This window comes from Leopardus geoffroyi, chromosome X (genome assembly GCF_018350155.1).
Source record: "Leopardus geoffroyi isolate Oge1 chromosome X, O.geoffroyi_Oge1_pat1.0, whole genome shotgun sequence".
NCBI classification, from domain to species: Eukaryota; Metazoa; Chordata; class Mammalia; order Carnivora; family Felidae; genus Leopardus; species Leopardus geoffroyi.
In genome coordinates this window covers 82,725,383-82,797,471 of record NC_059343.1, presented here as the reverse complement: position 1 = coordinate 82,797,471, position 72,089 = coordinate 82,725,383, and the positions used below count along the sequence as shown (strand labels likewise).

Genomic DNA, 72,089 nt, shown 5'->3' with positions numbered 1-72,089 from the left:
AACCCTTACAGTTCTATATAACTGTTAGCATCAGTTTTTCCATTTCTGAAAAAAAAATATATAGTTGTTGTTTTGATAGAAATTACATTGAGTCACATTGATAGTATTACCATTTTAACAATATATCTTATGGGGCGCCTGGGTGGCTCAGTCGGTTAAGCCACCGACTTTGGCTCAGGTCATGATCTCACAGTTCGTGGGTTTGAGACTCGCATCAGGCTCTGTGCTGACAGCTCAGAGCCTGAAGCCTGCTTCTCATTCTATGTCTCCCTCTCTTTGCACCTCCCCTGCTCGTGCTCTGTCTCTCTCTGACTCTCAAAAATAAGTAATAAATAAATAAATGTTAATTAAAAAATTAAAATATATATATATATATAATCTTACAATCTTTGAATACTGAATGTCATTTCATTTATTTAGGTCTTCTTTAATTACTTTCAAAAATGTTTTTCAGTTTTCAGGTACAAATATTACAAATCCTTGGTTAAATTTTTTCCTATTTATTTTATTCTTTTGAATGCTAGTATAGATGGAATTTTTCTTGTAATTTCCTTTTCAGCTTGCTCTTTGCTAGTGTATAGAAATAAAGTTGAATTTTTGTGTTGATCCTGCATCCTACAACTTCTGAGTTCATTTATTATTTCTAGTAGTTCTTTTTGTATGTTACAGGATCTTTAGGATCTTCTGTATGTAGAATCCTATCATCTGCAAATAAAGATAATTTTACTTCTTTTCCAATTTGGATATCTTTTGTTTTCTTACTGCCGTAATTGCTCTGGCTATACAATTTTGAATAGCAGTGGTGAAAGTGAGTATCCTCACCTTATTTCTTATCTTACAAGGAAAGCTTTCCATCTTTCACCATTGAGTATAATGTTAGCAATAGGTTTTCTACTCTTAGTTTTCTGAGTGTTTATATCATGAAGGTGTCTTGGATTTTATCAAAATGTGTTTTCTGTATCAATTGAGATGATCATGGGATGTTTTTGCCTTTATTCTTTTAATGTCGTGTGTTATACTAATTCATTTTCATATATTGAAAGATCTTTGTATTCTTTGTGATAAATTTCATTTGATCATGATATGTTATTTTCTTTATATGCTGCTGGATTTGGTTTGCCAATATTTTGTTTGGGAGTTTTGCTAGTATTTTGTTCAGGATCTATGTTCATTAGGGGTATTGGTCTATAATTTTCTTTCATCAGGTAACTTTATCTGGATCTCATATCAGGGTAGTGCTCACCTCACATAATGAATTATAAAGTATTTCTAACTCTTTTATTCTTTGGAAGCATTTGAAAAAGCGTTGTATTAATTCTTCTTTAAATGTTTGATATAACACACCAGTGAAGCCATCTGGTCCTGGGATTTCTTTTTTGGGAGGTTTTTGATGACTATTTCTACTTACTTATTAAAAGACAGTTCATATTTTTCCATTTCTTCTTGAGTGTTAATAGTTTGTCTTTCTAGGAATCTCTCTATTCCATTAGGTTATCCAATTAGTTGGTATACAATTATTTCTAGTATTCTATTATAATCCTTTTTGTTTCTGTAAGGTCTATAGTAATATCCTCAGTTTTCTCTTATGTTTAAGTTTTATTGAGATATAATTGACAAATAAAATTATAAGATATTTAAAGTATGCATCATGATGATTTGATATACATATAAATTATGAAGTGTTCCACCCCTCATCTAATTAACACCTTAGTTTTATTTCTGATTTTAGTAATTTAAGCCTTTGTTCTCTCTTTTTTTGCCAGTTTAGCTAAAACTTTATATATTTTATTGAACTTTTCAGAGAACCAACTTTTGGTTTCATGTGTTCTCTCTTATGTTTCTATTATCTGTTTTGTTATGTCTATTCTAATCTTTATTATTTACTTCGTTCTGCTAGCTCTGGATTTAGCTTATTCTCCTTTTTCTAGCTCTTTAAAGCATGAAGTTAGGTTATTAATTGAGGATTTTTTTTCTAATGTAAGTATTTACATCTATCATTTTTTTCTCTGGGTACTGCCTTCACTGTATCCCATGTGTTTTGTTTTGTTTTCATTTTTATTCATCTCAAAGTAATTTCTAGTTTTACTTATAATTTCTTCTTTGACCCATTAGTTGCTTGAGTGTGCCATTCAATCATTGTACATCCTTATGAATTTTTCCATTTTCCTTCTGTTATTGATTTCTGCTTTTTTTTCTGTTGTCGTCAGAGAAAGCACTTTGTATTATTTTATTATGTTTAAATTAGAGACTCTTTTTGTGGCCTACCATATCGTGAATTCTAGGTGATGGCCCATGTGCACTTGAAAAGTATGTGTATTCTGTTGTTGGATGGAGTATTCTCTATATGTTTGTTAGGTCTGTTTGGTTTTTTGTATTGTTCAAGTTCTCTGTATCTTACCGACCTTTTGACTACTGGTTCTATATGTTATTGAGACTGGATTGTTGAAATATTAACCTATAATTGTAGAATTGTCTATTTTCTTTGATCAATTCTGTCTTTTTAAAATTCCTATATTTTGGGGGTTCTGTGGTTAGTTGTGTACATGTTTATAATTGTTATGTCTTTCTTATGGACTGGTCCTCTTATCAGAATATAATGTCCTTTGTCTCTTGTAACAATTTTTTTACTTAAAGACACTTTGGTATTAGGATAACCACTGAAGCTCTCTTTTGGTTATTATTTGCGTGGAATATCTTTTTACATCCTTTCACATTCAATTTGTTTGCATCTTTGGATCTAAAGTGAATCTCTTATAGGCCATGTATATTTGGATCATGTTTTATCAACTCTTAAAATCTTTGTCTTTAATTAGAGAGTCTAATCCTGGTGTATTTAAAGTAATTATTGGTAAGTATTGACTTTTGCCATTTTACTATTTGTTTTCAATATGTCATAGGCTTGTTGTTGTTGTTCCTTGATGCCTCCATTACAGCCTTCTGTAATTAATTGATTTTGTCTAGTTTATCATTTTGATTCCCTTCTCATTTCTTTTCCTGCTTATATTTTAGTGTTTCCCTGGAGGTTACTTTGGGGACTACAGTTACCATCTTTACTTTGTAAAATTCTTCTTTTTTAATATGAAATTTATTGTCAAATTGGTTTCCATACAACACACAGTGCTCATCCCAACAGGTGCTCTCCTCAATACCCATCACCCATCCTCCCCTTCCTCCCATCCCCCATCAACCCTCAGTTTGTTCTCATTTTTTAAGAGTCACTTATGTTTTGGTTCCCTCCCTCTCTAACCTCTTTTTTCCCTTCCCCTCCCCCATGGTCTTCTGTTAAGTTTCTCAGGATCCACACAAGAGTGAAAACATATGGTATCTGTCTTTCTCCGTATGACTTATTTCACTTAGCATAACACTCTCCAGTTCCATCCACGTTGCTACAGAAGGCCATATTTCATTTTTTCTCATTGCCACGTAGTATTCCATTGTGTATATAAACCACAATTTTTTTATCCATTCATCAGTTGATGGACATTTAGGCTCTTTCCATAATTTGGCTATTGTTGCAAGTGCTGCTATACACATTGGGGTACAAGTGCCCGTATGCATCAGCACTCCTGTATCCCTTGGGTAAATTCCTAGCAGTGCTATTGCTGGGTCATAGGGTAGATCTATTTTTAATTTTTTGAGGAACCTTCACACTGCTTTCCAGAGTGGCTGCACCAGTTTGCATTCCCACCAACAGTGCAAGAGGGTTCCCATTTCTCCACATCCTCTCCAGCATCTATAGTCTCTGATGTGTTCATTTTAGCCACTCTGACCAGCGTGAGGTGATATCTGAGTGTGGTTTTGATTTGTATTTCCCTGATGAGGAGCGACGTTGAATATCTTTTCATGTGCCTGTTGGCCATCTGGATGCCTTCTTTAGAGAAGTGTCTATTCATGTTTTCTGCCCATTTCTTCACTGGATTATTTGTTTTTCGGGTGTGGATTTTGGTTTATGTACACAATGGAATACTACGTGGCAATGAGAAAGAATGAAATATGGCCTTTTGTAGCAACGTGGATGGAAATGGAGAGTGTTATGCTAAGTGAAATAAGTCATACAGAGAAAGACAGATACCATATATTTTCACTCTTATGTGGATCCTGAGAAACTTAACAGAAGACCATGGGGGAGGGGAAGGAAAAAATAAAGATTAGAGAGGGAGGGAGCCAAAACATAAGAGACTCTTAAAAACTGAGAACAAACTGAGGGTTGATGGGAGGTGGGAGGGAAGTGGGGGGTGGGTGATGGATATTGAGCAGGGCACCCGTTGCGATGAGCACTGGGTGTTGTACGGAAATTAATTTGACAATCAATTTCATATTTAAAAAAAAGAACCAAACAAAAGCACACTCAGGAGCTAGTTTTTGTTTGTTTTCTTTGTTTTTATTTCTTTGTTTTATCTTCTTTTCTTCTTTTCCTTTCTAGACAAAATGACGAGTCAGATAAGTCCACCCCAAAAGAAAGAACAGGCAGCAGAACTTCTGGCTAAGGATTTAATAAATACAGTTATAAATAAGATGACTGAACTAGAATTTCAAACCACAATTATAAGGATACTAGCTGGGCTTTAAAAAGGCATAGAAAACACTAGAGAATCCCTTTCTGCAGAGAAAAAAGAACTGAAATCCAGTCAGGCTGAAATAAAAATGCTATAGCCGATATGAAGTCTCGAATGAATGCAATGATGGCAAGGATGGACAGGCAGAGGAGCGAATCAATGACATAGAAGTGACATTTTTGGAAAATAATGAAGCTGAAAATAAGGGAGAAATAAAATCATGGATCATAAATGCAGACATAGGGAACTCAGCAACTTGCCAAAAAGGATTAGCCTTCATATCATAGGAGTCCCAGAAGATGAAGAGAGAAAAAGTGGCAGAAGGATTATGTGAGCAAATTATAGCTGAAAAATTCCTTAACCTGAGGAAGGGTACAGACATCAAAATCCAAGAAGGACAGGGAACTCCCATTAAATTTAACAAAAGCTGGCCATCGCCAAGGCAAATGATAGTCAAATTCACAAGATACATGGACAAGGAAAGAATCCTGAAAGCAACAAGGGGAAAAAATCCTTAACCTACAAGGAAAGACAGATAAAGTTCATAGCATATCTGTCCACAGAAACTGGTAGGCCAGAAAGGAGTGACAGGATGTATTTAACGTTCTGAATGGGAAAAAATATATATGCAGCCAAGAATTGTTGGCACAGCTGTCATTCAGAATAGAAGGAGAGATAAAGATTTTCCCAAACAAAAACTAAAGGAGTTTGTAACCACTAAACCGGCCCTAAAAGAAATTTTAAGGGTGACTTCTTGAGTAGAGTAAGAGCATAAAAAAGACTGAAATCAACAAAGACTAGAAAGGACCAGAGGACACTACAGGCAACACAATGGCACTAAATTCATATCAGATAGATAAATTCATATCTACCAATAATCACTCCGAATGTAAATTGACCTAATGGTTGGATCAAAAGACCTAGCAGAATGGATTAAAAAAAAAAAAACAAGATCCATGTGTATGTTGCCTGCAAGAGACTCACTTTAGACCTAAAGACACCTGCAGATTGAAAGTGAGGGGATGGACAACCATCTATCATGCTAATGGGCATCAAAAGAAAGCCAGAATAGACATACTTATATCATACAAATTAGGTTTTTAAACAAAGACTGTAACAAGAGATGAGGAAGGGCATTATATCAAAATTAATGGCTCTATATCCATCAAGAAAATGTAAAAATTATAAATATTTATGCCCCCAACTTGAAAGAACCAAATATACAAATTTATTAATAACAAACATGAAGAAACTCATTGATGATAATATAATAATGGTAGGGGACTTTCATACCCCATTTATAGCAAGGGACAGATCATCTAAGCAGAAAATGAATAAGGAAACAATGGCTTTGAATGACACACTGGGCCTGATGAACTTAATAGATATATTCAGAAAATTTCATACTAAGTCAGCAGAAAAGAAATTATTTTTGAATGTCCATGTAATATTCTCCAGAATAGATCACATACTGGGTTCACAAATCAACACTAAACAAGTACAAAGAGATCAGGATCATACCATGCATATTTTCAGATGACAACACTACGACAATACTATGATAAAACTTAGTCAACCACAGGAAAAAAAATGGAGAGACAACAAATACTTAGAGGTTAAAGAACATCCTGTTAGGAATAAATGGTTTAACCAAAAAATTAAAGAGGATATAAAAATATACACGGAAACCAACGAAAATGAAAACATGACAGTCCAAGCCCTTTGGGATGCAGCAAAGGCAGTCATAAGAGGGAAGTATATAACAATCCACGCCTTCCTAAAGAAGGAAGAAATATCTCAATACACAACATAATGTTACACTTAAAGGAGCTGGAAAAAGAACAGTAAGTAACGCTCAAAATCAGCAGAAGGAAAAAAATAAAGATAACAGCATAAAACAATTATGTAGAAATAAAAAAAAACAAGAGAACAGATCAATGAAACTAAGATCTGGTCCTTGAAAAAAATAAGAAAAATGATAAACCCCTATCCAGACTTATCAAAACAAAAAAAAAGGAAAGGACCCATATAAATAAAATCAGAAATGAAAGAGATCACCACCAACACTGCAGAAATACAACCAATTATAAGAGAATATTATGAGCAATTGTATGACAACAAATTGAGCAATCTGGAAGAAATGGATAAATTCCTAGAAACATATAAACTACCAAAACTGAAACAGGAAGAAATAAGCCCATAACTAGTAAAGAAATCAAAATCAGTAATCAAAAACTCTCCATCAAACAGGGGTCTAGGGTTGGATGGCTTCCCGGGGAATTATACCAAACATTCAAAGAGGAATTAATACCTATTCTTTTGAAAGTGTTCCAAAGAATAGAAATGGAAGGAAAACTTCCAAACTTATTCTATGAGGCCAACATTACCTGGTTTCCAAAACCAGACAATGTCCCTGCTAAAAACGAGAATTACAGACCAATTTCCCTAATGAACATGGATGCAAAATTCTGAACAAGATACTAGCAAACTGAATCCAACAACACATTAAAAGAATTATTCATCATGATAAAGTGGGGTTTATTCCTTCAGGGGTGGTTCCATATTCACAAATCAATCAACGTGATACACCACATTAATAAAATAAATGCTAAGAACCATATGATCCTCTTAATAGATGCAGAAAAAGCATTTGAGAAAATATAGCATCTTTTCTTGATAAAAACGCTCAACAGAGTAGGGGTAGAAGGAACATACCTCGACATCATATAGGACATATATGAAAAACCCACAGCAAATATCATCAATGGGAAAAACTAAAAGCTTCTCCCCTAAGTTCATAACCAATGACAGGGATATCCACTCTCATCATTGTTGTTCAAGATAGTACTAAAAGACCTAGCCTCAGCTATCAGGCAACAAAAAGAAATAAACTGTATCCAAATTGGCAAGAAAGAAGTCAAACTTTCACTCTTCACATATGACCTGATATGCTACATGGAAAACCTGAAAGACTCAACCGAAAAATTGCTAGAACCGCACTCTCAACAATAGCCAAGTTATGGAAAGAGCCTAAATGTCCATCAACTGATGAAATGGATTAAAAAAATTTTGGTTTATATAGACAATGGAGTACTACGTGGCAATGAGAAATAATGAAATATGGTTCTTTGTAGCAACATGGATGGAACTGGAGAGTGTTATGCTAAGTGAAATAAGCCATACAGAGAAAGACAGATACCATATGGTTTCACTCTTAGGTGGATCCTGAGAAACTTAACAGAAACCCATGGGGGAGGGGATGAAAAAAAAAGAGGTTAGAGTGGGAGAGAGCCAAAGCATAAGAGACTGTTAAAAACTGAGAACAAACTGAGGGTTGATGGGGGGTGGGAGGGAGGGGAGGGTGGGTGATGGGTATTGAGGAGGGCACCTTTTGGGATGAGCACTGGGTGTTGTAAGGAAACCAATTTGACAATAAACTTCATATATTGAAAAAAAAGAAAAATTGCTAGAACCGATACATGAATTCAGAAAAGTTGCATATATAAAATCAATGTACTGAAATCACTTGCATTTCTATACACCAATAATGAAGCAAAAGAAAGTGAAATCAAGAAGTCCATCCAATTTAAAATTGCACGAAAAACCATAAAATACTTAGGAATGAACCTAACCAAAAAGGTAAGAAATCTGTATGCTGAAAACTATAGAATGCTTATGAAAGAAATTGAAGAAGACACAAAGAAATGGGGAAACATTCCATGCTCATAGATTGGAAAAACAAATTTTGTTAAAATGTCAATACTAACCAATGCAACCTACACATTCAATGCAATCTCTATCAAAATAACATCAGCATTTTTCACAGGATTAGAACAAATTATTCTAAAATTTATATGGAAGCAGAAAAGACTGCATAGCCAGAATAATGTTGAAAAAGAAAACCAAAGCTGGCGGCATCACAATTCCAGATTTCAAGCTGTATTACAAAGGTGTAATCATCAAGACAGTATAGTACTGGCACGTCTATCAACAGAACAGAATAGAGAAATCAGAAATAGTCCCACAAATATATAGCCAAATAATATTGGACACATCAGAGAAGAATATCCAATGGAAAAAAGACAGTCTCTTCAGCAAATGGTGTTGGGAAAACTGGACAGCAACATTCAGAAGAATGAAAACTGACCACTTTCTTACACTATACAAAAAGATAAATTTGAAATGGATGAAATACCTAAATGTGAGACAGAAAACCATCAAAATCCTAGATGACAACACAGGCAGCAACCTCTTTGACCTCAGCCACAGCAACTTCTTACTAGACATGTCTCTTGAGGCAAGCAAAACAGAAGCAAAAATGAACTACTGGGTCCTCATCAAGATAAAAACTTCTTCACAGTGAAGGAAACAATCAACAAAACTAAAAGGCAGCCTACGGAATGGGTGAAGATATTCGCAAATGACATACCAGATAAAAGGCTAGTATCCAAAATCTATAAACAACTAATCAAGCTCAATACCCCCCCCCAAAACACAAATAATCCAGTGAAAAAATGGGCAGAAGACATGAATAGACACTTTTCCAAAGAAAAAAAATCCAGATGCTTAACAGACACATGAACTGATGCTCAACATGACTCATCATCAGGGAAATACAATCAAAGTACAATGAGATATCACCTCACACCTGTCAAAATGGCTAAAATTAAAAACTCAGGAAGCAACAGATGTTGGCAAGGATAGGCAGAAAGAGTAATCCTCTTAGACTGTTGGTGGGAATGCAAACTGGTGCAGCCATTCTGGGCAACAGCATTGAGGTTCCTCAAAAAATTAAAAATAGATCTACCCTACAACGCAGCAATTGCACTACTAGGTATTTATCCAAAGGATACAAACATGCTGATTCAAAGGGCACATGCATCCCAATGTTTATAGCAGCACTATCAGCAATAGCCAAAGTATGGAAAGAGCCCAAATTTCCATTGACTGATAAATGGATAAAGAAAATGTAGGGCACGTGGGTGGCTCAGTTGGTTAGGTGTCCGACTTTGGCTCAGGTCATGATCTCATGGTTGGTGGGTTTGAGCCTCACATCGGGCTCTGTGCTGACAGCTCAGAGCCTGGAGCCTGCTTCAGATTCTGTGTCTCCCTCTCTCTCTCTGTGCCTTCCCTGCTTGTTCTCTCTCTTTCTCTCTCTCTCTCTCTCTCTCTCTCTCTCTCTCTCTCTCTCAAAAATAAACACTTAGAAAAACCTAAAAAAAAAGAAAAGAGAAAATGTAGTGTATACATATGTGTATACACTACATTTATATATATATATGTATATATATACACTACACACGCACATACACATACACACACACACACACACACACACACACACACACATACACTGGAATATACTCAGCAATGAAAAAGAATGAAATTTTGCCATTTGTAGCAACATGGATGATACTAGAGTGTATTATCCTAAGTGAAATAAGTCAATAAGAGAAAGACAAATATTGTATGATTTCACTCATATGAAGAATTTAAGAAACAAAACAGATAAGCATAAGAGAAGGAAAGGAAAAATAAAATAAGATAAAACAGAGAGGGAGACAAAGCATAAGGTTGCTGGAGGGGAGGTTGGTGGGTAAATGGGCTAAATGAATGATAGGTATTGTTGGGATGAGCACTGGGTGTTATACTAAGTGATGAAACACTAAATTCTACTCCTGAAAACAATACTACACTATTTGTTAACTATACATGAATTTAAATTAAAAATTAATAATTATTGAGGAAAATGAAAATGACCATCAGAGAAAGGTAGCATGGAAAAAGATGTGTACTAGTGTGTGGCAAGTGAGGGGAATTGGGAATTAAGTAGTAGATAATTCATGAGCTGAAAGTGGCAAGATAATGATGAATCCCGGATTGATCCTCATTCATATCTTATGTGTGTTCCCTAGACTTCTGGTCTTTTATCTTTTTCACCAATTATCTCTTGTCACTGTCTGTTTTCATTTGGAATACATAGAACTTTGCCAAATAGGATGGATGATGACTCTTCCTCAGATTAGCATGGAGTTATGATGAAGGAGTAGGCTCTGCCATTTGGATTTTGCTAAGAATACTGAAATCTTTTCTAAGTGAGGCTTTGGCAGAAATGAGTTAGATGCTCTTCCCAATTTTCCAAAGGCTTCACTTTAAAGTCTAGATCCCAAGAAAATTCCAGGAATATGTCTAGAATAATACACTACCTCCCCATACCCATCATTTCCACCAAGGTTTGTGTGGCTTTTCAAAATTACATGAGAGCTATTTGAACACTTTTAATATCCAAGATTCTTCTGGGGACTGCCTAGGATAATTAAAGGAGTCTTATCAGGGGAAATATGAAGGACAACATTTGAAGTATACACGTGTGATGATTAAGAGTGCCAGTTGAGGGGCTCCTGGGTGGCTCAGTCGGTTAAGCATGCGACTTCGGTTCAGGTCATGATCCCATTGTTCATGAGTTCGAGCCCCACATCGGGATGTGCGCTGACAGCTCAGAGCCTGTCGTTTAATTCGTATTCTGTGTCTCCCTCTCTCTCTGCCCTTTCCCCACTCGTGCTCTGTCTGTTTCTCTCTCTCTCAAAAATAAACATTACAAAATTTTAAAAGAAAGGTGCCAGTTGAGGCAGCAGTTGATTTCTGGGGTTTTATATGATTATATATGCCAGCATGTTTTTTTTTATCATTTTAGCCCTTATCATAGGTCCCCAGTAAAGTTCAATGTTTACATTCAACAAATATTATTTCTCCATAATTTCCTCCAGTACATCCCTCCCAAGTTCTGTCCTCCCCCTAAGATGCAGCTGCTCTTTGCCAGAAGGAATCATCTACTCAGATCTCCTGTATAACTGAGCAAGGATCTTTTCAGAGTTGTGGCCAACCTCTCCCCATTTCTTAGCAAGCTGCTTTTGTTTCCCCTAGAAGTGAGTGTCTCAGGATCAATTGATTTAGTTAGTCTGCTTTTCCAACCTAGGAATTCTTCTGAGGCCTCCAAACATTTCACCACATGGATCTTGTAACAAAGCTCTCCTCTATCTGCTTGTCCATTCTAAACCATGAGACCATTTTTGTTCCTAAGCTGCACCTAAAATTTTGACATCAGGTGATCCCAACATGCCCCATATCTGTTACCTCTTCCCATAATGTTAACTCTTCCAGTCTCTCATGATTTTGTAGCCAGAATACTCCCCTTCCTCTGAACCCTGTCCATTGGCTGAAAATGCCACTGTAATCTCCATCTCTGCAGAATGCTTGTAACTGACACTCAACTCTCATTTGAGGACATTCCTTTTCTTGCAGCTTTTATCAGAAAATTGATAGTTCTTTCAATCCCCCATACAACAGTTTTAGGAATGACTCTGAAACCCAATTGTTACTGCCATATCATTATTCTTACAACATATAAAAAAGTCCATGCCATCTTACTATATATAATTAGCTATCTTTGATGATTATTACTGTCTCTGTCATTTACCCTATATTCATGTCCTTACTATCTATCCTATATTTCTCATCTTCACTGCCTTCAATATCCATTTACACAAATGAACTAATTCACTAACTTCACAGATTATTGGTTTACTCAATTCCAGTTGTCTTTACCTACCCTCTCATGTCCGTATGCTGGACATAATCATCATTCATAATTTCTATACTTCTGACACCTTAAACTCTAGTACTACTTACTAATCACTATATCCTACCTTTTAATATCTTTCTTTCGTCTCTCTTCACTAAAATTATTATATGATCTCATAGACACCTCAGGTATTTGACTCTCTATTTTCCCTATCAATGATATCCTGTCCTCATTTCCTTTCTCACCTGCAAGTTCATAACTTTACCACGTTTTGCCAATACACTCAAACTTCTATCCTTCTTGGCTATTTTATCCTCTTGCTTGGCTGCATTCAAACTTAATTTTCTTTAACTTTTTTTTTCCTATTTCACCTTGGGATACCAATCACAGCTAACAAAACTAGTATATCTCTAAGTATATGTGCCTCTACAGACTCCAGTCCTACAGCCTCAATTTGGACTTCAGTGCTATCCAGAAGTGCTCCACATATACCTCATTGGTTCTCTATCCCCTTTAACCCAGTCATTATTTCAGACATGCACTACTGTCCTTAAGTCCTCTGCCTTCATAAAATGACTTCATTTCCTACTTGTCAGAGAAAACAGAGACCAGAACATGGGATTCCCTAAAGTTCCTCTCCCTATCCTCACAGCACTATCTGTATTTGCACTCATCATTACAATCATCCCTAGAAGTTCAGCGGGATGGGAGACCTCCCCTTTCAAATCTAAATCCTTCATACATGTTCTGAAACCTCCCTCCCCTTCTATTACTTCAAGAACTTGCTCCTTAAATTGTCCTCTTTCCTCCCTGGATCTTTGACATTTCACTATGCACTGGCTTTTTCATCATAGTTAATAAACAGGATGGAGATTATTTGATCATTGTTTTCACAATCGAGTTTTAAATTTTTTTAATGTTTATTTATTGTTGAGAGACAGAGAGAGACAGAGAATGAGCAGGGGAGGAGCAGAGAGAGAGGGAGACACAGAATTCGAAGCAGGCTCCAGGCTCTGAGCTGCCAGCACAGAGCCCACGAGGGGCTTGAACCCACGAACCACGAGATCGTGAGAGGTGACCTGAGCCGAAGTCGGCTGCTTAACCGGCTGAGCCACCCAGGTGCCCCCACAACCGAGTTTTTCAAATAATTGTCTCATTTATATGCACTTTTTTTCATTTTACCATTCCATCTTCAACATTTTGTAGACTACAGCCCTCCCATCCCTATAGTAAAATGGCTCCAGCCGAGGCAAACTCCAGCAGATACTTTCAATTTTTATATTATTTGAATTCTTCATCAATTGATACTTACTAACATTGATTCTGTGACACCAATTTCTTGTGGTTGTCATACAATGTTGCTAGTAGTTCTCAATCTCTTATGCTGGCTTTTCTTTCTCCTAACTGCCTCTGATGTATTAGCCTTTCCTGTGGTGGGCTTTATTTTTAGCTCATTCTCATTTCACTTTATACACACTTGTTACCTGAGCTCAGCCAGGTCTTTAGCTTTAACAGCCACCTATAGGCTGATAATTTGAAAAACCAAATCTGATCTTGCTCCTAACCTGTAGACCTACACTTTCAGCTGCTTCTAAAACACTCTTCAGGCACATCAAACTGTGTGTGCAAAATAAATGTCTCCCCATTTTTATTTTATTCTCCTTCCTCCAAATCTGTTTCTCTTTTTTTTGTTTTTGTTTTTTTTTTAATTTTCTATCTTAACAAATAGCAATACCAGCCACATAGTCCAAGTAAAAATTTTGGAGTAATTTTTTATTAATTCTTATCATTATCCTTCATCCACTCAGCTGCCAAGTCCTACTTCCTATTTATCACTTGGATTTGTCCCCTCCTCTCTATTCCTATTATCAGTGGCTTAATTCTAAGTATTGTTACATCAATAAAAATAGATTACCGCTAAATTTCTTAACTGCTTTGTCCCCTTTCCTACTTAAATTAATCTCAGCAGTGCTCCCAAAGTGATATATCTCAAATACAAACCTGATTCTATCACTCCCCTGCTTTAAATTCTTCAAGCATCCCCAAATGACCAAAGAATATAATCCAGACCTCTTAGCATACCACTCAAGGCCCTTCATAATTTGACTCTTGACATTCCCTTCTTTAGCTTCTTCGCTATGAAGACCTAAATCCAGTCACTCACTGACCTTTGAATGGATCATATTTTCTCATATCTCCCTAATGTCACACATACTTGTTTCTTTTGTATTTTATTTTATCTTATTTTAGATTACTTTACTTTATTTCCAGTATGGTTACTATACAGTGTTATATTAGTTTCAGGTGTACAATATAGTGATTCAACAATTACATACATCACCCAGTGCTCATCATGTGTTCATTTATTTAGAATTTTGAAATATCAGGTCTAGAATACCCTGAAACTGGTCTACTGTTTTTCATCCTTAAATGCCCAGTTTAAGTCACTTCTATGTGAAGTCTCACTGAATTTTCTGTATTTACTTAATTACCCATTTGGGATCTCTCATTTCACCCTGAAATATCATCATAACACTCTTTACATGCATTATAAGATTGATTACTCATACACATACTCCATCCATCTATAACTTCCCTGAAGACAGGAACTATGCCTTCTTATTCATTTTCCTATCTCCAACATCTAGTACAACTCCTGAAACACAGTGGGTATTTAGTAAGTGTATGTTGGATTAATAGATTGAATTTACTTATCACAGCAAAAGCCTTTCCCTTGGGTTTGGCTTTATTACAAAAAAAAAAAAAAAAAAAAAAACCAGAATTTGGTTTGATTGTCCTCCCCCCAAAAGACATATTTTTAAGATTATAACATATTCATTATTTTTTCAGAGTTCCCATCTTCCTTTTATTCTCATCCTGTGCCCGTATTGTTTAAATGGCTATGTGTGTGGAATGGGGTAGTCTCCTTTTTCGAATTTGTCACATTAAATGGTATATAAAGGAGCCTGGGGGCAGTGGGTGGGAGCGAAATCCTCTGGCAGGATTTAGCTTGGCATGTACACCTGTTTTCCAAGGCAGACTTGGGCCAGTTGGAAAACAAACAACCTATCCCAATTGTTTTGGCTGTTAAGGATGGTAAATAACTCTCTTGTTATAACTCCCCTGTGATGTTTAAAAACTTCCTATCTGCAAATATTAGGTTCATATATTGAAAATCATGACAGTTACCCCCCTTTGGTACAATTAAAGAAAGATCTCAAGGCAAGAGGCCGAGAGGATGAATCTCTGGGAAAAGGTCTGGGACAGAAAGAAACACACACACACACACACACACACACACACACAGGTGAAGGCACAGGCATTTTATCAAAGGGAATGCCCACTAGCATGAGATTTTAAAAAGGCAGCAGCCAGCATAAAGTTTAAAAGAGTCCTCAAGAAGGTGCATGAACTTGTGGAGTGTGTGTAGACATGGTGAGTCTTATCAGGATGCTGAAGTATGCAATAGCCACAAGTAGGAAATGTGGCTTAGAGTTTGCTGGCACTAAATCAAACATCAATGGGGATACAAGTTTTTTTCCCTGTAGTCTTCACAGTTTATCCCTGATATCTGAGTTAGCACGGCAACCTACGAGGTTTCATGTAAGTAAGCTTATGCTTGAGAAGGACCAAATTTGCAAAGCCAACTCAAAATAACTAGGCCAGTAATTATTAGAGTTTTCTGAAAGATAATACAGAGATGGTCACTGCAGGCAGGAGGAAACAGACAGGAGAAGAAATCAACCAGGGTCCAAGGAATCTCTTAGAGTACCCTTGTAATATTATTTATCATTTTGGTTTGTCCTATCTGTTGAAATATTCTGAAGACCTTTCCTGTATCTCCTGCAGCAGAAGGTCCCCTTTAAGGCACAAACTTTACTTTGATATGGCAATAGGTAGTCCAATGCTAATCTTTTATCAGGTATCATAGCAGCTAAAGATATTCATGCCACATTAAGAGCTTCTAAGGCTTGAGCTGCTTGATATATATGGTCTTCCAGAAGTCATGACATTGTATGGGTGGCCTTTATGAATTGAGCTTGTGCTAACAAATTGTAAATACCCAAACATGTGCCTGTTACACCAAAGATTGTGATGAGACCCAAAATAACAGATAAAAAGATAGTTTATTACTTTTTTGTATGGGAAGGCTAGATGAGAAAAGTGGATTATCTAGTTGGATATAGGGAAACCTGAGTACTACATATGCATACAACAAAGGTCAATTTGCATAGGGTAGAAGCGGAGGAATGAAGGAGTACAATATATGACCCTGATGAACAAGTGGTACCACATGAGAGCAAGTAGCCCAAGAGCGCTTGAAAGGTAAAGTTTCTGGTGGGAAAATTTAGATCAGTGCAGACATGTAAGGACCAAGTAGTCTTAATGGAGGGACGTGGCTATGTATAATATTGATTTATGGTGGGAGGCAGGAAGAGTGTTTAATTCCATGAAAGGAATGTTAATGAGGTAAGGAGAATGCTGGGAAGAGATGCAGGGACCAGAGAGGGGAGGATGATGAGTAGTAAGTATGGATATTGAACATCTCCAAGAAGACTGGGATTAATTACATAAGTAGTCGTCCAGGCTAGAGCACTAGGTAGCAGGCCCATCATTGCTAGATGTTTAGTTCTTAGGTGACATGCTATTACATAGATATTGTCCAACAGATCTAAAAACATAGAAAGTGGTAATGATAACTGAGAAATAGTGGACAGTGATCTGTGGGTTGTTAGACAAGGGAAAATCATAGTTGCTGCAGTTGTGGGGGGTCACAATGGGAAGTGATGTGGGTGTAGTTATAGGGATGGTTTCATTCCTAGGTCCCAAATGTTAAGCACAGTAGAGTCTTAGGATTTTGTGAATGGATGATTTCCTCTCAGGTACCAGGAAGGGAAATTAAATGGTGTGGCACCAGTTGGAGTGAATCAACTAACTTATAGGCTGTTAGCTTGCACAAAGAGGGCACGCATGAAGGTGGAAAAGAGTGGGTCAAGAACAAATCTAAATGATATACCTGGAATTCCTTGAAGCATCAGGGATAGATAATGGAGACTGCCAATAAGCTTTTGTTCCTTACAAGGTGTCCTTATCTTGTATAAGAGAGGATCTGAAATTACAGGGACATAGACAAGCAAGATGGGTGGGATCTTCAATTAAGCAGTCAATAATAATCATGGTGGCATTCGTATGTAGGTAGGGAACAGAAGCCTTATATGTTGAAAGAGATGGAAAGGAGAGAGAAAAGAGGGCAGCTGGGAAAATTATAGGGCATCCAGATGGTCATCCAGGTGAGGTGGAAGAGCCAAGGGTTGAGTTTAGAAACAGAGAAGAGGTTAGAATCTTTATTTGGTGGGTTTTGGCATGGGATTGTAGTGGCAGAACATCTTAGAGAATCAATGTGGAGGCTTGAACTGCCAAGTTATGCTGAGATCAGTATTTATCTAATTGGTAGGTTTACAGTCTTTGAACACCGAGATGCCTGTGGGAAGCCCAGGGCAGCTTTTAGGAACGTTTCGTATGTTCAGCTGGTGCTTGTTCATTCAGACAGATTAGAAATGCAGAAAGGAGAAAACAGAATCACAAGTGAGCATCACATCCAATCACCGTTCTGAATATGTCCTTCCATACACCTTTTCCATAGAACATGACTGCATTGCTCATAGCTGCTTCCTTCCTTCCACAGCTGTTGGGTTAAGACTGTTACTTCTGAGGTTACAGTCATTGTCTGTGTCATTGTCTGTTATTGGCTTGTGGATGATACCTGTAAGGACTCTAGGTGGTAGAGGCTGGGAACTCCTGACATGAATCCTGAGCTAGCTTCAAGACCTTGAGGCAAAGTTATAAATTTGAAGAATTATTACAAAAGTGGCTATTTTCCTTTTGCCCCCCACCCAGGAGTTACAGTGTAATTTTTATGGAGAAATTGTGAACTACTTGAACATTTCAAACAATTGGGATAAAAAGGAGTCCAAGTATTTTGGCATTGAGTTGAAAGTAAAATTCCAGATTCAAGCCGCAAGCCACGTAAGGCACAGAGAGGACAAGCAGAACCACAATGCTCCACATTTTTGGGCCTTTGGCATATAGTCTCTTGTGTGCTAGGGGTGCCTGTTTATTATAATGAGAGTCACATTCATTGTCATCTTGGATCCTGTAGTGGCTCCTCATTTGATATCACTGAAATGAGGTGGATCCAGAGCTTGTATCCTATTTAATGATGCTAACTCTTTGTACTCCCAAATATTCATAGTATTCCCAAGTTGGAATATGTTGTCTCCACAATCTGAAGTGGTCTGTCAGCTTGGTCATGTATCCAAACTGATGGTGGATAGATGAAAATGATGTAATGTGTCTTCTGTTTTCATAGTGTTGTTTCAATATGCCTAAGCCACTATACCCCTAAACACTTCACTGATACGAATTTGTTATGGGTTTATCTCCCACTCTCTGGATCATATGTGTTTTACTAAGGACTCTAATGTACCTGCTAGTTTTTTCTCATATGATCCAATTAACGTGATATCATCTATACAGTAAAACAAAAGGGTGTTTTGCAGAATGTCCACATGTTCCACATCTCTTCAGACTATGTTGTAACACAATGTGAGTATTAACATGTACCTGGGACAAAGTCACAAATTAATATGTTGTTTAAATCATGTGAATGTAAACCGCACCTGGACCTTTTTCATGGTTAAGATGAGAAAAAATACATTTGTTAGAACAATGGCCACATAGCATGTACTTGAAGCCACATTAATCTGCTCTAGCAAAGATATAACACTCAACACAGAAGCTGCAATTGGAGCTAATACTTATTTCAGTTTGTGGTAGTTTACTTTCTTCTTTCATAATGCCTCTGGTCCAGATTTATGAATAAAATGGGAAAATGAGGGGTGCCTATGTGGCTCAGTAGGTTGAGTCTGACTTCAACTCAGGTTATGATCTCGCGATTCGTGAGTTCAAGCCCTGCATTCGAGCCCTGCCTTGGGCTCTGTGCTAACAGCCCAGAGACTAGAGCCTGCTTTGGATTCTGTGTATGTGCCTCTCTCTCTGCCTCTCCCCTGCTCACACTCTGTCTCTTACTCTCTGTCTCCCTCAAAAATAAATAAACATTAAAAAAATGGAAAAATTATGGGAAACGTTATTTAAGTCCATCATCCTTTAAGTCTTTAAGGTGGCAGCAGATTTCTGCCACTCCCCACTGGATTTTGTATGCTTTTGTATTTGATGTCTTGACTGAAATGTAGAGCTTCAAAGGCTTCCCCTTGCATTTCCCTAGAATGATAATTTTTTCCTCACAGGCTAAGGAACAAATGTGGCGGTTCTGCCACCTTTTATTTATACCCATTTTAACTATATATTTGTGGATCATGAAGATGACAAGCAGATTATATCATGGAGATTATTAGAATATCAGTGAGCCAGACATGGACACACTCATTAGAACCGCAATGAGTCAGCCTGGGCTAATTCATATGCTCCCTTGCCAACAGAAGACCATGAATAGGCTTCAGGCCTTCAGACATCAATGTCAACTAGAGTCCTAGGTCCCAAAGCTAAAAATGCCCCCAGTGCACAGTTAGCTAAGGAAATGGCTGTAGGTCCCTTTGGAAAAAGACCAAGAACCATTAATATATAAACTTGCTATAGAGTTGCAGTGTCCTTCTTTCTGTGTACCTGATATCTGTGTTATCCCTGCAGGCTGACAAGATAATATACTCAGGGGAGTAAATCTGTTGGATTAAATGCTAAAGGGGGAGTCAGCAGGTATGTGCCCCATATTCAGACCCATCAGTTTTTGTAGCATATGAGGTAGGTCAAATCCTCTCTCACCATGTTCAATGCCTAATAAATTCCAACTCTTATAATGAATTAAATGTCCCATGGTGCCTTTGAGTAATTTTGGAATACAAGGCCCATAAAAATATTCAGACCCTCACCCAAACATTCTAGAATGGAATTTTTATTTTATTTTTTATAAAAATGCTTATTTAAAAAATTTTAATGTCAGTATAGCTAACACACCATATTACATTAGTTTCAGGTGTACAGTACAATGATTCAACAATTCTATACATGACCCACTGCTCATCATGACAAGTGCACTCTTTAATCTCCATTACCTATTTAACCCATTCCTCCATGCACTTACCTTCTGGTAACCATCATTTTGTTCTCTATAGTTAAGAGTCTGTTTCTTGGTTTGTCTTTTTTCCCCTTTGCTCTTTTGTTTTGTGTCTTAAATTCCACATATAAGCAAAATTATGTGGTATTTATCTTTCTGTGACTGACTTATTCCACTTAGTATTATACTCTCTAGCTCCATCTACATCATTGCAAATGGTTAGATTTCATTCTTTTTATGGATGAAAAATCTTCCATTATATAATACACTACTTCTTTATCCATTCATCTATCAATGGATACATGGGCTGTTTCCATAATTTGTCTATTGTAGATGATGCTGCTATAAATATCTCTGTGCATGTATCCCTTAGAATTAGTGTTTTTATGTTTTTTGGGTAAATAGTAGTGCCATTACTGGATCTTAGGATAGTTCTATTTTTAATTTTTTGAGGAATCTCCATACCATTTTCCACACTGGTTGCACCAATTTGCATTCCTACCAACAATGCATAATGATTTATTTTTTTCTAATGTTTATTTATTTTAAGAGAGAGAGACAGAAGGGGAGGGACAGAGAGAGGGAGAGAGACAATCCCAAGAAGGCCCTGTGCTGACAGCAGGACTCAATCTCACAAACTAGTAGATCATGACCTGAGCCAAAATCATCAGTCAGAGGCTCAACCAACTGAACCACCCAGGCACCCCATAGTGTTTCTTTTTCTCCACATTCTCGAAACACTTGTTTCTTGTGTTTTTTATTTTGAACCATTCTGACAGGTGTAAGCTGGTATCTCATTGTAGTTTTGGTTTGCATTTCCTGATGGTAAGTGATATTGAGCATCTCTTTATATGCCTGTTGGCCATCTGGGTGTCATCTTTGGAGAAATGTCTGTTCAAGCCTTCTGCCCATTTTTTAACAGGATTATTTGTTTTGGGGGGGGGGTGTTAAGGTATATACTTTTTTCTATATTTTTAATACTAACACTTTATTGGATATGTCATTTACAAATATTTTATCCCATTCCATAGGTTGCCTTTTAGTTTTGTTGATTGTTTCCTTTGCTGTGCAGATTTTTATTTTGATGTAGTCTCAATAGTTTATTTTTGCTTTTATTTCCCTTGTCTCAGGAGACATATCTAGAAAAATGATGCTATGGCTAATGTGAGAGACTTTACTGCCTATGCTCTCTTCCAGTATTTGTATGGTTTAAGGTCTCACATTTAGGTCTTTAATCCACTTTTATTTTATTTTTGTGTATAGTGTAAGAAAGTGGTCCAATTTCATTCTTTTGCATGTAGCTGACCAGTTTTTGCAACACAATTTGTTGAATAGACTGTCTTTTTACCATTGGATATTCTTTCCACTCTGTTTTCCACTCTGTTCCATTGATCTATTTTTATGCCAGTGCCATATTTTTTTTATTACTACAGCTTTGTACTGCAACTTGAATTTTGGAATTGTGATGCCTCCAGCTTTGCTTTTCTTCTTCAAGATTGCTTTGGCTATTCTTTTGTGGTTCCCTACAAATTTGAGGATTGTTTGCTTTGTATCTGTGAAAAAAAGACTGTTGGTATTTTGATAGGGATTGCATTGAATGTATAGATTGCTTTGGGTGGAATAGACATTTTAACAATATTTGTTCTCTTATGGCTTCCATCCCTCTCTGTTTTTATCTTATTTTTTCTGCCCTTACCCTAGGTTCATCTGTTGTGTTTCTTAAATTCCACATATGAGTGAAATAATATATTTGTCTTTCTCTGACTGACTTATTTCGCTTAGCTTAATACATTCTAGTTCCAACCATTTTGTTGCAAATGGCAAGATTTCATTCTTGTTGGTTGCCAAGTAATATCATTATATATATATATATATATATATATATATATATACACACCAAGTAATATCATATATATATATGATATATATGACATCTTCTTTATCCATTCATCAGTCGACGGACATTTGGGCTATTTCCATAATTTGGCTATTGTTGATAGTGCTGTTATAAACATTGGGGCACATGTGCTCCTTCCAATCAGCATTTTTGTATCCTTTGGATAAACACCTAGTAGTACAATTATTGGGTCGTAAGGTAGTTCTGACAAAAGCCTGTATTGCTATAAACTTTCCTCTTGGAACCATTTTTGCTGAATCCCAAAGGTTTTGGACTGTTGTGTTTTCATTTTTGTTTCCGTGTACTTTTTGATTTCTTCCTTGATTTCTTGGTTGACTCATTCATTGTTTAACCTCCATGTATTTGTGGTCTTTCCAGATTTTTTCTTGTGGTTGACTTAGTTTCATAGCATTGCAGTCAGAAAAGATGCATGGTATGACTTCAATCTTTTGTGATCTAATATGTGATCTATTCTGGAACATGTTCCATGTGCACTTGAAAGGAATGTGTATTCTGCTGTTTTAGAATGGAATGTTCTGAATATATGTGTTAAATCCATCTGGTCCAGTGTGCTGTGTAAAGCCACTGCTTCCTTGTTGACTTTTTGTTTGGATGACTTGTCCACTGATGTAAGCGGGGTGTTAATGTTATTATATCACTATTGATTAGTTTCTTTACCTTTATTATTAACAGTTTTATGTATTCTGGTGCTTTCATGTTGGGTGCATAAATATTTATGATTGTTATATCTTCTTGTTGGATAATTCCCTTTATCATATAGTGTCCTTCTTTGTGTCTTTCACAGTCTTTGTTTTATGTCTCTTTTGTCTGATATAAGTATTGCTACTCTGGCTTTATTTTCAAATACATTTGCATGGTAAATATTTCTCTATCCCCTCACTTTCAATGTGCAGGTGTCTTTAAGTCTGAAATGCATCTATTGTAGGCTGGATACCAATGACTCTTGTTTCTTTATCCACTCTGTCACCCTGTGTCTTTTGATTGGAGCATTTACTCTATTTACACTCAAAGTAATTATTGATAGATATATTTATTGTCATCTTGTTACTTGTTTTTTGTTTGTTCTGTGATCCTTTCTTCTCTTTCTCTCTTTCATTTTTTGTTAGTTTTCTTTGGTGATATACTTGGATTCCTTTTTCTTTATTCTTTGCCTATCTACTAATGGTTTTTGATTTGTAGTTACTATTAAGTTTGTATATAAAATCTGTATATAGAAGTCTATATTAAATTGATGGTTGCTTAAGTTCAAACCTCTTCTTTTCTCCTCTCTCCCCCCCCAAAAAAAAAATTTAGGTATACGGTGTTATATTTTACAAAATTTTATTTTGTGAATCCCTTGAATTATTTTTGTAGAAATACCTATTTTTGTTGATTTTGTGTTTTCTACTTTTCATACTCTGACTTATGGCCTTTCTTTTCCACTCAAAGTGTCCCCTTTAATATTTTTATAGGGGTGGTTTAATGGTCATGAACTATAGTTTTTGTTTATATGGGAAACTCTTATCTCCCCTTCTATTCTGAATGATAACCTTGCTGGATAGAGTATTCGTGGCTACAGATTTTTTTTTTTCAGCACTTTGAATACATCATGCCACTTCTTTCTTGCCTGCAAACTTTCTGCTGAAAAATTAGAAACAAGTGTTTGCCTTGTGTATAACTGTCATCTTATCTCTTGCTACTTAAATTACTATGTATCTTGGAGTGGACCTCCTGGGGTTGGTTTTGTTGGGGGATCGCTGTTCCTCCTGGATCTGGATGTCTGTTTCCTTCCAAAAACTAGATACATTTTCAACTATTATTTCTTCAAATAAATTTTGGGCTCCCTTTTCTCTCTCTTCTTCTTCTGGGATCCCTAAATGTGAACGTTATTATGTTTAATGGAATCACTGAGTTAATAGTCCTTAAGTCTATTATCATTTTGCATATTTTTTTTTTCTCTCACCTGCTCAGCTTGATTACTTTCCATGAGTCTGTCTTCCAGGTCACAATTCATTCCTCTGCTTCCTCTAACTTGCTATTTATTCCATCCAATGTATTTTTAATTTCATTTATTGTGCTTTTCATCTCTAATTTGTTCTTTTTGTCTCTTTGTTAAGAGTCTCACTGATGTCCTCCATTTTTTTCTCAAATCCAGTGAGTGTCTTTATGATCATTGTTTTAAATTCTCTATCAGGCATGTTACTAATATCCATTTCACTTAGGTCTCTTGCTGTGGTTTTGTCCTGTTCTTTCATTTGTGGCATATTCTTCTGTCTCCTCAGTTTGCCTAACCCTCTGTGTTTGTTTCTCTGTATTAGAAAAGGCAGTTCTGTCTCTTGCTTTTGAAAGTAGTGGGCAGAACCTGCACTTTTAATTAGGTGGCACTTGTTCTTCTCCATAGGAAACATGTAGCTCTCAGGGAGACCTGGGCAAGCTTGGGCCACTCCACAAAGCAAGCACAGGTGGGCAGGTGGGAGCATGGTGCTGTAAGTTGTGCATACCAGTACTCCTCTACCAGGGATGCGCAGCTGCTGTGAAGACCAGGGTGGTAGAATGAAGCTATCTTAGAGAAAATCTTTCCTGGAGAAAAGTTTTAATGAGTGACTGTATTAAAAGGGAATTCAAACACTTGATCTAGTCTATTCAGTACACACACACACACACACACACCAGATGTCAAACTAAATTCTCAGACCCTTCTTGTAGGATAAAATCTTCTACAATCATGTTAAGTAGATCTATTAATCTACCTACCTACCTACCTATCTATCTATCTATCTAATCTATCTATATATGTAGAGAGGGAGAGAGAGAGAGAGAGAGCAAGTAGGGGAGAGGGGCAGAGGGAGAGAGAGAATCTTAAGCATTAAGCAGACTCCATGCTCAGCATGGGGCCCAATGTGGGGCTCAATCCTACTTCCCTGGGATCATGACCGGAGCCAAAATCAAAATCAAGAGTCACTCAACTAACTGAGCCACCTAAGCGATATGTGTGTGTGTGTGTGTGTAGTATTACATTATTATATATTATATTATATTATTATTATTATATATTTTATTTTATAGAGAGAGAACAAGTAGGGAAGAAGGCTAAATTTTTCTTTTAAATGCCTGTGTGAAGTAGTACTCTTTAGCAATAAATAAAAATGGCTACAGTGACATTTATTCTCACATTCTTTACATCCAGAAAATAATTATTAGCTGGGTGGTAAGATTAGTTCTAAAAGTTAAAAATCTTCTAATGCACACTGTTACTTGTGCAATTACATTTATTTAACTTCATTGTCACTTGAGTGGAGAGAATAGTCTCTAGCTGAAAGAAGTCTAGATGAGACCTAAGCTGATATTTATTAAAGTAAGAGCTGCATGGTGCTGTAAAGAGAATGGACAGCACAAAATATAAAAATCAGAGATCAGTAAAACACATGAAACAAGAGGGAATGAGGTGTGGAAATTGTTCCATGACTCCAAACTCCATTGGGTGATTGAGTGATGAATACCAAAATTTGTTCTTCCTTCAACCAATCATAGAAATTAAATTTATGTTATGGAAAACACTTTCCTATAGTTCTCAAGCAGTGAGAACCTTCTGAAACTTTCTAGATATTTATGTAGCATAGGAGCCATTAAGAGTAGTTTTGGCAGAGGTCTGGATACTAAATTATATGGTAGGATGTTGCCTTCAGACACTCTGTAGACCAAAAAGAAAATTTGTGTGTGTGTGTGTGTGTGTGTGTGTGTGTGTGTGTGTGTGTATGATGGTGGTGGGGAGCAGAGAACAAGAAAGAGAATATATGAAGGTGTATACTGAAACAAATATTAGTCATACACAGATATATTTTCTGTAAAAGCTCTGTATAGCCTCCTTTCAGTTAACTATTTGGCAACTTTTCATGTCAATACAAATTTACTTCTATAACATCAATTTCCAATTGATACATTCTATGCTATCATAATGTTATCTATAACCTTTACTGCTTAAACAATTAAGAAATATGTGAATTGTCTTATATTTTAATTGTAACCCTGATTTTCTATACACTCTCTACTCTTAGTATTTTTATATATTCTCCACATATATTTTATGTTTGTATATAATTCAAATGCTATATCTATATGTTTATTTATTTATTTATTTATTTATTTATTTATTTATTTATTTTTACTTGATCAGGCCTGAGACGGAGACCACAGTAATGTCTGTCTTTCTTTCTTTCTTTCTTTCTTTCTTTCTTTCTTTATTTTTATTTATTTTTAATATGAAATTTATTGTCAAATTTGTTTCCATACAACACCCAGTGCTCATCCCAACAGGTGCCCTCCTCAATACTCATCACCCACCCACCCCTCCCTCCCACCCCCCATAAACCCTCAGTTTGTTCTCAGTTTTTAGGAGTCTCTTATGTTTTGGCTTCCTCCCTCTCTAACCATTATATTTATATGTATATATTTTTATTTAAAACTAAGTCTACTTAGATTCATTTTTATGACAGTTACATTACTTATATGCCATTAAATCATGTTTCAATGTTCTGATGGCTTTAAGTATATTGTGTTTGATGATAACAAAATTTTAATTCCCCCATATTATTCCCCCATAAAGCATATTATATTTCACTGTAAATATAATGAAAGGACCACTGGTAGGCTTTTTTTTTAAAGCTTATTTATTTATTTTGAGAGAGACAGAGACAGGACAAGTGGGGGAGGGGCAGAAATAGAGGAGAGAGTGAGAATCCCAAGCAGGCTTTGCGCTGCCAGCACAGAGCCTGATGCGGGGCTCAAACCCACGAAGCCACAAGACCATGACCTGAGCTGAAAGAGTCAGACGTTTAACTTACTGAGTCACCCAGGCACACTGGTATGCTTTTTTTTAGCTGATTTCTCAGATATGCAAAGATATATTCTTTTGTTTCTTTTTGGCATCTCTGAACTCCACCTTAGACCTTTTCCACATGCCCCCACCTGCATCTTCTTTCTATTATTTGGGGAGTTGGTAGTTAAAACTTAGTTGAGGCAATACAGTGTCCTCCCTGTGGCCAAGTGATGGAAACACATCATTTCAATCAGTAAAGTAAAAACAATGGAATAGTTAATTACATCAGTGAGGTTCAGTTTACATTCTTTAAATGGGATTAATGAGCACAATATAACATCACTGGTGTGAGAAGATGAAAATTATGGAAAATGTCTAGCCTACAGCAGGCTTTCATCAATTGTTACTCTGTCACATCCCACCTCCTCTCTCCTGTGAAATAAATTACTTTGGCACTCACTTAGCATTACTGTCATAGAGAGCAATGGTAAGAGTTGGAAAGGAAAGTGCGCGCTCATTGTCATAATGTATGACTGAGATTTGGTGGAATATTTTTCTATTATGACATGTCACCAAATGGAGTTGGGGAATGGGGAAAAATTAACTAGCTACTTTTATTTCGTGCATTGTCCTCTCCCCTCTTTTTACTGTTTGATTGACACATAATTTTCCATGGAGCCTAAGAAGAAAGAATTAATTCCAAAATTTAATAAATATTTATTAATGCACTGCTGGTGGGAATTCAAACTGGTGCAGACACTGTGGAAAGCAGTTTGGAGTTTCCTCAAAAAGTTAAAAATAGAACTACTTTATGATCCAGCAATTGCACTACTGGGTATTTACCCAAAGAATAAAGAGCACTAATTTAAAGTGATACATGCACCTGTATGTTTATAAGAGAATTATTTATAATAGCTAAATATGGAAGGAACCCAAGTGTCCATCGATGGATGAATGGATAAAGAAGATATGGTAGAGGCACCTGGGTGGCTCAGTCAGTTAAGCATCAGGCTCTTGATTTCAGCTCAGGTCATGATTTCATGGTTTGTGAGTTTGAGTCCCACATTGGGTTCTGCAATGATAGTGCAGAGTCTGCTTGGGATTCACTCTCTCCCTTTCTCTCTCTCTCTGCCCTTCTTCCTCCTCGCTCTCTCTCCCTCTAGTTAAATAAATAAACTTTACAAATATGATATATATATATATATATATATATATATATATATAGGGAGAGAGGGAGAGAAAATGGAAAACTATTTGGCCATAAAAAAGGATGATATCTTGCAATTTACAAAGACATGGATGGAGCTAGAGAGTATAATGCTAAACTAAATAAGTCATTACAATTCATACAATTTGAATTCACTAATATGTGGAATTTGTGACACAAAATAAAACAATAAAGAGAAAAAGAGAGACAGAGAGAGAGAGAGAGAAAGAGAGAGAGAGAGGGATATCAAGAAACAGACTGTTAACTATAGACAACAAACTGATGTCTACCAGAGGGCAGGTGGCTGGAGGGGATGGGTTAAATAGGTGATGGGGATTAAGGAGTGCACTTGTGATGAGCACAGGATGACTTATGGAAGTGTTCAATCACTATATTGTACACCTGAAACTAATATAACACTGTAGGTTAACTAACTAGAATTACAATGAAAAATAAATATTTATTCAGTGCTGTAGTCCGAAGACAAGAAATTATAACTACCACGCAGAGGTCAGGGGGCTGCGGAAAACCATTGCTAATCTTACATGTCCTCAGAGCCATTGGGTGCAAACTTGAGGAAGAATGCTAAAGCCACCACAGAAATTCATGTTTGATATCTTTTGGAATCCATATAAATAATGGGTTTTATCCCTATTTTATTTTATTTTTTAATTTAAACTTTAGTTAGCATACAATGCAATATTGGTTTCAGGAGCAGAATTCAGTGATTCATTACCTACATACAACACCCAGTGCTCATCAAAACAAAAGCCCACCTTTATACCCATCACCTATCTAGCCCATCTCTCACCCATATCCCTCCCTCAACCCTCAGTTTGTTCTCTATTGTTAAAGAGTCTCTTGTGGTTTGTTTTCCTCTCTTCTCTTTTGTCACCCCCCTTACCATATGTTCATCTGGTTTGTTTTTTAAACTTGACATATGAGTGAAATCACATGGTATTTGTCTTTCTCTGACTTATCTCACTTAGCATAATACATTCTAGCTCCAACCACTTCATTGAAAATTGCACGGTTTCATTCTCTTTGATGGCTGAGTAATATTCCAGTGTGTGTGTGTGTGTGTGTGTGTGTGTGTGTGTGTGTGTGTGTGTACTATATATCTTTTATATCCATTCATCAATAGGTGGACATTTGGGCTCTCTCCATAATTTGGCTATTATTGATAATACTACTATAAGCATTAGGGTATGTGTACACCTTCAAATCTGTATTTTTTAATCATTTGGGTAAATACCTAATAGTACAATTGCTGTATCATGGGGTAGTTCTATTTTTAGTTTTTTGAAAAACCTCCATTCCTTCTCCAGAGAGGGTGCCTGTGTGGCTCAGTTGGTTAAGCATCTGACTCCTGATCTCAGCTCACGTTTTGATCTCAGCTTTGTGAGTTCAAACTCTGCATTGGGCTCCATGGTGGGCATGGAGCCTACTTAAAAATAAATATTTAATTAATTAATTAACTAATTAACTAAATAGAAACCTTTGAGGGAGAAGTAGGAGGACCCTTGGCTTTTCTCATCCCACTCTATTTTTAAATGCCATGCAAATGTGTATCACTGGTAGGACCTAAACCATATGCAGATCTTGCTGGCCAAGAAATCTAAGAAATGTAATTGATGGGCTTCCAGCTTCTGCAACACGGGGGAGTGCATAGATAGAAGTGCTAGCTGACAATATCCGGAAACATCCTCTGAGTTCTATTCCTCTAAACTTTCTGATTTTTTAAAACACCAGATTTCCTATATTAAATCTTCTGTTTATTTTTTTTTAATTTTTTTAATGTTTATTTATTTTTGAGACAGGGAGAGACAGCATGAACGGGGGAGGGTCAGAAAGAGAGGGAGACACGGAAATCTGAAACAGGCTCCAGGCTCTGAGCTGTCAGCACAGAGCCCGACGCGGGGCTCGAACTCACGGACCACGAGATCATGACCTGAGCCGAAGTCAGATGCTTAACCGACTGAGCCACCCAGGCGCCCCTAAATCTTCTGTTTAAAATACCTAGTGCAGTTTCTCTTTTGCTGTCTAAATCCTGAGTTATGTACACTCTTCAAAGATTCTGACTGAATAGTTCTTATAGAAGTGGACTGTGATCCATATTTTGAGAAGTAATGTTTTTGAGGGATTTCCTCCCCCCTACACACAGTATTGGAAGGAATAAAATTACACCCCCTCTTTATCCTTACCTTGTCCTATTGGCTATTTCAGTGGAACATTTCTTGTGTGTAATCTATCCAGTAATTTCTTTGGTAAGTAAACATTGCACTAACTTCCAGAAGAACAGGATAGAAAATTAGAGAAATAATCCAACAATTCAGGTAATCTTGGGTAAATTACTGAACCACAAAAACAACAAAGATATGTTCCTAAGAGCCCAGCATTCCAAGTCTCCAAATTTGCTATTCAGCTCCAACCAGTTGTTTCCAGTCAGGAATGTACAGCCAATACTGCCAAATTTTCAAATGATTTTAAGAGATTTTTTTTGGGGGGGGGTATGAAATGACCTTTTCAAATACTGACAAGGAAGTAAATAAACAAAACATATCTGTGGGCCAGACCTAGGGACTTAAGGATCTAGCCCTAGGAACAACTAGTTTGTGACCTTGGCCGTAGGACTAGAGCATGTGCTAGAGCATGAGGAATCAAAATGAAAAATGAAAAATTCAAAAATGATACAAACTGTATTTTGTATCAAAAGGGTCCCAGGCTATGGAGAAGAGAGGCACACAATACAAATACGCACAAGATATGGGTGCATCACAGAGGAGGGTGGAATTAAGTCGAAGTCGGACAGGTCACTGGAGGAAGTGATGTATTATTATCTGGGTTTCAAAGAATGTATAAGAGCCCCTAATGTGGGGAAAGTGCATTTCAGGAAGAAGGAGCAATACATACAACATTGCATAATGAAATGACAGTCTTCATAGGAATCTGTAAGAAATTTAATATTGCTGAACCATAAAATAAAAGAGTGGTGAGGTAGGGGCAGTGGAAGGGATTGAGATCAGAAGAAGGAAGACCCATAGATCAGAGGCCTTACTTCTAATGAGAGATAATGAAGACTTGAGACTGGGAAATGGAAGTGAGACTGGAAAGGAAAGCATACACAAGCGAAAGTTTTGCACAGATGCACCAGGACACATATCCATCAACAGGGAAATGAATGGGATATTGCACAGCGCTCAAAGTGAATGAACTACATCTACATGGATGAATTTTAGAAACAAATCATTTAGCGAAAGAAACAAGTCCCAAATTACTACATAGAAACAGATACAAAGTGCTGTGAAATTTGAAAACAAAACTAAAAAACATTGTTTAGGCATGCATGTATGTGATAAGAATGTATGTAAAAAGATCATGGTAATAAACATAAATCAAGATAATGGTTTCTTCAGCAGGGCAGTTTGGGGAAAATGTTGAGGTTTAAATTATCAGTAAATATTCTAGTTCTTTGGCTGGGTACCAGATTCACAGGTTTCTACTGTAATTTAAATGGATAGATGGATGGATAAATCGTCATTTATGGCTCCATGAACGAAATGTCATGACTACGTACTCTGCTTATTTCTGCTCTTTGTACTTAGGGCTCTGAGAATTAGCATTTTGGAGGTGGAATCAATTGGTTTCCAGTCATTTTGTTTTTTACCTTAAATTGGTTTTAGATCAGTTCCTCTAAGGGAAGAGGCCTCACTATGTGAGGCCCACGTGCTTTTACATCCCGCTCTTTTTACCCTTTGCCCTTGGCCCTGCTTCCCCTCCAAAGGGAAGAGGGTGACGCCAAACAGTTGGTGAAGGGGGAGGGGCAGCCCGTGGATCTAGTGTTCCTATTGGTGTGGAGAAGGAGCGAGAACGAGGCTCGAGCTGTAGCGTGGCAAAGAGGGGCGAAGGGGCGGGGCTAAGCGGGAGGCGGGGCTAAAAGAGCTTAACGGGAGCGAGGCGCAAGTGCAATTGTCCGCGCTTCGCTGCGATGGCGGCGGCGCCGAGCACAGTCACACTGCTGGCGGCGGAGTCTTCCCCTCAGGAAGCTACCGTCCCTGCCGCCTCCTCCTCCTACACCGCCTGCGCGGCGGCGGCGGCAGTGGCGGCAGTGATTGTGCCTGCCTCCTCAGCCACCTCCACCCCTGCCAGCCCGCCTGCCGGTGGCTGTGGCGACGGCGGCTTTGGCGGCTCCACTATGGCGGCGGCGGGGAGGGGGGGCAGTAGTTTTAAAGTAGACACCCGCCCTTGCCTCAGAGAAGGTGAGTTCCCGTCCCGGGGTGTGGGGGCGGCCCCATCTCCTTCGCTGCCTCTCCAGCCCGTCCGCGATCAGACTGGGCGCGGTTCACCACCGCCCCACCCCCCCACCTGCTGTGGCGCAGTAAAGGCCAAGCTCGCCCCGCCCCGCCGTAGTAGCCCCGAGTGTGCAAGATGGACCGAAGTAGAGAGGGTCTTCCCTACTTCTCCCCACACCCCCGAAAAGGATGGGGGGGGGTCCCCAGGAAAAGGAGCTGCAGGTATTCACAAAGCAGGAGTTTGAAGGGAAGAAAAATACCACTTAGTTTCTCTCCCAACCAGGGCGCCTTAGTATGCTCTGTGAAGTTGAGGTGTGATTTGGTAGAAAGGAGACAAGGTAGTGGTGCTGTGGAACTGGAGGGTCAGGGAAAGGGAAGGGGGACTGATGGAGAAAGAGGGCATAGATAAAAGAAAGCGCTGAAGAAATAAATAAGAGGGGGGAAACCCCCTTTGGTGAAATTCAGCATCCTGCAGTGTAGAAACTTTGAATAGGATATTTAGAGAGGAGATTAGGAATTTGGGGAGGTTAGAGTGTATACATGAGCTTTAAAGTAGGAGCTGTTAGATTTTAGGGTCATAGGGTCCGATGGAGGGGGTTGTGCTAAGAAGAGAGTAAAGGAAGTGTGGGAGAAGCACAGATTTCAGATACCACATTGGAGAGTTTTCTTTGGCTATTTGAGGGTGTGACCTTGTAGAGCAAGGTTTAGGGACCCATCTTTGAGATGGTTTTGATTTTAATAAGTGCTGTTGTACCTACCAACACATACTACTCCTAACATAAAAAAGAGATTTCTTGACTATTTCAGTATAAATGCTATTTAGTTCACACAAATACTATATACTAGTAAACAGCAAACTGTAAAATTTGCCGTTGAGATTCATTTTAAAGCAGTGTTTCGAAATGCTTCTTAGGTTGTTGAGACCAATTCCACTACAAAAGATCGCAGTAAAGCGTTTTGCCATCGTAAATTTTGTAATTAATTTCCATTATTTGTGTTACCTTATATTGCTAACTTGCCTCCAAAGTGAACGACGTGGACACCAAAATGGAGTTTAAGTTCCTTTTCTTTAGAACCCCCCATTAAAATTAGCCCATAAAAATGATTTTCTCTTCACATTCTTAAGTGATATATCCCTGTGTGCTATTTATTACCTTTCACACCTTTCACTTTGGGGGAATGGCAAAGCAGTAAAAAAATCCTTTACAATATTTGTCATAGGCACATGACATAAATGCCACTAAATATGGAAGTTAGAAATACACTGCGATATGGTGATGTCTTTTTATTTATTAACTCTCTTACTGAAGGCAACCTTGGAAAGATTCTACTGTCTTCAGTCAGCCTGGATTTGTACAGTTGTTTCGGGATGAAAATATGAAACCTGGATTTTTGTTTGTTTGTTTCTGTACCAAACTTTCTGTGTAACCGGAAAGAACGAGAGAACAGTTTTATAGGTGGTCAAGATCACAATTCAGTCTGGCTCTCATGGCCTTTTCACAGTAAGGTTTAGGACCAGTATCTCATGCAGGAAATGGCTTTTTGCCTGTCTCTGTGACTGGATTGGTTATAGTATTTTTTAATTTATGCAGGTATTAATGGCTTTAAGAAGTATAAATTCATAATGTAGCAACCATACCCTGTCTACACTATTACTAACTGACAAAACGAGGAGAGCTCTAGCATAGAAGTCTGGTGCAGTGAACTTAGGTTCTGTTTATCCATTAGATTTTGTGACCCTGAACAGATCACAAACTTCCTGGGTTTGGGTTTTGACATTTCTGAAATAGAGGTATTGAACCAGCCAGACTCTTAAGGTTGATTTCTGGTCTGACAGTATGAACCATGATTTTGCAGTTCTGCTTTGATACATACTCTTAATGACATTTCCATGGCTGTGCACTAGAACAGTAATTCATAAGCCATAAGAAACTTTGACCATAGTTATCACTTGACATTCAGTGAGTAATTAAATCTGTGTTGTTAGTGTTGAGACAATTTACTAAGCTATGAAAAAAAAATATAATTGCTACCTAAAAATTATCTCTTACTATTTCATTTTAGGTAAATATCCTTAATTATGTGTTCACTCCAAACCAAAACTTTTACCTTTCCACCTATCGAAAGATAAATATGTAATATAGTACACTGTCCAAAGCACTATTACATCGTAAAATATTTTTGTTTGGATATTTCTAAAGACTATAAATGGTTGCCAGTTATAAGATACTGGATAAAAGAGAAGAGAGAAAAATGTTTCTTGATGGTGTGCCAGTATCTTTTGCTTTGTTTTTTTTTTTTTAAGCCCTGGTTAGGAGATTACTCTAAAATGTGACAAAGAATTGTCAAGATTCCAGTTGTTATAAGTATACTCCAGATAGAACCATTAAAAGTCGTTTAATAAAGCATTTGGTGATCTTTTTTCAACTATAGCCAACACTCCTAAGGATCTCATCTGTCTTGGGGTTGGTAATGAGCAAATGACAGTGGAGATTAAAAATTGCCAAGCAGGGAAGATGAGAAGTTTCAAAAGTTACAACTGGAAAATTGGGCAATAAACTTAAAAACAAAACAACAAACAAAACAAATGCCAGGTGAATGGACATATGACAAAACATACCTGCCTAGAATTCATGGTAAAGGGAGTCATGAGATTTTGTAGGACACTTCATGTTTAATGGCTCAAAAAAGGAATTTTCACCCAATATTGATGTTCCAATGTAATCATAGTAAACATCAAAACAAAAATAAACAAAAACTCTCTTGTTTGTTTACCTCTTCATTTAAAAAAATAAATTATTAAGTGAATTCTGTTTTAGATTGGAGGACATGCTGGCTTTTTCTTTAGTTAATAATCTATTTGTACAGTAATTACCTAACAATTACCTTTGTCTCCGTATTATTCAGTGAAGTTTCAAGTCCATCATAAGAAAACCTAGTTAATGGCCTTTCCTTCATTTATTCGAGAATTGTTTATTGAACTCCTGTGTGTGTGTCACTATGCTCAGTGATGAGGATACAGTTGAATTAGACACAGCTGTGTCTAAGAACTCTAGATTAAAGAAGTCAATAGTATTGCTTGATAGTGAAATTATAAAATGAATAAATAAATAATTGGGGAAAATTCAATCTTAAATATCATTTGTCAGACTCTTAAACTATCAGGGCCCTCCCATTGTTTATTATAAGTCTGCATTCTACCCATGGTGTCTTATATATTATAGGTACACTAAAACACATTATAAATCTAATGTTGGTATCTAGGAAGGAATAATTAACAAACTGTTAGAATTAACATTTATTCTTTGCATTTGTTAGGGTAGGAATGTCTGGAGAGAGGTTAATGACCACTTGTTAGTTTCTGATCTTCTGTCTCTATGTGTCTTTAGGTGTCAATATGTGAAAATATTGACTAAGCCTGCCCCTTCATGTATTAATCACATATTTCTTTGGATATGAACCTTGATTCTTTTCCATCTGAAACCAATCTTGGAGATCCATTCACATTTACTAACCTATTGGAATGAATGGCATGGTGACTTTCTGATGCAATGTAGCTGTCATGGGATCAAGTAAATTAGTGGATTTACACAGGACTTGAATTCAGTTTGTAACTTCACAAGCAGGCAGGACTCCAGAGCTAACTAGCCACAGAGTGCTTATAATTATGAAGGTCACATATTTCATTTAAAGACAAAGTAAATATTAAACTTATAACTAGTATTCCCAGTTATTTTATTAATTACATTGCATTTTGTAATTATTAATATGCTATAGGAAAGCCTTCATTATTTTTTATTGTGAGAATCTGTGTAAAACACCCAAAACTTGCTAAACTTATAGGTCAGGTACTAATCTTATAAACTGAGAAAATAAAGATACTAGATAGCATTATAACTGGGTGTTCATAATGCTTACAGGTACACATCTGCACTTCTAGCACAAATAATATTTCTGAAAACTCCTTAAATGGGTTGTGACATTTAGGGGAAACAGTGTTAAAATACCTTGGCAAGGTTAACATGGTCCATTTTCCACTATAACTTAGTGTTGAGCTCTGTTCATCTTTCCTTTATATGAATGGTATTAAAAGATCACAAAGGTCGGAGCTCCTGGGTGGCTCAGTTGGTTAAGCGTCCAATTTGGGCTCAGGTCATGATCTCACAGCTTGTGGGTTCTAGCCCCGCATCAGGCTGTGTGCTGACATCTTAGAGCCTGGAGCCTGCTTAGGACTCTGTGTCTCCCTTTATCTCTGCCCCTCTCTCTCCCTTAAAAATAAATAAAATGTTTAAAAAAGTTTAAAAAATTGCAAAGGCCAAGTCAGCTATTTAAAAAATTTATTAATGATTTCTTGGATTTATAAATCTGTGACTGAGATTTATATTATCGCAGCCAACTCTATTGAGTTTTTCATTCTTGTCACTTTATTAAAATAGGATGCAAAGACATGAGAAAGAATTAAATATGGCCTTTTGTAGCAACGTGGATGGAACTGGAGAGTGTTATGCTAAGTGAAATAAGTCATACAGAGAAAGACAGGTACCATATGTTTTCACTCTTATGTGGATCCTGAGAAACTTAACAGAAGACCATGGGGGAGGGGAAGGAAAAAAGAAAAAGAGAGGGAGACAACCAAACCATAAGAGACTCTTAAAAACTGAGAATAAACTGAGGGTTGATGGGGGGTGGGAAGGAGGGGAGGGTGGGTGATGGGTATTGAGGAGGGCACCTGTTGGGATGAGCACTAGGTGTTGTATGGAAACCAATTTGACAATAAATTTCATATTTAAAAAATAGGATGCAAAGAGTTTTTTACAATGTTAGATTTTTTTTTTTGCATCAAGATCAGTTGGACTATGCAATTCCCAACTCAAAAAAGCATTAAAGCAGTTAATAACTAGTTATTGCCATAAACATCTGATGGGTTATCTTGAGGAATAAATTTGGTGTTTGGTACAACTAAATCTAATTGTCATGCAAGTGAGATTCATTTTATTAAATGTAGCCATTTATAGAGTGATCTAATTTGAATAAGCTTAAATTTATCAGGGTAGCCAAGTAACATTTAATTCTAGTGAAAGCAAAGTTCTCTTACTTAGAACTGAAGGATGTTATAATCTTCCTTTCCTCAGAGATCCTGTGTGGTTTTTAATTTCGTTAGCAAGGGTGGACCAAATTGTAGGCATAGACTCATCATTTTTGTCTGACTCAAGCCATAATTGTTTTTCTTTTATCACAAAAATGTATTTCATCCTAAGTTGTCTGGTGTTATCTAGTAGTATTAGGAAAAAGTTTCAAATAGGATAATTTTGATTTCACACTCAATTGCACTTTTGTATACAGAGGTTAATGGTATTTTATAAAACTTTAGCATAATACAGCTATTTGGAGTAGACACAATCCAACAATGGTCTCCACAAAAATGAGTTTCTAGGAAGTAAATCCTCTTTGCTTTTTATATCATCAAAGGCAGGTACTCTGGAACAAGCTGAATTGAATATTTTTATATCAACATGGGGGATTTTAATCCATAGAATGTGAATTATTCGTCCTTACATTTGCGTTTCACTTACTTAAAAACATCTCTCAGCTATTACTAATGCCTCTCCTCAAACTTCTGGAACTTTTTCATAGTCCAAATCTACCTAAATCTAGAATCATATATTTTAAATTTTAGCGTTCCCAATCCTTTATTTCCTATAATCTCTCTGGGCCTTAGCTTCCTTATTTTGAAATGAGGACATTAGACTAAATCAGCTATAAACTAGAGGCAGTTTTGCCCCACAAGGGACATGTGTTAATATCTGGAGATATTTTTTGGTTTTGACAACTGGAAAATGCTGCCAATTTCTAGTTGGTAGAGGCTGGGGGATGCTGCTAAGTGTCTTACAGTGAATGGAACAGCCCCTCATAACAATGAATTATCTGGCCCAAAGTGACAATAGTGCCAAGAGTGAGAAATGTTGGACTAGATTATCTCTAAAATTACTCTGATCTGAAATAAACTGACTATATATAATACTAAGTAAAAATTTCAGCTTCTGAATTAGTAAACGAGCATATTTTATCAAGTGACTTTGTGTGCCGAACATTTTTTTTTTTAATTTTTGTTTCATTTAATATTCACCACATCCTGGGAGAGACAGTATATTTCTTTACTTTTTAGATGAAAAAACTGGCTCCAAGTGGTTAAATAATTTGCTGAAGGGTATATAGTTAGAGATCGAGATGGGATTTGGATATGTTTGACCAACTCAAAAGCTTATTTTTTTTCCCTACTACCCAGTATTATAGGTCATAGTTTTTCCCCCCATTCCAAATTATTATGAAAGCTTTGCTTTCTCAAGTCATGTAAACACTTCTTGTAGGAAGGAAATAAAAAGACTAAACACTTTCACTAATAGAAATTTAGTTGGTTCTCTCACTAAAGGCTAAAGTCATGTATAAATATAGTAAAATTGTAGGAGCACTAAATACATGAACTTTCTTCTCAGATCCTGTTTATAATTTGTCACAAAACCACTCTTTGATTTAAAATAACCCTCATAGGGGCGCCTGGGTGGCTCAGTCAGTTAAGTGGCCGACTTCGGCTCAGGTCATGATCTCGCGTCCGTGAGTTTGAGCCCGGCGTCGGGCTCTGTGCTGACAGCTCAGAGCCTGGAGCCTGTTTCAGATTCTGTGTCTCCCTCTCTCTGACCCTCCCCGTTCATGCTCTGTCTCTCTCTGTCTCAAAAATAAATAAACGTTAAAAAAAATTTAAAAAAAATAAAATAACCCTCATAATTGTTATTCAAGAGAGGATCACTTAGTTATAGTAGCAAAACAAAGGTTTATTACTTACGCATTTTCCTCTGAGTGATGGGTTGACTCTGGAGGGGAACTCCCCTTCAGGGAGAAGAAGGTGCTTTTGTCTTTTATTTTAACACTTTCAGTATTTTATTTCTTATTAAACTGCCATTTTAAGTATTTTTAAGTGTGCAACTCAGTGCCATTAGGTACATCCACATTGTTAGGCAACCTTCACCCCTGCCCATCTCCAGAAATCTTTCATCATCCCAAACTAGTACTCTGTACCTGTAGGTCATAGTTTTGTTATATGACCATCTTTCTCCAATCTAAAGAACTTTATGAGGTGTCTAATTCCTGTAAAATAACATATTTATAAACTATGCTTAATTTTTTTAACAGTTGGCAACCTGAAGAAGTGTACCATTTATTGTGACCACAGAGGACAGCATTGCAAAGCAGTTTTACTCTCTTACACTTTGAATATAAATGGAACCATGCATTAAACATTGGTTTTATCTTTTCCATATCCTGTCGGTTTAAGCCTTTACTCCTTTATCAGCCTTAGGTTCTCTTCCCATTTTGAACCTAGTTTTCGATAGTACTTTCTTATTCCTCATGGCTTTTTTTAATGTTAAAACACAAAGAAATGTTATCAGCATGAGAAGCTCCTGTATGTTTCAAAGACAGTATATCCCAGTCCATATTTGAGAGCACAGCATTGTATCATTAAGATCTCGCTATCAAGCTACCTAAACCGGGCTTTGATTCTGAGTATAAAATCTTGTTCCCCTATCCATATTTTTTTCCAAGTTTATGATGGCATAAAATCCAAATATGTCAGGTAATAAAGAACAAGTGAGAAGTACTATGCTAGGAATATTAGAACAACATGTCTATGATTAACTGGGAGGGATTTAAGTTCCCATGTTCAAAACTTTATTTGCTACAGATGAGGGATGAAATCACACATCACAGCATTTAATTTAGTCATTTGATATTCTAATGTGTAATCTATTTATATTTTTAGCCATAGCTTTCCTAACTTATAACTAAATGAGATTGAAAGATGCAGGACCATTTGCCATGAATTTGTTGTATTCATTGTCAGGAAAGAAAACTGAGCCACTTATACCTATATTATAACAAAAATAATACTATAATTTGCTTAAAGCAATTTGACATTAGTTATGATGACTAAAACATTATATTTGGTAATAGAAATTCTGTGTATGTTTTTGCAAAGAAATACCTTGGCGAGAACCAATTTTAGGGTTAGGACAAAGATAAGGAAATGCAGATAATGGAGGAGTAGGGGGAAAATATTAGGACCTTTTGAATTTTTAGGCCCTAAACTCTGTATAACTATATAGCTGTTTAAAACTTCAAATCATCTTTTGTGTTTCCTGATAGACTTATTATTTGGAAGCAGCTAAGATATTTGGACCCTTCTATAAGAATCCCACCAAAATTTTGCTTCTCTTTGTATTTCTCTCTAAAATACAACATTTTGGGGCGCCTGGGTGGCGCAGTCGGTTAAGCGTCCGACTTCAGCCAGGTCACGATCTCGCGGTCCGTGAGTTCGAGCCCCGCGTCGGGCTCGGGGCTGATGGCTCAGAGCCTGCAGCCTGTTTCCGATTCTGTGTCTCCCTCTCTCTCTGCCCCTCCCCCGTTCATGCTCTGTCTCTCTCTGTCCCAAAAATAAATAAACGTTAAAAAATAAAATAAAATAAAATACAACATTTTTTTTTGGTGACTATCAACCCATATATGGTCAAGTACAAGAGAAACTTTAGAAATGGAAATCTGAAAGGTGGCATATGTTATTAATCATAAGCTAGTTAATAGCAGGGTAAAGACTGTCATGCAGTCTCTCTCATTCTGGTGCTTTTTAAAACTCTTACTGCTTTTGGAATTAAGAATCGGTGTGAAGCCCATATTTAACAACCAACCAATAAAAATATATTTGTTTCAAATTCTAAACAGTTTATGAAGAGAAAAGATGTGAAGAGAGTACAAAGAAGAAAAAAGAAAAAGGGGGAGATACAAATTGCCAAGTTTCTTCAGGTATTCATTCCTACCAGAACCAGTTCCAAAGACCCAGTTCTTTGTGAGAATACTTAACTTTAGTTCCTGGCATATAGTGAGTACACAATAAGCATTAGTTCCTGTTCCAGTCATCTTCCTCACAGCCAACATCATTTGTTCACATGACTCCTAATTTAGCATCTATTCCCTGATGTTTGCCTGCCTTCTAGGTCTTCCCCCTAAGACAGGCTGAAAAACATCTGCACTATCTATCACCCACCAATTACCTCTCCCACTTTCAGAATTTGCTATAGACCATTTACTTCTGAGAGTCCAAAAATCATGTCTCAAAAGTGGGGATAAGGATAGAGCAGAGTCCAAAGGAACATTTATTTAGCATCTCTTGTGAAGTAGACATGCATTTCTCATATATGCCAGACCTAGAGAGGAAGTTTCTCATTTAAGACTTTGGCCTTTTTAAAAACTAACTCTCAGGGATATCTTGGGCAGACTTAGATTGGAATCCTGGCTCTGATGCTTACTGTGTAACTTTGGACAAATTGCTTGACCTTTCCAGGCCTCAGGTATTACCTTTAGAAAAAAGTAGAGATCATCACATTCATATCAAATTTAGGGGAAATGCAGTTTGAAGAGAACTTGGCAGTGTGGGATACCCTCTGAAAAATAATACCCCATCATGTATAATTGTTGTCAGTAAGAAGCCACCTTCTACAAACCTCTTGTCTATAGTTTCAGGATCTGAAAAGATCTTGAGAGGCCAGAATTATTGGTAGAATCTAACAAATGAAACTTAAATGAGACAAATCTAAGTGTATATTGGGTCTGGTTGGGGATCCATAAAAATTTCTATCTATATAACTATGTCCTAGAGTGACAGTTTAACAGCTCCAGGTGAAAAGGAAGCTTGTATTTTTTTCTAAATTTTTTAATGCTTACTTATTTTTGAGAGAGAAAGAGAGACAGATTGAGAGTAAGGGAGGGGCAGAGAGAGAGGGAGACAGAATCGGAAGCAGCCTCCAGGCTTTGAGCTGTCAACACGGAGCCTGATGTGGGGCTCAAACCCACGAACTGTGAGATCATGACCTGAGCAGAAGTCAGACACTTAACTGACTGAGCCACCCAGGTGCCCCAAGAAGCTTGTATCTTTTAATTTTTTTCTTAAAACTATTATCTTTATTCAAGTTAAGCACAAATTTATTATCATTGTGGGGATGGTTTATTTTTATTTTATTTTTTACTTAAATTTTAGTGAACATTCAGTATAATATTGGTTTCAGGAGTAGAATTGTTATTCATCATTTACATACAACACCCAGTAGAAGCTTGTGTTTTACAAAAGTTAGCCTGTCATGAGTCAATAGTATGATGTGCCCACCAAAAAAATTGGTGAGGCTATCTTAGGCTATATTAATAGAAGAGAAACATTCAAAACAGAGAGGTGAATATACTTAACACTACTGAACTCTACACTTAAAAATGGTTACAGTGGTAAGTTTTATATTATGCATTTTTACTACAATAAAAAAATGAGGTGATGATCTCATCTTACTATTTTGTTATTGTGACCCCATTAGGGTGATTGTGCTTATGTTACACTTTATGAATTGCAGGGATTTAGGTAAACAGTGAGAGCACTGGACATTCAGCTGGATGACAGAGCTGGGATCAGTTCACTAAAAGGCTAAGGGGGGGGAGCAATAAAGATGTAATGGTTCTACTAAAATATTTGAGGATTGCCATTTTAGAAGAGGGATTATATTTACCATGCCTTCAAGGAATAGAACCACGACTAGTAGAAGCGCTAAGCATGGTCTGAGTCTGATCCCTGGACGAGTGTTGGAACAGTTTCACCCGTGAACTTGTAAAAAACTGTACATTCTTGGTCCCCAACCCCAGAACAACTGAATAAGAAGTTTGGGGATGGGACCCCAAAATTAATCTTTTAACAGGCTTTCCAGATGATTCTGATGCACAGTAAAGTTTGAGACCCCCTACTCTCCAGGAAAACAAATTTCCATTCAACGAAAATACACATGAAAATTTGGCTAGCAGCGATTCTCAACCTTCACTGTGCAACAGAATCACCTGGGAAACTTTAAAAAACAAAACAAACAAGAAACTATGATGTGAAACCACTCCCAGAGATTCTGGTTAATTGATCTGGAGTGGTGTCTGGGTATTGGTATGTTTTAAAAACAACCTAAGTGACTTTAATGCCAGGGTTCAGAACTACCTTGTGGAAGGTTGAACAGGATCACTAGGTAGGCTGTTCAAGAGATTACTTGGGGACCCTACTTAAAACTCAGATTCTTAGGGCACCTGAGTAGCTCAGTCAGTTAAGCGTCCGACTTCGGCCCAGGTCATGATCTCACAGTTCATGGGTTCAAGCCCCGTGTCAGGCTCTGTGCTGACAGCTCAGAGACTGGAGCCTGCTTCAGGTTCTGTGTCTCCCTCTCTCTCTGCCCCTCCCCTGCTCATTCTCTGTCTCTCTCAGAAATAAATAAAAACACTAAAAAATAAATAAATGAAACTCAGATTCTTGGATTTCAACTCTGGAGATTTATATAGATAGTGCCAAGGAATACTTCTTTTCTTTCTTTTTTTCTTTTTTTTCCAAAATCTTTTCAGGTTAGACTAAAGCAGTTAGCTTGATAAGTATCATTGTAGATGACCTGTATACCAATCAGCTTAGTCACCAAATAGGTATTAGACAGCCATTACATGTAAGGATCTAGCCTGTACTGTAGAGCAGTGATTCCCAACATGATTGATTATCAGAATTATATGGATTGGACTACCCACAGAGATTTTTTAATCCAGCATGTATGATGTTGAAAAACTGTGCATGTAAATTTGATGTGATACCCTGATTGAGAATAATTTTTACATGAAGATTTGTTCCTGAAATTTTGAACGCAAATTTAATAGTATTGAATTGATTGGGAAAGCATGCTGTTTAAAGAAAATTAGCAAAAATCCTCCTACGTACATTTTAATGTGCATCAACACTGCAGTATCTTCTTTTTTAATTTCAGATTTTTCTGCATTTCAGTTTTGACTTATTGAAGTCAGAATATCAGCACACTCATATTACACTCGGAAATAATTTGCCATTGACAAGTAACTGTAGGTGAATTTATTGAATTTAATTAAGGCCAAAACTCCACTTCTTGCATCAGGAATAACATTGTATAAGCTTAAATGTGGTAGATCTAAAAGCTCATCATATTCATAGCAAATTCTAATCTCAGAATTTAATGCCCTCTAGTTTTGACAGATATGCCTCTTATATCCATTCCTTCCTTTCTGTGCCTGCTGCCCCTCCTGAGGCTTCAAGCCTCAATGACCCATTCCTGCAACTGATTCCTAATTCATATGCCCATTATGAGCCACTTCTTTTCCCTTTTTGAATGCAAAATTCAATCCAAATGCCCTAGTGAAGACAATTATTATTTGGCCTCCTGGCAACCTTTCAATTATTGTCTTTCATATACTTGCCTCTCCCCAAGTACATTTATTCCAGTTTTTTTTTAACCTGAATTATATACACCTTTTAAATCTTAGTTCAGAACCTGTTCTCTAGAAAGCTTTTCCAAAAGTCCTCAGCAGGAACACACTGTACCTTGTGTTTTATATCACTTCTGACATTTCATATGGGGATCATAGTTTTTTCTATACACTTGCTATACACTTACTAAAATTACTAAATTGTAAATTCCTTGAGATTAGGAATTATTTACTTGCTGTGTCACTTCCAACATGTGGATAGTTATGTACATATAATAGAAAAATTCAAGATAAACTTCAAGTTTTAGCTCCACCAAATAACAGATGCGACAAGTAATTTTGATTGTACTAAATCCCTATTTTCTAATCTTCAGAATATGTGAAATGCCACTTACCTCGCAGATTTGTTTTAAGGACTATAGGGGTAAGCTGTTGTTTTATTTGACACATAGAAGGCCTTCAATAGATGCCCATTCTTTTTTCTTATCTCTTTCCAGAATCTACCATAGTACTTTGAAACTAACTTCAATAAATATCACAAAGCTAGGGGCGCCTGGGTAGCTCAGTCGGTTAAGCGGCCGACTTCAGCTCAGGTCATGATTTCACAGTTTGTGAGTTCGAGCCCTGTGTCGGGCACTGTGCTGACAGCTCAGAGCCTGGAGCCTGCTTCAGATTCTGTGTCTCCCTTTCTCTCTGACCCTCCCCCGCTCACACTAGGTGTCTCTCTCTCTCAAAAATAAACAATCAAAAAACTATTTTAAATAAATAAATAAATATCACAAAGTTAAATGATGCCTAAAGGCACTGATGACCTGAACAAGGGTAGTGTTACGGGAAATGAAAAGGAAGAGATGGATATGAAATAATGTTATAAGCTAAAATTGATATGAAATAGTGTTTTTCTGGGGAGAAGAAAGGCTGAGATTTTAAGCCTGGAATATTGTGCCATTTAATAAAGAAAAACAGACCAAGAACTTGTTTGAGGAAATGAGTCAAAGGCAGTACATCTAGGCAATACCATTCTAAAGAAAAAGGTAAAGGGGTGCCAGTAACTTCATGGGCTTCATGGAAATGATGTGGGGCACCAGTAATGAAAGTCTAGGTTAAAATACTCAGACTTGGTATTTCCAAATTTGAGTGTCAGTTTCGAACACTGAGTACTGAGACTTGGGGAAATCTCAAGTGTTACATTTTAGGAATTATTGAACCTCTAAATTAGTAGTTTCCTTTTGTCTTCTTAAAAGATACATTCCCTCCATAAGTTATATTGCTGACAAATGAAATATTTACTAGTGAAAATTTTTAAAGGGAAATTTGAAATCTTACCAGCATACTCAGATTGCATATAATCGTTAATTCTGAAACAAGGGAAGTCCTGAAATGCATTTTAACCTCTTTATCTTGCTGAGTTTAGAGTCAGAGTTAGATAAATCATATATATTCTAAAGCAACCTAAAAAATTAAATTCAGAGGGGATGCTATCTATATATTACAGGGATAAATATTTAACTGTCAATCAAGGCATTTCTGACATGTTCCTAATTACAGTTATTCTTTATTTTTTAAAGTATAATTAACATACAGTGTTATATTAGTTGTAGATGTACTATATAATGATACAACAATTCTTTATGTTTCTCGGTGCTCATCAAAATAAGTGTACTCTTAATGCTTTTTATCTATTTCACTCCTTCCCCCACCCACCTTTCCTCTGGAAACCACCAGTTTTTGAGCTGTATTTAAGAGTCTGTTTTTTGGTTTGTATCTTTTTTACTTTGTTCATTTGTTTTGTTTCTTAAATTCTATGTATGAGTGAAATGGTATGGTATTTGTCTGTCTCTGACTGACTTATTTAACTTAGCATTCTACTTTCTAGATCCATCCATGTTGTTGCAGATGGCAAGATTTCATTCTTTTTTATGACTGAGTAATATTCCACATCTGAGTAAGATATCACATCTTTTTTATCCACCCATCTATGGATGGACACTTGGGTTGCTTCTATATTTGACTGTTGCAAATAATGCTGCAGTAAACATAGGGGTGCATGTATCTTTTCAAATTAGTGTGTTTGTTTTCTTTGGGTAAATACCCAGTGGTGGAATTAGTAGATCATATGGTAATTGTATGTTTAATTTTTGAGGAAGCTCCATACTGTTTTCCACAGTGACTGCACCAATGTTGCATTCCCACTGATAGCGTATGAGGGTTCCTTTTTCTCCATATCCTCACCAACGCTTGTGATTTTTTTGTGTTTTTTATTTTAGCCATTATGACAGGTATAATGACACTCATTGTGGTTTTAATTTCCATTGCCCTAATGATTAGTGATGTTAATTACAGTTATTCTTATCTTGGACAGTTTTTTAAATAAGCCTTTTTAGTGCATACAGTGATACTGAAAATTAAGCTTAGTTGAAGATATCCAAAATAACTTCTAAAATAAGTATATTTAAAAGCTTTTTTAAGTTTATTTATTTTGAAAGAGAGAGAGAGAGAGAATGGGTGAGGGCTAGACAGAGAAGGAGAGAGAATCCCAAGCTGGCTCCATGCTGTCAGCACAGAGCCCGAGGTGGGGCCAATCCCATGAACCACAAGATCATGACCTAAGCTGAAATCAAGAGCCATATGCTTAACTGACTGAAATAGAAAGGCTTACATGTATTTTGCAAAAATTAAAACAAGATAATTGAAAAGAATAAAAGGTTAAATTTTCTCCCTTTGTTCCTTTTCTAACCCCATTTCCCAAAATTAACAACTTTTAAATTTAATTTATAACTTCTCATATTTTTTCTATGTGGTGTATATTTAATTTTTGTTAGTGTTGGGAATTTGATATATTTATTGTTTTACAATTTTTATCTATTTAATGTATTATTGGCATTTCTCCATAAATATGTGGTATCAGCTTATTCATTTAAATACCAAATAGCAAGTAAAATTTGATGTTTTGTGATTTATACCCTATAGATAAGCTAATAAACTTTGTCAGAATACATTGCAGCTGTTAAGAACTTTTGATAGAAGTGTGAACCTCAAGTGTAAATGCAGGAAGTTTCAATATGAGTTATTAATACAGTGAGAAACACTATAGTGTAATTTCTAGATGTTATTATATGTACATTATTTTATAGCTTTGAGGGGCTTGTGTGAGACGTGTTTGGCCAGATGAACATGCTAGTTTAAAAAAAAAAAAACAATGGAGGATGTTTGCCTACCATCAGCAAAGTTTGTGATTCCAAATGGTTTTTAGGTAACATTGGAGCCATAGCTCTAGACAGGTGATAGTCTTAAAACAATGCTTTTCTAAGAATTATCTGCTGTAAAACAAAATTCCAAGGCTATTTTTTTAATCCTGCCTTTCATTATTGGTGCCCTAGATCATTCTACGAATTTCATGAAGTTACTGATACCCACATAAATATAACTTTCCTTTTGGAATGGTATTGCTTAGACTTATCATACTAAATAAGTAACTCTTGCTGTATCAGACATTGGAAGCATACTTAATATACACATTTTATTTAAATTGCATACTCGTTAAGCAAAAAGCTATTACTGTAGCCTCGCAAGTACTCAGATTTGAGGTGACGTGAAATGAATGAAAATGATAACTTTAAGTATTAATTAATGTGTCTCACTTCCCTTTATTTTATTCATAGATATGACTTGGAATGAACAGGAAAAGACTGAACTTTTTACAGATAACTTTTGTAATATATGTGGAGTGGTGCTACAGTTTGAATCACAAAGGATTTCACATTATGAGGTAGGTTAAAAATAATGGGAATAGAATCTAATGTAGGCTTTAATGTGGCAGATAAACTTCATATTTTATCGTTTTTGGCTCTTATGAAAATCCTGTGAAGTAGGTGGAATTATTTCCCTTTGATGGATGATGAGACTGGCTCAGAGAGGGACAGTTACTTACTAGCTTAAGTTTGGGGAATTTGAGTCTAAAATCTTTTTGATTCCGAGCTTCTTTTCTTTTCTTCACACCATTCTGCCTCCCTTTGTATTCATCAAACCACTGTCTCTTCAAGTCCTTGTAGTAAATATAAGGGAAGCATTTTAAAGCTTGAGTAGGTAACTATTAATGTTAATCAAGGCATATTATAAAACTCCAGAGTCTTTGTGTACAGTAAATGAAGGCTATAAAAACAAAATGAACCTGTCTTGCATTTGACTTAGCCAACAGTTTTTTTTAATGTTTGTTTTTATTTATTTGAGAGAGATAGAGAGCCCGTGCACACACGCATGCACACAAGCACAGAAGGGGCAGAGAGAGAGGGAGAGAGAGAATCCCAAACACGCTCTGTGCTGTCAGCGCAGAGCCCAACATAGGGCTCAGTCTCAAAGTATGAGATTATGAACTGAGCCAAAATCAAGAGTCAGATGCTTAACCGACTAAGCTGCTCAGTTTCCTCTTAACCCACATGTTTTTAAGCACAGAACCATAAAATTCTAAAACTAGAAGAGGGAATGTTTAATGTTCTTACTCCTTTGGTTTACTGATTAGAAAACTGAGTACCAGAGGGATCATGATTTTTCATAGCATCATTGGCATGACTAAGCTTAACAATGATTCCTTCTTTCATGTCCAGTGTTCTTTTCTCTCATTTGGTGTTACCTCTCATTTCTATACAGTGAGCTATTGGATTTATTTCATATCTAAGGTCTGGGTTACTAAAAGTACTAGATAAATTTACTCTAAAAATATAATGACAGCTTTACTTTTTAAAACACATCTTGTCTTAGGGATGCCTGGTTGGCTCAGTCGGTTGAGCGTCTGACTTCGGCCTAGGTCATGATCTTGCTGTTTCCGAATTTGAGCCCTGCGTTGGGCTCTGTGCTGACAGCTCAGAGCCTGGAGCCTGTTTCAAATTCTGTGTCTCCCTCTCTCTCTCTGTCCTTCCCCCACTCACGCTCTGTCTCTCTCTTCCTCAAAAATAAAAATAAACATTAAAAAATTTTTTTAAAAAATGTCTCATTTTGTCCATTGCTAATATTATGGGTAGCTATATTTCCTTCTTACGTTGACTGGGATTCAATTACTGTAATGACAGGGAAATTTTGTTAGATGTGGATTGAGAGGACATACATTCAAGCTTTAACTCCATCACTGCTGTGTAACCCTGGGCAAGTCATTTTACCTCTCTGAGCATGTTCCTTGAACCTGCAAAATAGGGGTGGTAAAATCTCTCTTATTAAACATGTGAGAATTAAATGAAATCAAATATGTGAGAGTGCCTAGTACATCTTCAGATGCCAGAGTTCAAAGATTCAGAGTTAGTAAAGAGAGACACACAATCAAGGGGCTCTGTGATAACTGTGGTTAGAACCATTTGAATTTAAATGTGAAAAAAACATCTTTTTATGGGCTTACGAAGTACTATTCAGCATAGAAAATACACAAAATCATGAGAAAATCACATTCAGTTATAATTCTGTCACTTGTAGGTAACCATCACTTAACTTCTCTTTTGCTGATATGATTCCAGTATGCTTTCTGAACGTGCATACACACACACACACACACACACACACACACACACATCTTAACAAAAGAGAATTGTATCTGTTGGTTTTTACTTGTTTTTTCATATAAGAGCATATTCTGGACAATCTGCCCTATCATTACATCTTTTTATTTTTTTCTGTAATATTTTCATGGTGATAAGGCATTATGTAATGTTGTGGCTTTTTTATTAACAAATATTTATTGAGAACTTCCAGTATTTCAGAGCTTGGATTGTTAGGGGGATTAAATTATAAATAATATACTTTCCTTATTTTCATAGACTCTACAAATAATGCAGTCAATAAAAATGCACTGTAAAAAATGTATTATACTAAAAAGCAAACATAGATAAGTTTACACATTGTATGACTACAAAATGTTTGTTACTAGCCTATAATAAAAAGTTGGCACTTTATAAAATGAGATTGATATTTAAAACATTGCCAATTATAGTACTTTGAAAGTTTATGCATTTTCAAAAAGACTTTTTTTTAATAAAAACATTTTACAGAATTCTGAACCTTTGAAAAGCTATTCTACTCTGGAAAGTTTTGGGAAAGCAAAGCTAAATTTCCTAAGAGCCAGGTTTGCTATTCACTATATTATGAAATAAGTACTTTTGAATGAATTGTTTTTCTTTAAAATTCCAAAATACATTTTTGAAACCCAATATAGTTTTAATAAGAATAGAAAATTGTCTACATATGTCTCTTAAAATTCCATTTATTATCAATTTTATTCTAGATTTTATAGGTTATGATTTTTTTCTTTTTTTCAAGTTTTTGTTTAACATATAGTGTAGTATTAGTTTCAGGGATAGAATTTAGTGATTTAACATTTACATACAACATTTGGTGGTCATCACAACAAGTGCACGCCTCAGTCCCCATCACCTATTTAACCCGTCCTCAACCCACCTCCCCTCTGGTAACCATTAATTTGATCTCTATAGTTAAGAGATCTCTCTCTCTCTCTTTTTTTTCCTTTTGCTTGTTTGTTTTGTTTCTTAAATTCCATATATGAGTAAATTCATATGGTATTTGTCTTTCTCTGACTTATTTCATTTAACAGTATACTCTCCAGCTTCATCCATGTCATTTCAAATGGCAAGATTTCATTGTTTTTAATGGCTGAGTAATATTCCATTGTATATATATACCACTTCTTTTTTATCCATTCATCAGTCAATGGATACTTGGGCTGTTTCCATAATTTAGCTGTTATAGATAATGCTGTTATAAACATCTGGGTGCAGGTATCCCTTTGAATTAGTATTTTTGTATTCTTTGGATAAATACCACTAGTGCAATTGTTGGACCACAGGGTACTTCTGTTTTTAACTTTTTGAGGAACTTCCATAGTGTTTTCCATAGTGGCTGCACTAGTTTGCATTCCCACCAACAGTGCAAGAGGGTTCCCCTTTCTTCACATCCTCACCAGCATCTATTGTTTCCTGTGTTGTTGATTTTAGCTATTCTGACAGGTGTGAGGTGATATCTCATTGTAGTTATGATTTGTATTTCCCTGATGATGAGTGATATTGAGCATCTTTTCATGTGTTTGCTGGCCATCTGGATATCTTCTTTGGAAAAAGTTCTATTCATGTCCTCTGCCTATTTTTAAAGGAAAAGTTTTAATGTTTATTTTTGAGAGAGAGAGAGAGAGAGAGAGAGAGAGAGCGGGGGGAGGGTCAGAGAGGGGGAGACACAGAATCCAAAGCAAGCTCCAGGGTCTGAGCTGTCAGCACAGAATCCAACATGGGGCTCAAACTCACAAACTGTGAGATCACGACCTGAGCCGAAGTCAGATGCTTAACCCACCAGGCCACCAAGGCACCCCTCCTCTGCCCATTTTTTAATTGAATTACTCATTTTGGGGTGTTGAATTTGATAAGTTCTTAATATATTTAGGTTACAAACCATTTATCAGATATTTTATTTGCAAATATCTTCTCCCATTCTGCAGGTTGCCTTTTAGTTTTGTTGATTGTTTCCTTTGCTGTGCAGAAGCTTTCTGTTTTGATGAATTTCCAATTGTTTATTTTTGCTCTTGTTTACCTTGCCTCAGGAGACATATCTAGAAAGAAGTAGCTACAGCCCATATCAAAGAGGTTACTGCCTATGTCCTCCTCTAGGATTTTTATGGTTTCAGGTCTCATATTTAGGTGTTTAATCCATTTTGAATTTATTTTTGTGTGTCATGTAAGAAAGTGGTCCAGTTTCTGGGGCGCCTGGGTGGCGCAGTCGGTTAAGCGTCCGACTTCAGCCAGGTCACGATCTCGCGGTCCGTGAGTTCGAGCCCCGCGTCGGGCTCTGGGCTGACGGCTCAGAGCCTGGAGCCTGTTTCCGATTCTGTGTCTCCCTCTCTCTCTGCCCCTCCCCCGTTCATGCTCTGTCTCTCTCTGTCCCAAAAATAAATAAACGTTGAAAAAAAAAAATTTTTTTAAAAAAAAAGAAAGTGGTCCAGTTTCATTTGCATGTTGCTGTCCAGTTTTCCCAAAGGACTCCACCTAAAAAACTTCTGTAACTGATAAACAAATTCAGTAAAGTCACAGGATACATAATCAATATTCAAAAATCTGTTACTTTTTTAAATTTTTTAATGTTTACTTATTTTTGAGAGAGAGAGTGTGTGCAGGGGAGGTGCAGAGAGAGAGAGAGAGAGAGAGAGAGAGAGAGAGACAGAATCAGAAATAGGCTCCAGGCTCTGAGCTGTCAACACAGAGCCCAGTGCGGGGCTCAAACCCACAAACCATGAGATCATGACCTGAGCTGAAGTCAGATGCTTAACTGAGCCACCCAGGCGCCCCAAAATCTGTTACATTTCTATACACCAATAATGAAACAGCAGAAAGAGAAATTAAGGAATAAATTCATTTATAATTACACAAAAACCAGTAAGATACCTAGGAATTAATCTAACCAAAATGGGTAAAGACTTGTACTTTGAAAACTATAAAACACTGCTGAAATGAAGAGGACACAAAGAAATGGAAAGACATTCCATGTTCATGGATTGGAAGAACAAATATTGTTAAATGTCTATACTCCCCAAATCCATCTACACATTTAATGCAATCCTTATCAAAATACCAAAAACATTTTTCACAGAACTAGAACAAACAGTCCTAAAATTTATATGGAACCACAAGATACCTGGAGTAGTGAAAGCAATCTTGAAAAAGAAAAGCAAAACTGGAGGTATCATCACTATTCCAGACTTCAAGTTATGTTACAAAGCTTTAGTGATCAAAACAGTATGGTACTGGGGCGCCTGGGTGGCTCAGTCGGTTAAGTCTCCGACTCTTGGTTTTGGCTCAGGTCATGATCTCACAGTTCATGAGTTTGAGCCCCATGTCAGGTTCTGCGCTGACAGCTGTAGAGCCTGCTTGGGATTCTCCGTCTCCCTCTCTCTTTGCCCCTCCCCTGCTCTCTATCTCTCTCTCAAAATAAATAAATAAACATTAAAAAAGAACAGTATGGTACTGGCACAAAAATGGACACATAGATCAATGGAACAGAATAGAAAACCCAGAAATAAATCTACAATTATATGGCCAATATATACTTATTTATATACTATAAATATACGTAGTAGTATATGGCCAATATACTACTTATTTATATTATAATATATATACAATATATATATTTATATACTTGTATATACTTATTTGTTTAAGCAACCATTTCTTGCACTTTTGTCATATAGATACTTCCCTCTATTTTCTTCTAATACCTTTAAAAGTTTTATTTAATATGTTAAAGTGTTCATCTAGGATTGATTTTTGCATGTGGAGGAGGGTGTTGATGACATTTTTTCCATACAGAAAGCCAGGTGTCTCAGCACTGTTGATTTCACAGTCCATTCTTGCCCCATTGATTTGTAGTGACACTTCTTTCATATTCTAAATTTCATATATATGTTTGTTTTGTGGCTATTATTCTGTGTTATTGTATTGCTTTGTTTGCCTTTCTGTACAAGAGTTTTGCCTCATTGCTATAGCTTTAAAATAAAGATGTAGTCAGGAAAATTTATATGAAAAAAATCATAAAGGTAAAAGACAAATCACATATTGAGTGGTATTTATAGCCCATGTAGATAACAAAAGATTAGTGTCTAGAATATATAAAGGACTATATATCAGTTAGAACAAGAAACAACCCAGTAGAAAAATGGGAAAGTAATATGAACAGGCTATAGAAGAGATACTCAGCTTCACTAGTGATCATACAGGAAATGTAAGTTAAAGTGATGAGCTGTGTTATCAAAATCATCATGTCAAAAATTAAAATCTAATAGCACATAACACTTCAGGAGAATATACAAAGACAGAAACCTTTAAATTCACTGCATTTGGAGTTGTGGGCTGCTGCAACATCTTTGGGGGCAAATTTTATAATACATATTATAGTTGAAAATCCTCAAATCTTGTAAGTCAAGAGAATTCTACTTCTAGGTATCTACTTTAAAGAAAGCCTTGGACATATATATTAAGAGATGTGTTTACATGTATTCAATGGAGAAATGCTTGTAATAGCCAAATAAACAAATATAACTGCCTTCAATATATGACTAAATGGGTAACATATAGAGTAGAATATTATGCAGCATGTAGCAGAAATGAATGAGAAGTATCTGTACCAATATGGGTAAATCTTAAAAATATAATAGAGAGTTATAAAAAGCAAGTTGAAAAGGATATGAATATAATGGTTCTATTTTCATAAAAATTTTAAATGATGATAGTATATAATACCATTTATGGGTACATGCATATGTGGTAAAAGAGGAAAAGCATGAAATAAAATGATATATATCAACTCTAAGACAGTGGTTACTAATGGGGAGAGAGTGAAGGAGGAAGAGATTGTGGGCATGAGGAAGTAGAACTACATATGTGGTGGGTATGGGCTTCAGGTATATTATTTCCTGTGCTTTTCTATAAGATGGATATATTTCATAATTTAAAATTCTGTAGATAGTGATTGTCTCACAGCATGTGCTCAGGAATATTAGTTTCCCTTCTACCACAACACCAATACTTTTGTTATTCTTATATATTTTGTTACACATTTGTAGAGATTTTTCTAATCTCTAATATGCTTAATTAACCTTGAAGGGTTAAAATCTTCACAAAAAAGAATTTGAGAGGTATCCAGTGCAAAGCTGATATGACAGTTCCATGACATCATCAGGGACCTAGGTATTTTCTGTCTTTCTGTTTTGATGAGCTAGCTTTTGTCCTCAAGATCCCCCATAGTCCCAGATGACTGTTCGAACTCTGACCTTTCCATCTTAATTCCAGAAACAGGAGGGAAGAAGGCTGGAAGAGGGGCTCATCTCCCAGCCTGTTAAGGAGGTTTCTCAGAAGTTCCACCGAACAGTTCAGATTATATCTTTTTGGCCAGAATCTAGTCATATTGTTACATTTTGCTGAAAGGGAAGCTGAAACATGCAGTCTTTTATCTGGGTATGTTGCCCAATATGTGTAAGTAAGCAGAAGAAATTTGATACTGAGAAGCAACCAGGAGCCTGTTAAAAACAAGAACATAAAGTTATTGGCCTCTAAATTATAGTATTATTTTCATTTTAACTGAGATTTAGAGATTTGAAAAAGCATGTGAAGCTCTTTCATAAACTTGGTACACACCACATACATTACAACTCGCAAATGCCATCCTGAAATTCAGAGAGGTGTAAATTTGGGGTGCCTCTGTCATTGAATGTACAAAGTCATATTATATCTTTTTTCAGAGTGAGAAACATGCTCAAAATGTTAGGTTTTATTCTCAAATTCATGGGGAACAAAACGAAGTGCCTGGTAAGAAAATGAAGATGGATGTTAAGAAATTTAAGGTAAGTGGCCTATATTGATGTCATAATTCTAAACTTTGAGTTATCAAATCATTCTAACAAGATTGTGCTTATTTCAACATTGTGCTTATTTCAGGTGCATAGGAGTAATGTAGTGGACAGAAACAAATTTTGTGATCTCTGCAACATGATATTTAGCTCTCCAGTTGTTGCTCAGTCTCACTATGTGGGAAAAGTCCATGCTAAAAAACTGAAGCAATTAATGGAGGAGCATGATCAGGTATCTCCATCAGGATTTCAGCCAGAGTTGGGTAAGGTTATATTCACCTCTTTAGCTTCCATACAGGGTCTCCCTGTCATTTTTTTTCCAACCTGCTACCCATTTTTTTAATTAGAGAGACTTTCACTCTGGAGCAATAACTGGATTCTTGTTCTTCTGCCCAGTAATCTCTTTCTGTGTCTTTGTCATTTAATATGGAGATTGTAATTGCTAGATGAATTTTAAGAAATGTTATGACCTTTCCTTTTCAGTTTATTAAATACAAATGAAAACAAGTTATTTGCTATGCTGCTATAAAGAAACAATAAAAAGCAGCCTGAGCTGTCCAGGTTCTAATCATATCACAAAATCTTAGCTCCTTCTTACTTCTTTCCCTTGCCACCTATCACAGTTTTTTTCTTTAGTACTTTCTAAAGCATTCTCTCACATGTTCAGACCAGTGTCTTCATCATAATATAGTTATGGTGTAGCATTTCCTGACTATAACTATAAGCAAAAGAAATACATATGTTATGGACTCTCCTTCAACCTTGATAGTTCACTGCTTTTTTCCTCTGAATATAAAGAAAAAGTACCACCAACATTATCAATCAGTAATGAGCACTTATTTTATGCTAGATCCCAAAGATACAGAGAACTATAAAACATTGCCTCTTTCCTCCTTCCAGTGATGTTGAGTCACCAGCGCATGAGAAATCTATCACAAAGATCTCACTTCTGGCCTAAAGTGGAAGAGTATACCCTGGAAAAATCAAACTTGTGTTTTGAACAAAAAATGAGAACAAAAAATGAGATGATTAATCCTCTGCAATAAATAAGTTACCACATTCACACTAGCTTCAACACTTTAAGAATAAGGCATGCATAGCATGGAAAATTTAACAACGTTAATTTCCAACTCATATTGTAGGCCTCATACAGCATTAAAACATACTTTTATCTTAATAAATTAAATCAGAATTATTTTTAAACTTATTCTAGTCTCTCTAATTTTTGTATATTTGTTTTTCTTCCTGTCGGTCCAAAGAGGGTTGGAATCAGTATGTCCTACAATAGAAAGTATCGTGTAAAGTCTTATTTTCAGTCCCCACAATTCATCAAATTGAGCTTAGAGAGGTTATGAAATATAAGAGCTCTGAAATAACTGTAATTGTGGAAACATTATTGTATAGCCTTAAATACTGCATAAATTTTATTTTGATACAAACACCACAAATCTGGACTGAATAGGCTTACTGTGCTACTCAGGAAAGGCACCAACTTGGAAGTTGGCACCCTCTGTTTTACCCTCACTAATTTCAAGAATCATCCTAAACTCTCATGCTTTCGTTTATTTTTCAAATTAATGTAATAAGCTAAAAGCTAATGCTGAATATTCTTCCTTCCTGTACCTTTGTTGGAGAAACTTGGTGCCAGACTTGCATCCAAATTTTTGTTTTCACAGAAGGAAATTCTTTTTAACCTGAGTACCTTTATCCAACAGCCCTGTGAGGAAAAAGTCCAAAGATAGCAAGTTTTCAAAGAATTCTGAATTTCCCTAATACTTTATAATGAATGCAGATCTGATAGCTGAATACATGTTGATCACTTCTCATTACAACTATTTCAGCAGGTGTGCCTATTACTACTTCTGCAGAATCAACTTTTCTGAAGCCTCTTGCTGTCAAGCTTCCTCCAGGTGGGATTAAAGACAAGACTATGCCTTCCTCTTCCAGCAGTGCTTTGGATTTGAATAATCCAAACAAGTATTGCAAGCTCTGTCCTGCTTCCTTTAATAGTCCATTAATGGCCCAACAACATTATGTTGGGAAAAAACACAAAAGAAATGAAGCTAGGAAGAAGTTTGTAGACAAGATAAGAGAGAAACCTCTTCCAGCAAAATCAGATGCAAATGGTAAACAGTAAAAATATACCAAAACTCTTTCATAGAAAATTTATATTTTATGAAACATATTGTCTTATGTATATATTATTTTACTCATATTGAGTAGTAGGTTGATAGTACTTATGGGATTATAGAATCTTAGATGAGTAAGGACTTCAGGGTCCATCTGTTGGTTTCTAGAAAATGAGACTCAGAAAAGTTTAGATGACCTTCATTAATTATAGAATCGAGTACAGGTATTCCCATGGTCTCATGTTATGTCGTAGGTACATAAGGAAGTATTTTTAATTAGTGACGCTGTGCTTATATTATTTAGTCACTAAGTACGGTTTAAGTGTCTCTAAGGTACTAGGCTACTTATTCTTGGGAATACAAATGAGGGTATACCATTTTCCCTGAAGGAGCAAGTGTGTAAACTAGTTACGTTAATGATACTTCATTGTAAGAGGCTACAGGCATGAATTTTTGTGTACATATTTTTGGTAACCAGGGGAGTAAAACATCATGGTTCAGAAAATGTTCGTAGAGGAAGTGTATGATTTAGATTTGTAGAAGTGGGAAGGAGAGAGTATTAACAAAGGAACTAGAAAGAGTGGCAAGAATTCAGGCACAATAAAGATTCTGATCCTGACTGAAGGAATCCACTTGCTCTTCTAACCATATTTTTTTTCGTTTTTCCCCCACAGGCACCTTCTCACTACTAGTGTATTTTATTTGCGTTTCATATTCTCTCTTCCACCCACTTCTCTTCTTCCACTCACTGTTCTTTTTCAGTTCTTTCCTTACTAGACCTTTTTGCTTCATGTGAAAATATTTATTACTCCCTCCTTAAAGCCCTAATCTTTGTCATATGTAACTCCTAAAGCTCTGCTCTTCTTGTGTGTTTCTGTTTCTTTTCTGTTTTCTTTGGGGGCTCTTTTTTTAATTCATTACCTAAATGTAGGTGTTCCTGTGGCTCCATTTTGCCCTCACTATACAAATATGATCTGATCTGTTACCCTGATTTCATCTTATCTGTATGCTTATGACCTTTCTGTCAAGCTTTGGACTCATATCCAACTGGCAGCTACTGCTTTACCTGGATACTTCATAACCATTTCAATTCCATTCGTTCAAAGTAGAAACCTGTAGTTGACTGTGACTCCCCCAACATTACCTTCTTCACTTCTTTATCTAATGAAACACAGAGCTATGACTGTTTTACCAGTTCCCTTATCTTGAGCCCTGCTTTTTCCACACTAGATCAGGCCCTCAACATCTCTCCTAGAGCTTTGCTACTCAAAGTGTGGTTTGTGACCAGCATCATTAGCATCATTTGTGAGCGTGTTAGAAAAAGAATCTCAGTCCTCACTGAAGACCTACTGAATCAGAAACTGCATTTTGACAAGATCTCTAGGTCATTTGTACTCACAATAAATTTTGAGAAGCATTGTTCTAGAACATTGCCACAACCTCCTAACTACTCTCCCTGCCATCAGTTTTGTCTCCCCAAATCTACCCTTAATTTAACCACTAGAGTGTTTCACCTAAAGTGCACATCTTTCCATGCCATTCCTCACTTTAAAACCCTCGATTGTTTCTCTATTTTCTGAGGATAAAAATCTAAGCTTCATAGCTCCTTGCCATCTTGTTCCTTCCAGCCTTCTCCAGGCGTATCCCCTCCTACTTCCTGCCATGATCTGTGTTAGGTCAGAACCTGCAAACTGCTTTTGGTTTCCAGAAACTATTATCCTATTTCTCATCTCTCTGCCCTTGTTCATGCTGTCATTTTGTCTGAAACATCTTCTCTTCAATTCCTGCTCATTCATTAACATGCTACTTCCCTGGAAGCCTTTTCACTTCCTTCAAGACTTATCTTCTGTGCTTCCTTAGCCTGTGTGTCTAATTTTCTCTGTATGTGTCTTTATCCCCCACTAGAATGTAAGGTCTTTGAGGGTAAGGACTTCATCTAACTTGTCTGTATTTCAAGTGTTAAAGATAGAAACTGGCACAGATTAGGCCTACCTCAGTAGAGATTAGTTTAATATATGAATCTATGCACTATTAATTTTGATATGTTGAGTGCTAACCCTATGCTTATAGTATTTAAGTTTCCTAATTAATATGATTCAACATATCCCAAAAAGTTACATAGAGATCTGTGTTTCTATCTAGGATTTTGAAGACTGTTGTCTTAGACAAGTGTAGAAATAGAAGTGGTAGGGCTTCAGAAAGTAGTAGATGTTTGGAGAAATGCCAAACTTTTACTTGTTACAGTATTTTTCCTATTGCTGGGGTGATGATATCTGAAATAAGTACCTTCTAATTTAATGGCTGGAATTAGGTAAAATTGGAACTGAGTCAGTTATGAGAAGTGTGTGTACTCTGGTCACTTCTAAAGGGAGGGTCATGTTAGCACTCTCAAGTTTCAAGGTTATTAGTATAAGAGAAGAAAGATTTTGGTGAAATTTTCATCTGGCCACGGAGGGAGTGCTGACCACTAGCATAATAGAACAAATTTTCCTTACTACTTTGACTATTCCATTTTAAGAAGAGTAAATATTTGAGGATTTAAAAACTGGCTGAAGAATTTAAATTAGCTAGTGAGAATTTCAAAGAACAGAACAGAAACCCATATTATAAGCAATCAAGCGGTAAGACAAAAACAACTTGACATATGACACCTTAATTATTTCACTTATCACCCATTTCACCCTTCTTTCTGTCTCTGCCTTATTTTCCATCCACTTTGTATGTGTTCCTACTATACCTAATCTCTTTCTTTTTTCATCATTCTCACTGCTTTCCTCATGTCCCTCATCCAGCCCAGATCTTATTAGCACAGGGATGGCTACCATAACGATATGGAACTAAAGTATGTATGCATTTTTTACTTATTGTGTTTGTTTTGTTTATTTTACTAATTTGTAGCCTCATTATTGCACTTAGATGTCTCACCTTCACCTGTACCTCAACATATCTAAAATGGAATTAATAATCTTCTCTAAAACCAACTTTAATTTCCCAAGATTCTGGCCTTTACCAGTAGTACCACTACTTATTAGTCACCTACATTTGAATCTTTGAGGGCATCTTTGTCTACTGAATTTTGCTACATCCTGTCCATCAGCAAGTCTTATCAAGTCTTATTAGAACTATTTTTCCTTCCTGTACCCTTCCATTACGTTTTCACTACCATCATTTCACACTCCCAATTCTGTAACAACCTTTGGGAAGGCTTTACTTATACCTCATTGTTATTCTCTCCCTAGTAGCAAGAATTCAACCCTAGATCAGTTCCGCAGTCCACCTTTTCTACTTTTATATTCAGAGTACTGGGTGATGCTATGGAAAATTATATAAAGCTACAGATTGGGTACCTTGAAAGTCTTGGAATCCAACCTCTATGGACTTGAAGTCCTACTTAATCCTTTACCTTCCTCTTCACTCTCCTCTCAGCAATGGTATTAAAACCTGCCCCACTCTCCAAGACTCTCTTCTACTCTTCTACATTTCCCCTTCTCACACCCTTCAGGTAAACTTATATCCCACATTCAATCAGTCACTAAGTTATGCCAATTTTAATGGTATATTTCACCAATCTCCCTGTTCCATGTATTCTAGCCCATGTCTTCTTTATCTCTTGCCTGGCCTAGTATATTTACATAAATGTGGTCTCCTTGCTTTAAGGTTTGTTCGTCTCAAATTTATCCTCCATATTGCAGCTAGAGGAGAGATTTGTCTAAAACACACAGCTGACTATGTCACTTACTACTTAAAGCATTTCACGTTTTCACAATACACAGGATAAAAAGTCTAGGCTCCTTAGCATAACATATGCATCTCTCTGACCTGACACCCTTTTGCCTCTCCATCTTGTCCTGTTCTATTTTATTCTACAACAATTCCAAATTTTAAGAAGCTCCTATAAGCACTTATATGCTTCTTTCATGCTAGTCCCTCTACGCACAATAATCTTCTCAACTCTTTTCATCAAGTTAACTAATTTTCATCCTTCCACGTTTAACTAAGGCATCATCTCTTCCAATAGCCTTCTCCAGACTACCACACTGTGCCTAAGTGCCTCTACTTCTTTGAGCTTCCATACCCCTTAAGCATACTTCTTACCTTTTACCTAATTAGAATGAAATCCTTTATTTAAATATCTGTTTCTCACTTGAGTTTGTGAGAAACCTGCCCATTTTATCCATCTTGTACACCTAGAATCTAGTATGATGGTTCGTGCCACATAGGCCCTCAGTGTTTGTTGAACAGATTATTTGAAATCAACACATCATACTCATTTCTATCTCTGCCATATCTGATACTGTTTTCATCCCCTGGAATGCCCTTTTCTACCTTCCTTATGATTCAAATTCTTCTTGTCCTCCAAGATTCATCATAACTTCCCTCACTACTCTAGCTATTCTCCCCTTGACATTCATCCCTCTGACATTCTCCCCTTCCTGTGATTTCTCACAGATTTCACTGTTCATTGACAGTTGCATTAATTATAGCTCCTTAACTGAATTAGCCTCCTTAAGACAAAAGATTATATTTTATTCTGCAGTATCCATCTCAGTGCTTTATATGGTAATGAGTATATATTTTTTCTCAATATTTGCTAATTGCTAATTGAGAGGCAGTGTCACATAGAAGGATAAATATAGATTTGTTTATCCTTAGAAGGAGATATGTTTGAAGTCATTTACCCAATTGTATCTCAGATTCCTCAGGTGTAAAATGAAAATAGGGCTACTTCACAGGATTGACAAAGGATGAAATGAAACAGTATGTGCAGTACCCATCACAGAATAGGTTCTAAACAAATGTTACTTTTTTTTTAATGTTTCGTTCTCCTGTCATAATTTTAAAACAGGTAAATTGGACATTTTCAATTTTTCCTCATAAACTAAATCCCACATTGAGTTGCATTTTTGCTTACATGCAACTCTCAATTGATTACTTTTCATTTAAGCTATTAGACCAATGGTTCTCACCTTGACTACATGTTAGAATCATGCAGGGAGCTTTTAGAAATCTCAATGCTCAAGCCATCCCTCAAATAAATTAGAATCCCTAGAACCTATACATTAGTGTTTTGTTTTATGTTTTTTAACTCTCCAAGTAATTGGGCTATAGAGCCAAGATTGAGAACCACATTAGACTATAAAGACATGAATTTCCCGCAATCTATTCTTTGAAAACAAAGATCTTAGTCTGGGGAGTTATGAGATAGGACTGTGATTAGGAGAAAAGTGGGCCCCACAAGTGTTAGGTTATGGAAGATTCTGAATGGTATGAGATGCAGAGAAGCTTGAGTTTCTGGGTAAAGTCAGAAACAAGGAGTCCTAGCAGAGCTGAAGGCAATAAAGCTGGACAGGGCCAAGGAGCAGACTCAGATAGGAGAATAGAAAGTATAAGAAATACAGTGGATAAGTAGGATTTAGAGTACACTTATATTGATGAGCACTAAGTAATGTATAGAATTGTTTAATCATTATATTGTGTGTCTGAAACTGATATGGAACTATATATTAATTCCACTTCAATTTAAAAGAGGAAAAGAAAAAGAAACAGGGGAGTCAGGTTTCAGAGAATTAGACCAGGAATTCTGATCTTGGAGCCAATAAATAGGCTTCATATCTTCACAGAAAAGGTTTATACCATTTAGTATATATTTTTATGTATTATTTTTTGAGATATATTTTTTGAATATATTATTTTATGAGATGTCTGTATCTAGGAAACAACAAGAATATCAGTGTATGAAAAAGACAAAGGCTAAGGTAATAGTAATCAGACTACAGTTCCAGAACTGCCTCTGTATCTTTTATATGTGACCTGAAGCTTCTCTAAACCCCTCTATTATGTATATTATAGTCTCCTGATATAATCTGTGAAGAAGCAAAGGAGAAACTGAGGAGAACATTATGTATACTATATTCTTTATAAGCACTAAACAAATAGGTAAAACCCCTAAAATATAATCTGAGTTTATAATCATAATGAAGATCATCAGCTTGATAATTTAGGGGAGTGGTGCTCAACAACAGTTGTATAGAAAAACCATCTAAAACACTTTCTATTTTATTTACTTTTGTTGTTGTTGTTGTTGTTGTTTTTAATATATGAAATTTATTGTCAAATTGGTTTCCATACAACACCCAGTGCTCATCCCAAAAGGTGCCCTCCTCAATACCCATCACCCACCCTCCCCTCCCTCCCACCCCCCATCAACCCTCAGTTTGTTCTCAGTTTTTAAGAGTCTCTTATGCTTTGGCTCTCTCCCACTCTAACCTCTTTTTTTTTTTCCTTCCCCTCCCCCATGGGTTTCTGTTAAGTTTTTCAGGATCCACATAAGAGTGAAACCATATGGTATCTGTCTTTCTTTGTATGGCTTATTTCACTTAGCCTAACACTCTCCATTTCCATCCACGTTGCTACAAAGGGCCATATTTCATTCTTTCTCATTGCCACGTAGTACTCCATTGTGTATATAAACCACAATTTCTTTATCCATTCATCAGTTGATGGACATTTAGGCTCTTTCCATAATTTGGCTATTGTAAAACACTTTCAAAAAGTAAGAAAGCCTGGTTCTGCTCCTGGAGATTCTGATTTAAATGGTCCAATGTGGAGCTGTAACATTAATATTTTTAAGGTTTTCCACATGGTTCTAATGTGTAGCTAACATTGAGCACCATTAACGCAGACGAAACCAGGATTCCTGCTTATCTTGCATAACTTGGGTGTTCTCAAAATGTATGGTGTTGGCCAAGAAAATCTGAGCTTTAATTTCCACAGTTGTTAAATAAGGGTATTGATAATTTTTTTGAAAAGGATTGTTGTGAACATGCAGACTCCTGGATTTAGTCCTTAGCTTTGCAGGAAGTCCAAAATCTTCAGGGTTGACCAGCCTCAAATCAGGGACTGACGAGACCACAAACTTAGAAAACGCCAATAAATAATCAAGGAACTAGAAAGGTATTCTCTTAGTGTATTCCCCACACATTCTCTAAGAATAATTACCTGGAGTATTGTTAAAACATGAATTCCCTGTCCCAGAGACAGAGGATCATGTTTTACAGGGAGAGGCTTAGGGATCTATATTTTAATTTTTTAATGTTTATTTATTTTTGAGAGAGAGAGAAGTGGGGGAAGGGCAGAGAGAGAGGGAGACACAGAATCTGAAGCAGGCTCCAGGCTCCGAGCTGTCAGCACAGAGCCCAACATGGGGCTAGAACTCATGAACTATGAGATCATGACCTGAGCCGAAGTCGGATGCTCAACCAACTGAGCATGTGCTCCTTAAGGATCTATATTTTAAATAATACTTCAAGTAATTCTGGAGTCTGGGAAACATTGTAATTGAAGTTAATACATTGTCATTCTGGTATTGATTTATGGTAGGAGAGGATAATATCTTTTTTCAGTTCCTATGGCTTTTAAAACCTGGATATATCATCCAGGGTATTCCTTTTTTGGTATCAAAGAATATGAGAAGCCAAATTATAATCAGAAATAGACTTGATTAGCATAAAATCAGACCACTGGGAGAGAGGATAGTTACAAGGAATCATTCATTCAGTCTTTGGCATAACCTGCTGAGCTCTCCTTGGCCCACTAGAGTTATGTCAGTAGTAAGCAGAGTCCTCTTGTTATTCAAAGTTGCATCTTTCTTTCTCATTAACAATAGTCTTCTGTTTCTATGAATAATATTTGCTTGGACAGGACCAATATCCTTGATTAATTTAGCATCATTTGAATTATTAAGTTGCTGTTTGACTTAAAAGATGACCTTGCTTCATCTTAAAATTACTGCATCCACCAATTTATTGCCTCTTCTTTAGTGTGGGATTATTTTATATTTGGCTTATGAAATTTATTAATTTTCTACTTCTGACCAAAGAGAAATTGGAAGGATGATGAGGTTAAGAAAATAAAGATTAATTTATCCTCTGCTTTCAGCTCTACCTAAGAAGCAGAACAGAGAAATAGCTGGCATACCTATTCTATAGTTTTTGACTCTTTTGAAGTAGTAACTAGTAGTTGTTTTAGAATTTTTCTTTCAGCTTTTATCCTGAGAGTGGGGCTCACTGAACCTCTCTCCTTTCTAATATCTGTCTGTGGGAATTACTTTTGGTAAACTAATGCACTACAGTGATTTCACATAAAAGAGTAAAACTTTGCTTTTGTTTAATCTTTTGGAACATTTCAGGTTTTTGTTGGATGGCAAGAGAATTAGGGGCAAGAAAAAAGAGGTTGATTAAGGGATTAAGAGGCAAAGGTTAATTGGGCATACTAAATTTGAAGTGTCTAATGCACTTCCATGTAGAAACAATAGGCAGGCAGATAGTAGTCTCAAGAAAGAGGCCAAGGCTAAAGAAGCAGTGTAGTGTAGTGTAGTGTAGCATAGTGTGAAGAATTCTGGGCTTTAAATTAAGAAACATGGGCTCTGAGAGGTTAGCTCTATTACTGACCTGCTCTTTGACTTTGACAAAGTCATTTGACCTCTCTGGGCCTTATCTTTAAATTGGGAAAGTTCTGTAGATGATCTCTAGTAAATTCCTGTCCATATTGACCTCCTTAAATTTGACTCTCTCTTTTTTCAGCATTTAGTATGAGGACCTACATTTGCCATATTTGTAATATCACCTTTACATCTTTAGAAATGTTCCGGTCCCATATGCAAGGAAGTGAACACCAAATTAAGTAAGTATTTTCTGCCAAAATGCTCCTATGATACCAAAGAGTAGGGCTTCTGTCAAGTACCCTTGCATGTATTTTACAAAACTTTTGTAGGCATTCACTTCCCTATAAGGTGATACAGTTAATGGTATTTGTCACAAAGTGCATGGTAGTGGAATCTCATAGGGAGTTCTCTAGCCATGATAGTATACTTGCAGAGCTGGATAATTGGCACCTCTTGTAACCAAACAGCATTGTTCTTCTCATTCTCATTGAGCCATGAAAATTCAAATAATTCCTGGAAAGTTGGCTTAGTTCCAGGGATACAGTGATCTGGTCATCATCCTCTCAGCAAGGTATAGTGGTTATGAACAAAGGTCTTGCTGTTAGACCTGGACTGGAATATCAGATTTGTCTTTCTAACAAGTGTATAACTTTAGACATTTCCAATTTAATGTGGTTATAATGAAATACAAAAATATGTGTAAGGTTCCTGGCCTGGCACACAATAGCACAATAAATATTTATTCCATTCTATTGTTTCAAGGAGGAGAGGATTAAGTAGACAATTAGGGACTTGATCAGTCAGATAGCAGGACAGAGGGGCACTTGGGTATTGTATTTTTGGTTTGTTGCTTTGAAAATCAAACCATAGTGTTTCTGTTTAATTATTTTATTCTAGTTGAAAATATTTCTACTTTGAGTCTGAATACGTAGGAGCTAAATTGTGTAATTCACCAAATTAACCTTCATTTAGACTCTTTTTTAAAATATCACGGTTCCAGAACAAATATCCATTACATTTATAGCTCTATACAAAGAACTAATTACAGCTTTTAAAATAAGGTGACATTCAAATCAGACAATCCTCAGGGCATTAAATATTATTTTTTCTTTCCCACATATCCCAACATGTCTTACGTGTTTAGTACTAAGGCAGTATCAGCTATGTCTGCATGTTTGTACCCATCTTCCCTTTCATCTCAGTCCCGAAAATTTTTTTATATTTAAAAAATTTTGAGGTACCTGAGAAATATGACTGTTCCTGCTGCTTCTTTTTAGCATAAAAAGTGATGATTTACAGCGTTTATATTGAAGTAAGCTTTTAATATTTGTTTGGACTTTTGTTGTTGTTTTTTCCAGACTAATCTTTTTAAAACAAAGAAAGTATTCAGAATAAAATAGCCTAGTAATAAGAACTTTCTACTGTTTTCTTTGCAGAGAATCCATTGTTATCAGTCTAGTGAAGAATCCCAAGAAGACACAAGACTCTTACCAAGATGAATGTGCAGATTACATCAAAATGCAGAAATCCAGAGGACCAGAGCCCAAGATTTGTTTCAGAAAGATGGAAGAGAGTTCTTTGGAAGCCCGTTGGTACAGGGAAGTAGTTGATTCTAGATCCACACATACAATGTTTGAACAGAGACTGCCATGTGAGACTTTCTGGACATACCCAGGATCATACAGTATTTCACAAACAGCAGAAAACCATTTACCTCATTGTTTACCAGCTCATTCAAAGAAGACATATGACTCTTTCCAAGATGAACTGGAAGATTACATCAAAGTGCAGAAAGCGAGAGGACTAGATCCAAAGTTTTGTTTCAGAAAGATAAGAGAGAACTCTACAGAGACCCATGGGTATAGAGAAGTTGACTCTGGACCCAGACAACAAATGTTTGAGCAAAGATTTTCACTTGAGACTTCCCAGACTTACCAGCAACCATACAATATTTCACCAGTGGAAAACAAGTTGCATTATTGGTTACCAGTTCATTCAAACAGAACTTATGATTCTTTCCAAGATGAGCTAGAAGATTACATCAAAGTGCAGAAAGCCAGAGGACTAGAGCCAAAGACTTGCTTCAGAAAGGTTAGTGATAGCTCTATAGAAATCCATAAGTACAAAGAAAAGGTTGATTTCAGACCCAAACATAGAATTTTTGAGCAAAAAGTCCCATTTGAGACTTCCCATGCTTATACAGGATCATACAGTATTTCCCAAGTAGTGGAAAACCAGTTACCTCATTGCTTACCAGCTCATGACAGCATAGAGAAACTAGACTCTATATCCTCCTGTCAACCCATCAGAGACTGTTTTCCAGAAAAGCCAGTACCCCTGAGCCTTAGTCAGCAAGAAAATAACTTTGGCTCATACAGTGTAGAATCTGAAGTTTACAAGCACCTCTCAGAAAACAATACCAGTGACCATAAAGCAGGTCATAAACGAAGACATCAGAAGAGAAGAAGGCACCTGGAAGAAGGTGAAGACAGGTCAGAGAAAGAGCAATCGAAGCATAAAAGGAAAAAGAGTTATGGTGATACAAATCTAGACAAGGACAAGAGCATCCGACAAAGGAAAAAAAAGGGAGATCAAGTCAGCGTCAGTTCAGGAAAACTTAAACATCGAAAAAAGAAAAAAAGCCATGGTGTGCCCACTGAGAAAGAAGAACGTAAGCACAAGAAAGGGAAAAAGAAACCTGTTGAAGAAAAGACAGAAGAGGAAATGCTTTGGGATGAATCTATTCTTGGATTTTGAATTTTTAGTTTTGTTTACCCAAGGATGAATTAAAGAAATCAGTTATGGATTTAGACAAAGACAGGAACATCCAGAAGAAAAAGAGCAGTGGATATAGTCAGTGTCAGTTCCAGAAAGCTTAGTTTTTGTGTTTATAATTTGAAATTGAATTGAAAGAAGAAACAAACAAGCTTAAATATACTGAGAAAGAACATAAGAAGAACATAAGAACACAACCAGAACATGAGAGAAAAAGAATTCTGTTGAAGAAAAGACAGAGAGTCAATCTTTTGGGATGAGTCTGTTTTAGGAATTTCATTTTGTTTACCCAAGGATGAAATGAAGAAATCAGTTTAGAAAATGGATTTAGACAAAAACAAGAACAGCCAGTGAAGAAAAGCATAGGTAGATATGATCATTGGCTATTCAGGAAAGCTTAGTTTTAGGGGGTGTAAAAATTGAAATTGAATTGAAAGAAGAAACAAGCATAAATCTAGCCTCTGAGAAAGAAGAACATAAGAACACAAGAACAGAAAAGGAAATCTGTTGAAGAAAGACAATGCTTTGGGAGGAGTCTATGCTTGGATTTTGAGCTTTTTAGTTTTGTTCCCTTAAGGTCGAATTGAAGAAATAAGTTGAAAAGTTTGATTTCATAAAATTTATGTTACTTGAATGCTTCCTAAGTGAGCAGTTAACTTTAACCTCCAACAAAAGCCAAGTGGAGTAAAAGTATTCAATATGCCTTTTCCTCAAGTTAGTTTTTCTCATTTTCTTTAAAAAATTACATTTCTTATATAAAATGTAATTTTGCTTAATGAGGTTGTCTCTACTTCTATTCATCAAATTGCTGTGGTGGTGAATTATTTGCCCATGAAAGGTTAATTTATTTTAAATGAGAGAATTACCAGGCATTACAAAATCCATTCCTTGTTTGGGTTTGTGTTAGTGTTGGTATTTTATTGTTGTTATTGTGTGTTTGTTTTTTGATTTTCTCTAAGAAAAATGTATGAAGCAATTTAGATCAGTTTTTTTTGTTTGTTAAATCTAATTTGCAGTGTATTTTTGTATTTTCTAGTTCTGAAAGTGGAAAATGAAACTGTCTGTAATAAGCTTAGATGATATATAGTTTTAAAAAGCTCTCAAAAAGTACTGATACAAAATCAGTCTATATTCTGGAAATGTTTATATTATATTAAAGTGTTTTAATTTCTACATATTGTTTTATGTAAATGATCATTTCCCAGCCAAAGATGATTTTACTTTGGGAGTGAGAGTGGAAATAATGAAACCTCTCAGGACCTCTCAGGAGATCACAGTGTAAAGTTGTAACAACTCCATTTATTCTACATCTTGCTTATGAGAAGCTGATATTCAGACTGGAGTTCAGTTTTAAGTTTAAAAATGTGACCAACTAAATACTTGAAACTGAAGAAGAAAGAATTTATAAGTGGAAAGGGCTGTGAGGGCATTACCTTGAAACTCTTCCATACTTTTTTTTTTTTTTTTACTCTGGTGCTCCCTTTTATATGATAAACACTTCCTGTAAGCATCTGAGCATCACCATGGTATAGTAGAAAGAGTAATCCTGGGAATTCAAATCCCAGGATTCTGGTCTCAGTTGTACTATCAAGTCGACTGTGTGACCTTGTGGGAATACCATCAGAATCCAACATGGAGTCATTAGAAATAGGAAAAATAGGCTATAGTATTCATATCCAAAAAAGGAATCTTATTCAAAAAAGTAAATAAATTTAGACGGTGTTGTATCTGCACATAGGTGGGACTTTTAACAGTGTTTTTTCTTGAGATTTCACTGAAATGGTAAATAGGAGCTGAAGCATAATATGATTGTTTGGGTTTATACCAGGTTGAATGAATAGTCTGAAAGGGAGTTAGATCCCAAATTAACTTTTATTCCATGAGACTGTTGGTATAAGATTATTTGCTACTACTACAATACTACTGCCCTTCTTTTTAACACATCTGGTATACTAGCGAAAGGAGAAGGAAAAGAAGAACCAAAGTAACAAATAGACTGGAATTAGCCACAAAAATGGCTAAATTTCTTTTCTGAACATGGCAAAAAAATGCAGCTTGTTTTCACAGAAAGTAAAAGATCAATTGAATTGTAAACATTTTTAGAATTGATAAATTCTTTTGCATAAGTCCATTTTGTGTTGAAAGGTGGAGGGTAGGAATTCAAAACTATATAAGTATATTTACTAAGAAACCAAATTACCATGATCTTTTCCAAATAACTTAAATAGATAAATGATTTATTAAAATTAGCAGCACCCAATCTCATCAACACTGTGTAAATCATGCAATATTTTAACATTAAAATCATTTAAATTAGGTGGGGTGGCAAGTTGGGGGAGGGATAAGGGTGTGGTGTTAACTACATTCTTGGAGAAGTTACTAGTGACTTGCTCTAGAAAGTGGTCTTGCAAATTTTTAAAACAAAAACTATTTTGACAAAACACACTTTTTGTTAACCCTATCATAAAGTTAATTTTCTATTAACTGGGAAGTATTTTCTAGGTGAAGCTGGAGACAAGGACCTAGAATCTGA

The 72,089-nt window shown here is 36.3% G+C and overlaps 1 protein-coding gene across 9 annotated transcripts; it reads left to right on the top strand.

The window, feature by feature from the left end:
• Positions 1–32,118: 32,118 nt before the first annotated feature.
• On the top strand, positions 32,119–70,729 carry ZMAT1 (zinc finger matrin-type 1). Of its 9 annotated transcripts, none has more exons than XM_045471255.1 (8): positions 32,152–32,448; positions 41,254–41,334; positions 48,486–48,592; positions 56,102–56,203; positions 56,298–56,472; positions 58,078–58,335; positions 66,921–67,020; positions 68,218–70,729. In XM_045471255.1, exons 1-8 carry the CDS (start codon positions 32,178–32,180, stop codon positions 69,536–69,538), a joined length of 2,415 nt encoding a protein of 804 aa, XP_045327211.1. In that variant the 5' UTR covers positions 32,152–32,177; the 3' UTR covers positions 69,539–70,729. The 9 variants fall into 9 exon arrangements, with proteins under 9 accessions (XP_045327217.1, XP_045327211.1, XP_045327216.1 ...); XM_045471260.1 differs by having other exon boundaries at positions 58,054–58,119; XM_045471254.1 differs by having other exon boundaries at positions 58,054–58,335.
• Positions 70,730–72,089: the final 1,360 nt, after the last annotated feature.

What these genes read in the sequence shown, in the direction of transcription:
- ZMAT1 (XM_045471253.1), top strand. Translation starts at nt 32,178, where the DNA reads ATGGCGGCGGCGCCGAGCACAGTCACACTGCTGGCGGCGGAGTCTTCC. An exon ending in AAATTGCCAAGTTTCTTCAG is followed by an intron (nt 41,335 to 48,485) that starts GTATTCATTCCT and finishes TTTTATTCATAG; the next exon opens with ATATGACTTGGAATGAACAG. An exon ending in GGAAGTGAACACCAAATTAA is followed by an intron (nt 67,021 to 68,217) that starts GTAAGTATTTTC and finishes TTTTCTTTGCAG; the next exon opens with AGAATCCATTGTTATCAGTC.